The sequence below is a fragment of the Silurus aristotelis genome (genome assembly GCF_946808225.1).
Source record: "Silurus aristotelis genome assembly, chromosome: 16".
Classification (NCBI taxonomy): domain Eukaryota; kingdom Metazoa; phylum Chordata; class Actinopteri; order Siluriformes; family Siluridae; genus Silurus; species Silurus aristotelis.
In genome coordinates this window covers 2,486,477-2,547,340 of record NC_139589.1, presented here as the reverse complement: position 1 = coordinate 2,547,340, position 60,864 = coordinate 2,486,477, and the positions used below count along the sequence as shown (strand labels likewise).

The 60,864-nt window shown below is 38.2% G+C and overlaps 2 protein-coding genes across 2 annotated transcripts; both read right to left on the bottom strand.

The window, feature by feature from the left end:
- Positions 1-218: 218 nt before the first annotated feature.
- Positions 219-12,625, bottom strand: limk1b (LIM domain kinase 1b). The gene is made up of 15 exons (XM_083564487.1): positions 12,157-12,625; positions 8,316-8,454; positions 7,941-8,050; positions 7,644-7,820; positions 7,453-7,558; positions 5,203-5,384; positions 4,903-5,092; positions 4,733-4,819; positions 4,520-4,651; positions 4,361-4,420; positions 3,194-3,259; positions 2,410-2,581; positions 2,249-2,304; positions 981-1,138; positions 219-894 (listed from the first exon to the last, which is right to left on the bottom strand). The coding sequence occupies exons 1-15, from the start codon at positions 12,198-12,200 to the stop codon at positions 711-713; spliced, it is 1,863 nt and encodes a 620-aa protein (XP_083420613.1). The 5' UTR covers positions 12,201-12,625; the 3' UTR covers positions 219-710.
- A 1,520-nt stretch (positions 12,626-14,145) lies between these two features.
- Positions 14,146-43,256, bottom strand: elnb (elastin b). The gene is made up of 57 exons (XM_083564483.1): positions 43,134-43,256; positions 41,043-41,312; positions 40,880-40,918; positions 40,628-40,798; positions 39,724-39,750; positions 39,477-39,551; positions 39,227-39,343; positions 38,946-38,972; positions 38,482-38,868; positions 37,937-37,963; positions 37,057-37,476; positions 36,878-36,964; positions 36,730-36,777; positions 36,600-36,650; positions 36,478-36,519; positions 36,316-36,393; positions 35,856-35,897; positions 35,108-35,444; positions 35,001-35,029; positions 34,637-34,876; positions 34,350-34,379; positions 33,699-34,130; positions 33,488-33,517; positions 32,882-33,253; positions 31,503-31,532; positions 31,073-31,294; positions 30,962-30,991; positions 30,413-30,754; positions 30,301-30,330; positions 29,920-30,201; positions 29,801-29,830; positions 29,429-29,629; positions 28,991-29,107; positions 28,664-28,693; positions 28,357-28,563; positions 28,083-28,115; positions 27,847-27,960; positions 27,644-27,733; positions 27,417-27,452; positions 27,247-27,270; positions 27,100-27,159; positions 26,750-26,833; positions 25,084-25,131; positions 24,512-25,006; positions 24,295-24,402; positions 23,961-24,011; positions 23,789-23,827; positions 23,632-23,670; positions 23,389-23,544; positions 20,780-20,833; positions 20,102-20,212; positions 19,942-20,001; positions 19,780-19,821; positions 18,679-18,753; positions 16,491-16,547; positions 16,174-16,230; positions 14,146-15,333 (listed from the first exon to the last, which is right to left on the bottom strand). The coding sequence occupies exons 1-57, from the start codon at positions 43,207-43,209 to the stop codon at positions 15,284-15,286; spliced, it is 6,858 nt and encodes a 2,285-aa protein (XP_083420609.1). The 5' UTR covers positions 43,210-43,256; the 3' UTR covers positions 14,146-15,283.
- Positions 43,257-60,864: the final 17,608 nt, after the last annotated feature.

The following is a 60,864-nucleotide window of genomic DNA, read 5'->3' as shown; positions in this document are numbered from 1 at the left end:
ATAGTAAACACTCACATGGCAGATGCTTCTTATAATCTAAAGCTATACATGTCCTAAAACAGTAAATAAATTTTTTTTTTTTTTAAATCCCCTTGACTTGACTTGACTTAAATCTCCTCTAAAATATATCCAAGTTTTATTTATACAGTATACAGTATTGTATATATACTGTATACTGATCTATTTTCAGGTATTTAACACAGTAAAGGCATTTGTGCATTTGAAAATAATGTTTATTTCAGGGTTATACAATCTCAGAAAAAAAAATTATTTATCATGGAAGGCTTAATAAAAGTAAAAAAAAAAAAAATCTGTACTTGAAATAAATACACACTGTTTATATAAATAAATAATGTGTAGATATTAGCGGGGGAAAAAAATAAAGTTTGTACTATACAACATTAGCCAGTTTGTACCTGGATTATTGCATTCACATTACAATTCACATTTTTATAAATTAATCAGTAAATAAGCCAAAAATGTGAGAACTTCTGGTAACCTCCAGCATTTGTGTACTTTCTCAGATAGTCTTATAAATGTGTTACTGTGGCTACATGCTCCCTTTTCATTAATCAATTCACCTGCTAGAGTAAAAAAATTGCCATTATAAGGGACCCCCTGATTATCTTGAAATGACTGTAGTCATAACTAAATTGTCCCTTCACAGTTTGTTCTTAGCTCATCCACAGTGAGGAATAATCCCCAGAGCATCACTCCTGGCTCGACACTCGCTTCTCTTTTTGTTCAGACTTGAAACCATTTTCGTGCCCAGGTTTACTGTGTTGTTCCCAAAATGCTTTCTGTTCCTTATCCAGTTCTGAGATGAGAGGAAGTCTGATGTCGAGGTGCATTAGCAAGCTCTTAAGCCATTCTTCTAGTTTTGGGAATGAGGGCCTGTAACAGAAAGTAAAACGTTCAGCTGCATCGTTCTCTTCACATCCGTATCTTGGAGAAGAAGAAAAGAGATTCGAAGCCCTAACCTTTTTCCAGCGTCTAAGTCACAACAAAAAACAGCGAGAGGAAAGAAGGCTGATGGACATTCTGCCGGATAGTAGCGCGTTAGAAATTCCTTGACACCTAGTCCAAATTCCATAGTGCGTGGAAGCTCGTCTGGATCAGCGTACACTCTGCCAATAAGCTGTCCCAAAGAAACAAATATATGTTCACATTGTATGTTTAATAGAAAATGTAGTATCTACAGGGCATCTGGAAAATATTCACAGCACTTCACTTTTCCCACATTTTATGTTTCAGACTTATTCCAGAATAGATTTAATTAAATTAACTTCCTTAAAATTCTACAATGACAACGTGAAGGAAGTTTGTTTGAAATATTTGCCAATGTATAAAAAATATAATAAATATCACATACTTTGTTGAAACTGCTGCTGAAAAACATACCCACAGCATGATGCTGCCACCACTATGCTTCACTGTAGGGATGTATTGGCCAAGGGATGAGCGGTGCCTGGTTTCCTTCAGATGTGGCACTTGACATCCAGGCCAAAGAGTTCAAAATTTGTTTCTCATGGTCCAAGAGTCCCTCAGGTGCCTTTTGGCAAACTCTAGGTGGGCCGATCATGTGCCTTTTACCGTACATGCCTGATTGGTGGATGCTGCAGAGATGGTTGTTCTTCTGGAAGGTTCTCCTCTCTCCACAGAAAAACGCTAGAGCTCTTTCAGAGTGACCATCGCGTTCTTGGTCACCTTCCTGGCTAAAGCCCTTCTCCCCGTTTGCTCAGTTTTCCCGGGCGGCTCGGCTCTAGGAAGAGTCCTGGTGGTTCCAAACTTCTTCCATTTATGGATGACAATCCAATCTTTTATTTTTTTCAGAGGTCTACAGACAATTCCTTGGACTTCATGGCTTGGTTTGTGCTCTGACATGTTAACTGTAGGGCCTCATATAGACAAGTGTGTGTCTTTCCAAAATTATGTCCAATCACCGGAATTTAACACAGGTGGACTCCAAGCACTTTAAAGAAACATCTCAAGGATGATCAGTGGAAACAGGGGGCACCTGAACTCAGTTTTTTGTGTCATGGCAAAGTCTGTGAATATTTATGTGCATGTGATTTTTTTTAGTTTTTAAGATTTCAAACAAACTTCTTTCACTTTGTCATTATGGGGTTTTGTTTGTGGAATTTTGAGAAAAAGAATGAATTTAATCTACTTTGGAATAAAGCTGTAAAGTCAAGCGCTGTGAAAACTTTCCGGATGCACTGTAAATAATATTAAGGTTTTTTTTTACCTCACAGAGAATGATTCCAAACGAGAAGACATCGACACGTTCATCGTAGCTAATACCTTATTGAGAAGAAAAAGAAGAAGAAGAAGAAAAAGAAGAAGAAAAGTTCATGACTATGAAGAACCAATGCTTCTATATCCGTTTGGTTTGTCTCAGTTGCTTACCTCGGATCATCTCGGGTGCCATCCAGTATGGGTTCCCCACCACTGTATATCTTTTTTTCCTGTGTGCCTTACTCTGTTTTGATGCTTGCTCAGGAGAAGAGTTCTTGGTCTGAGAGTTATCCTCCCTCTGGAGTCGAGCCAGCCCGAAGTCTGCCACCACAACAGAATGGTTCTGTAAAACATAAACCAATTGATTTTCTTCGCAATGACACAACGATGGGAATTCTCATGAGTTGCATTTGGAATTTCCAAGACTGGATCCAAATCCATTGCAACCCTGTAAATAAAAAAAAAAACCTTTACTGAAGCTGGAAGAATTTTTGCAATAAATTAATCTACTAATACTCAATGTAATCCAATCTTATAATTGGCTAAATGAAATGTTTTGATTGGTGTAAAACTTGACGCAGTCATAATAAAAATGTTTTTTGTCTGATGCACAGTAACAGGACCATTTCTAGGCATAGGCAAACTAGGCGGTTGCCTAAGGCGCAACCAGCTGGGGGCGCCAGTGAGTTCCCCCTGCCCCACCACTGCCATCGCCCATTTAAATGATGTACCTGTTTTTCTCCTGAAGTTTCATATACATATATTAAATGCTGGAATTCAGGCAATTCTGCAATGATTATTAAATGTGTTGGTGCGGTAAGAAACACCTGCTGATGAGACTAATCAGTGCGCTCGGTTTCAGTCCGGCGACGCCTATAAAGAGGAGAGAGACGCCAACCTCAAAAAGAGAGCCACCAAGCAGAGAAGAAGCATGGTGATTGTTATGCATCCTTACCTGTCTAACAAAGCAGTTGTGTGAGTTCAGATCTCGATGGATCATATTCACGGAATGCAGATAGGCCTAGACGAAGAAAACCAGATGGTATGCACTGATAAATCCATGTCCATACGGTCTTTGTTACTTTGTTATCTCGAGTAACATTGAAGCATTTTAAAATATTTGAGCGTAAAACCTTTGAACGTGGAACGTGTTTGGTGAATTTGGATACTGCTTTCACATTGTGGACATTATGAGAGATGGTATATAAGATGAAACTGACTTATGCTAATTTTGCTATGATGTATGCAGTACCTGTGCATGAATACAGCCAAAATTTAATTCAAAATCCGAAGTCATTTCTGAATAAATTAAATTGTTATGAATTATTATTATGAATGCAATGTTATAAATTGTCTATAAAGGATCTATTTAACAGTCAGATAAATGTTATTTAAAAAAAAACAACATATTATTTATATATATATATATATATATATATATATATATATATATATATATATATATACACACACACACACACACACACACACACACACACACACACACACACACACACACACAATATTGCCAAAAGTATTGGTGGAAGTACATCACATTCCACATTTAGTCCAAATTTGTTCTTATAATTTCCTCCACTCTTCTGGAAAGATGTTCCACTAGATTTTGGAGTGTGCTTATGGATATTTGTGTTTATCAGCCACAAGTGTATTATGAAAGCCAGGTACTGATGTAGGTGAGGAGACCTGGGGTGCAGTCAGCGTTCATATTCATCCCAAAGGTGTTCAGTAGGGATGAGATCAGAGCTCTGTAGCAGCAAGATCTTCCTCTCCAAAGCATGTAAACCAGATCTTCAAGGAGCTCACTTTGTGCACAGGGGCATCGCCATGCTGGAGCAGGTTTTGGGTTTCCAAGTTCAAGTGAATGCAAAATATTTATTACATCACCAGTACAATTGAGTGCCCCCAGTTTTGTAGTAACAATTTAGAAAAGAAGCACATATAGCAGGAAAGGTCAGGTGACCCAATACCTCTGGCATATAGTGTATATCTAAATGAAATTCTATCATTGGCATCTAAATTGGACAGATTTCTTTTTAATAAAGAAATTTCACACATACAGTATCTTTATACATACATTATCCATGTCTGCCACAGTGCTTACCATTCCTGCAGAAATGTCCTTTGCATAGCTTACTCTTAGTTTCCATGGATAATCTTTGTCCTGTTAGATAAAAAAAATACTTTGCTTATCAGCACACTTTTTATTATTGCATTAAAAATACTGATTTAAAAAAATAAATAAATTATGGATTAGAAATACCATTTTCTGTATGGTTTCCCTCAAAGTTCCTCCTTGCACATACTCTGAGATGAAGTTTACTCGCTTGTCTTTGTAAAGAACTCCTATAAACTTCAGGACATTTGGGTGATCCAGACAGCGCATCACTTTCACCTAAAATGGGAAGTAAGACTGAGTTGAAACTCTGAAGAAAGGAGTTATCTGATACGAGAATAAAATACAGTGGTCTCAAACCTCTTTGAGAAATGTCATCTGGGTCTCTTCATCGAAACGTAGAAGTTCCTTCATCACCATGACCTCGCCTGTTTTCTGATGTGTCACCTGATAAACGAAGGTAGAAATTGTGTTTATTGTAACTTTCGGAGGAAGTTTAATGGGATTCAGTGTATCTGCTTCTTTTTTACCTTGATGGCTTGGCCGAAGCTGCCCCTGCCAATCACTTCCCCGTATATGAGGTCTGAAGGACGGAAGATGCGCTCTGTTTTGTCGATCGAATCAACTCGCAAAGATTCAGATCGATTAATGTTTCTCCTGTGAGCGAGCAGAGGCAAATGGCTTTGGGAACATGGGCTTTTCTCAATGCTGCAACTGCGCCTACACAGGAACAAAGTGACCCCAATAATAAAAAACAAAACATTATAGTAGGTGAGTTAGTTCTTATGTAATAAATCATTGTTAGAAATTTTGACTGTATTTAATCTTACATTACGTGTTTGGCACGATGCTGAACGCTGTGGGTAAGAGTTGGGAAGATGTCTAATTTCCCTGGTTGGTCTGCTTCCTCGTCCAACAGACATGATTGATGCTCCGGACTGGAAAGGTCTTCAGGGTTGTGTTCGACGGTGAGTTTTAGGCAGTGCTCAATGTCATTGATCATCAAGTCGATCTGTTAAAGGTTTACATGTGATGTGTTATGTCTAAAAAAAATACTAAACAGGGTGTTACGTAATTGCAGAATTCACGTCTTCTTTACTTCTTTACAGATTTTACGATTTCAGCGATCTTCTAAGATCATTACAGATCACACTCTGTGACATGGATCTAATACGATTGGGTTTAATTATGATGGAAGATCAACATCAGCAAAAAAAGGTTGGGGACCGCTGATTTACAGCACAGTCTTCACATTTCCCAGTGATGTAAGGAAGCTGGGATCAGAGCACAGGGTTGGCCATGATACAGTACACTGAGGGTTAAATGCCTTAAACCCCCAACATCCTGATCAAAGATTAAACTACTAAGCTATCATCTTCCACCACCATTTAGGAGGCACGACCAAAGAAAATGCCACCACTGCTCATCGTTTGTCTGGGATGGACCAAAAAACCTACAATATATACCAGGTACAGCATCAGATTATAATTAAAGTGACATAATGTTTTTAATATTTATAATTATGATCAATGTTGTGAAACATGTAACAAGTTACCTCAATTTCTTGTTTATAGCTGCCATATATTTCTTTTCTCTCACCAACTTGTTTTTTTTTTAACTCTTTCTTCAAATTAATAACACAAAAAAAATGCATACAGCTTTTGTGTGTTATCTTAAAACCTTAAACTGCTGACACTAGAGACTCCTCCCATATATATTAATATTTATATAAAAATAATATTATATAAACATTTCCTTAGACAAAACCTCACCATACATATATATATATATATATATATATATATATATATATATATATATATATATATATATATATATATATATATATATATATACACACATCGTATTTTTCGGACTATAAGCCGCTACTTTTTTCCCACCCTTTGAACCCTGTGGCTTAAACAATGAAGCGGCTAATTTATGGATTTTTTCCTGGGTTTTTCCCGGTTTCACAAACTTCAAGCCAAAAAACTGAGCCCCATAAGATTAGACCAATGAAATTGCTGAACGGGTTCTGGTGAACCAATGAAACTCTTTATATTAAATCAGATGCGCTCCCACTGAATCGGGCCGCACCACATCATAAATATGGATGATGTTCCTCTGACGTTTGACCTGCCGCTCACTCGGACTGTCTACAGGAAATGCGAATCATTTATCACGCTGAAAACAACCGGGCATGAAAGAAACGCACTTCACCTGTGTACTGAGACAGGTGCGGCTTATTTATGTTCAAAATTAAAATCTTTGTAAAATTCAGTGGGTGTGGCTTATATTTGGGTGCGCTTAATAGTCTGGAAATTACGGTATATATATTCGACGTTAGTGGCGGGTTGTTCATGAACGATTCATTCGTTTTGAACGAGTGGTTTCGAAGAGTGATCTGTAGGTTATGTACAGGAACAGAATTCAGTAGTTTATCTCTCGACATTTCACGTCGTTCTTTTTTCAAATGTGACTCCCATAAATGCTATGCAGCACGTTACACAGGAAACAGAACCAAATCGTTCGTCTCATGAGTCGGAGTCGTTCGTCCTTTTATCACGCTGTAGACTCCCATAAACGCTACACGATGCAATAGATCCGGGGGTTTTTTATCCGAATCTTGACATTATTGTTACAATAATTATAGGAGTCATGTGACAAAAGAACGACACAGAACAGAAGATACAGTATGGGAGGTGAAGCTACTCATTCTGTTTATCATAATTTGTCCTTAGCTGCATTGTTAGAATTTCATTCAGTTTGTGTATGTAGATGTTTTGTGGGATCTGCTTACTGAAAATGTAACAAGAAGCGGAATAAAGTAAATGACAAAAAAAACATTTCATTCATTTTGATGAACGAGATTCAAAGAACCGAGTCACTTGTATGATCCGATCTTCCCGTCACTACATTCCGGTGGCGCCATCACAACAAAATGACTAACACATACTTTTTAAAATGTATGTAAAACATAAGAGTTAAGATATTTATTAGGTGACCCAATACTTTTGGAAATATAATGTGTGTATATGTATATGTATATATATTATTATGTATATATTACAGTACTGTACCTCACTGAGTGGAATGTTTTGGACCGAGATTCCATTAATTTCATGAACAGTGTCTCCAACGTGAATCATTTCCTTAATTTCAGGACTGGTCTTGATCTTATCTAACCTGGGGAGGTTAAATAGTGCAAAATGAGCCAAGATGTTGAGAGAAGGTTTACTAAAATCCTGTGCTATAAAACATACAGACTTACTTGGTTACTTTGATAATGGGGCTGTTTCCACTAACAGGGCACTGAGCCACAGAAAACAAAAGACCTCTCTTGCTCTCTGTAGAAGGAGGAAATGACACCAGTGCCACAGTGTGTGGACGCCTGGAAGATCCTGCTCCTGGATGCCTTGCTGATGCTTGCTGATAATAACAGTGGTCACTAAAGACAAGATAAATATAACAGTTTATAAAATTGTTCATTATAAACAGCATTCAGGACACAGTGAATTGCACCAAATTCGTTTCCCGTTAATGTGTCGTAATTCCGAATCCAACTCACCAGTATAATTTGGAATGGTCCACTAGAATATAGGAATCCCCGTCTCCAATAAACATGCTGCAGTGATCACAGATGAAACACTCTGAATGATACTTGCGCTCTCCCGCCACCTACAGAGGAAGGAAGCACAATTTCTTTTCATGAAACACAATGGAAAATAGGATGTCAAGGTCAAGGAAGGGTAGTGGTGACATCAGCGTTTGAAATATGAGCTGGATCTGTACAATGAATGAAAGGAAGCATGAATGGGAAGGAGTAGAAAAGCTTGGTGTGTCATTCGAGATCAGTTAGGTCTTTAGATAAATACTCCTCACAATAACATTAGAGGATCATGAAGAAAGTGTCTATACAGGGATTACGTAATGATGGTTTTACCATAATGACGCCGGTGGTGATGATCTCTGAGCAGCCACAACACTGTTCTCCGAAGCGAACCCAGTAGTCTTTCTTGCAGTAATGCTGTCCATTTTTTTCATAGTACCAGTGAGAGAGTGTAGAGTTACACTCGCAGCACCTTGAAAAGGCAAGAAATCAGTAGCGTGACGTGAAGATTTTGGCATTGTAGGATGGCATTAATGACGACATCGCCTCAAACAAAATAAAATCGAAAGACTATCCCGTTTGACTCATGCATTAGGCACACACATTTATTATTATATATTTTCATGATTTCTCAGGCTTTATTCAAAAATATATTTGAAATGTGATTAAAAGTAGTGTAAAAGGAAAACAATATATTATTCTATATATTCATTCATCCTCATTCATTTATTTTCTCCCGCTTATCCGTAATCCGGGTCGCGGGGGCAGCAGTCTTACCAGGCCCCCGCCTTCGACTGCTGCCCAATCCTCACAGCACCGTCCCTTACGGTCCCTCCTGCAGGTGGTGAGCCCACGGAAAGGCGGCCCCACGTCGTCACGGACCTTGATATTTCCCTCGTAAGGGACCCCCGAAGCATAGAGGGTTAAGGGCCTTGTTTAAGGGCCCAAGAGTGGCAGCTTGGCGATACCGGGGCTTGAACCCCAGACCTTCCGATCGCCAACCCAGCGCCTTAACCGCTGGAGCCACCACTCCATTTATATTATTCTATATAAATGTTTTATAATAAATCATATATTTTGTGTATATTAAAGGACCGCAATAATCTTTTATCACTTTATGGATCCTTCACTTACAAAAAGGTGGAGGAGCTCTGGTCTAGCAGCATGTCTAGAATGGTTTTCGGGACATCTTTCTTCACCTGTATATGGCGTATACCCTGTTACCATTCTATCAATATGTTAAGGAGGTTGCCAGATTTCAGATTTTTCAGCCCAAGCACATAATAAAAAAAACCCCTGAAAGTAGCACACATTCTTCAGAAGTTCACTCCACAATCGTTTCACTTTTACCGTCATTGTAAAATATTGAAAATATACTGTTTACACTTGCACTTTGAATTTGTATTCCTTTTGGTTATTTCTTATAAATCAAGATCAAATTGCCTTAAAAAAACAACCAGTGTGGCAACCCTTGTGATTAACATTCCTCACAATTCATTTTGAGCACCTATAGAGCGATCATGGGGCAGCGTGATTCCTGGCCCAATGGGCCCGTATTAGTGTTATTTACAATTCCCAGGTTGAAAATTAGGTTTTATTATAACTCTAAGGAGATAAATGTGGCAGTGAGCACACAGTAAATAGAAGGGATAGTGAGATTTGCTCATTTTTTGTGATAAAAGGTAACGATGTGATGCATAGATTTAAAAAATTGTGCATCGTATAAAAGTTAGCATTTGTATCGCGATGCATTGTTTTTAACACATTTGCATCAGTAAAAAAAGATTTATTAGTATATAATTATTAGTAGATGGGCTATACCTTACTTATTTAGAAAGCGACCAATAATTTCTAAGCAATATTTCACGTAGATCGATTTCTCCTCGCTAAACTATTTCTCGAGCGCGATCTGTCAGCACTGCCGATGCAAAGCAATTATCACATATAACAACACTACGGAGACCGAGGTGTGTCCTGAGAGTCACATAGAATACAGATTAACATGGCAGAGGTAGAGCTGTAACTGTTTGTGGACAGAACAGGAAAAAAACGTCTGGTTTTATATCTTTTTCTTTTCTTTCTTTTTTTTTTTGCACTACAAATCCTGTTTGTAAAAGAGTCTTGCATTAGCAGTCAGAGGGCACTTAAGTAAATTGATAAATTGCTGTCTGTCTGTACTGAAGAAATGAAAGTGCATAGCATCATATTTTTCCATTGTGTCGTATTCAGTGTTGTGCTCGTTACTAAGAAATAGTAACTAGTTACAGTTACTTGTTACTTCATTCAAAAAGTAACTCAATTACTTTGTTGATTACTTTCACCAAATAGTAATGCGTTACTGTTAAAAGTAACTTTTTATTTACTTTTTTACAGAACGTTCTTTAATGTTCCCATTAATGCCCTTTTATGCGTTATGGTCTATACAAACACAAAACTGACTTAAACACAAAGTAATTTTTAAACACTATTTTATTAAAGTCAGAGCAGCACAAACTGAATATATCACAAGGATTTCTGAAATAATATATTTAGAATCAAAAACTAAAGTGGCTTCTGCAACATAAAAGCTGTTATGTTGAGCTCTTAAGCATGTTGCTTTCACAGCTTAAGTATGAAAACTATCAACAATGTAGAACAGAACAACAGGTTAGCTTCTAGCTTGTAGCTTTGTCGAGGCATGGAGTTTCTGGAGGAGCTTTGACAGATTGGTGTTGCTGTTTATCGCAGTCGATACGACCTTCGAACCAGAAAAACGCAGCTTACATTTGACTAAAAGGTCTTTATGCTCAATTAAGTGAAATAATGAGCATATTTCCACTTTGAGAAACTCATTTTGCTCTCGCTTCGACTCGCCATTACTGCCGCACAGACCTGAATAAACGGAGACACGCCCACAGCACGTCTGCTTCGTGTTTACAGTGGTTCATCCACCAATCCTACAATGCGTCTCTGCTGTAAACAGGTCAGACTGTAGGCTACACTTCAGCCAAAATCAATTCATTGAAAAAGTAACAGACAGCGCACCATACGGTAACGGTAACGGAGTTACTTTATTTAAAAAGTAACGCGTTACAGTATTAGTTACTGTCAAAAGTAACTGTATTATTGTAAAGCGTTATTGCCCAACACTGGTCGCATTGCATCAAATCAGAATGCGTTGAATCGAATGGAAATCGGATCGCGCTACATCGTGATGGAGTGAATCGTATCGCATCACATCGGTAGTCGATTCAAATGTATCTTAATGTAGCGTATCAGTGGTAATGCATCGAGATGTGAATCGCATCGGCCTCAATTATGGAGATGCGCATCCCTAATAAATAGTGAATGAACACTGAGTTTTCACATATTCTTAAATGTATGAATTTATAAACTGTGACATTGTTACTATGCTGCTATTAGTAAAAAAATTGTCAAATAAATAAGCTATATTTTGGATATCGGATGATCACTGATCATGTAATATTGGTGTTAAAACAGGTGCAGAGAGAGAGAGAGAGTACCAGGGAAGGTTTATCAAACTGTATTAATTCCACTGCCCATAGATCTTAATTTTTCTTTAGTTTTTTGGCTTTCTCTCTACCAAACAGAAACTCTCCCAGAGGGTCTTTCGTAAACCCTTTCATGCTTTCATGTGCTTCCTCTAACAGTGAATTGAAAACAGACCTCTGTCTTTCTTCTGGTTGTAATCTTGGGTCAAGTGTCATCTCCTCCCACTTCTACTTCTATCACATATAAACATTCCTCAGAATTTTTCATGGAAAAAAAACAAAATATGGAGGAAACGCCCTTTTGCCTAGCAAACAAAAATAGCCCACCAGCCCGGCATACGATTACAGCTTATCTCACTTCTGAGTCGTGTTTTTGTTTCACAGCAGGCGTTTGTGTTTTTTTTTTCTCTCAGAGATGGAGAGACGAGAGTAAAAGCTGGATCTGATTCATTTGAACGATCTGTTTGTACCGCAGAAACATGTGAAAGAAAAATGTAACGAGTCCTACAGAAGATGTCGAGAACTTTCCGTAAAAAAAGTACAGGATGTCACAAGATGAGTTGAAAGCGTTAACACTTCCTGTTCGGCGTTGTGAATTTAACGGTAAATGAATTCAGAATGAGCCCCATCTCTCATTCGAGTGACTTTAAACAGATTTTTGAGAAGATTTTTAGTCAGCCTACCTTAAGCTTTTTTTCCTAATGTAACGCTCGTCCTGTTGAGACATGTGTTTCAGTAGAATCAACCAGTTGGTGTGCGTTCTCTTTGCGTTTTTCACTCTTCTTCACACCACACTGAAGGGGAAGTGGAGTAAGTTTGAGGAGAGGAAACACCAGCTGTACGGAAATACTCTTTGTAAATGCACTAAACGTCCATCAGAATTCTACGCAGTATCTGTCTCGCTGTTTTTCTTTGCAATGGTGCACATCAGATGTTTGTAATAATGTTGTGTGTATTGCAGGGAGAACTCGCTCGCACTGACCCAGTCGCTGTGTCTGTCCCTAACTTTAGCTGAACCCCCCCTGTGTCAGACCGCTCTGGTCAGCAGTTAAAGAGGAAGATAAAGTTACACTCCCACCTGATAGCTGATCTTACACAGAGCATGCAAAGACCTGCCCATAAATCACCAGACTCCCTTATTTTCCCAGGAAGGGAGGAGCAAATGAACAGGAATTCCACTCCAGCTGGAACATGTTTAATCCCCACCCCCCACCATTACCATAATTAACATGCTAACAATTGTAAATGCAGACACACACACACACACAGATCAGGTATAAAATTATGACATTATTACTTTATGATGATCTCTTCATCATGGTGCCTGTTAGAGGGTGGATTTATTTATTAGGCAGCTTGCGAACATTTTGTCCTCAAAGTTGACGTGTTAGAAGCAGGAAAAATGGGTGAGCGTAAGGATTCCAGTTGGACAAATTGTGACGTCTAGACGACTGGGTAAGAGCATCTCCAAAACTGAAAAGTGCTCCAAGGAAGGAACAGTGGTGAACCGGCGACAGGGTCGTGGGCAGCCGAGGCTCATTGATCCAACAGACGAGCTCCTTTAGCTCAAACTGCTGAAGAAGTATATTTTGTTGATGCTTGGCGGGTCACGTTTTAGCAGCAAAAGGGGGACCAACACAATATTAGGCAGGTGATCATAATGTTATGTCTGATCGGCGTAAACGGTGAAACCTTTAAGTTCAACGTCCGGTGCTTTGCAGATCTCTGACTCAAATTACCTTTTCCATCTTTCATAAGTATTTAATATATTCCACAAATAAATATTTGTCGTGCCTCTGGAGATGGTGATCATGGACCTTTTAATTTAATTTTGTTGCAATTTCTTTTAGTAGGCTCAGGGCCATGCTGAAAAAAAAAGGGTTCATGTCACGCAATCATGTTTATGAACATCTACACTGTTTACAGTGTGAATGTATTTTTGTAAGTGGATTTCTTTTATCTATTTAATCAGACGGATCAATCAAATGTATCTCAGTGTATTTGCAGAGGAACTGAAAGCCCCAGAAAAAATTATGATCAAACTGTGGCTGATGTGTTTAAGTTTGCATCAAATTTGGTGTCTAATCAACACCACCACATTATTTGTTATATGATGCATGAAAAGGTTTTCAAAAGAACATTTCTGAGTCACATTAATACACACTATATGAACATAAGTTTATAAAAGACTGGACACAAGGTTGGTATGTGCTTTTTGAACCTCCCATTCCACATTTAATCCTCGTTTGCTGTTATATTAAACTCCACTCTTCTGGGAAGATGTTCCACTAGATTTAAAAGTGTGCTTAGTAAAGTCAGGTACTGATGGAGGTGAGAAGTTGAGAAAGTCTGGGGTGAAATCAGCATTTACATTCATCCCTAAGATGTTCGCTAGGGTTGAGGTCAGGGCTCTATAGCAGGAGATCTTCCACTCCAACCCATGTAAAGCAGATCTTCATGGAGCTGGCTTTGTGCACAGCGGCATTGTCATGGTGGAACAGGTTTGGGTCTCCTAGGTCAGGTTAAGGGAAAATTTCTTGTTACTGGATCCAAAAGTTTTGGGGAGGAACCACATATGGCTGGGAAAGTCAAATATTTTTGTCTATGTAGTAAAATAATGCAATTTGTTTTGAATCGCATTTAACAAAGTCCAAAGTCACAAAACAGAACGATTGACTATCCTTAATATCCTTTATTTCATTATTCAGTTAAAAAAAAAATGTAAAATGCATCACATGAATAAAAGTTTGATATGATTTTCATGGTTTGTGAAAATCAAAGGGTAAACATTTCAAACCTGTTGGTAATGAATAGGATTCCCATCATCTCAGGTTTTTCTTTTTTTCTTTTTTAAACAAACCAACAAAAAAACAAAAAGCACATACAGTGAAAAATCATACAGTAAGAAAACCGATCTCAGACACAGCGAAGGTTAAATGCATAAGCAACACTAAATGAATCCAGAAGATTCTGGTCTAAAAACTATAGAAACTCCTGAGGTGTGAGCTCATGAACTTCCTCAGTACTTTGATAAAATACTTCCTACAGCAGAAAGTACAATTTGTTCCATGAAATGTTAATGCACAATGCGTGGAGCACATCTGGGTATAAAGAGCATCGTGCTCGAGCATTGAGTAGGTCGGGTTTAAGCTCCTCTTGATAGAAAAGAAAAAAAAAATTAGGCACCATTAAAAAGGCAGAAAAGCATGTGTGTGTGTGTGTGTGTGTGTGTGTGTGTGTGTGTGTGTGTGTGTGTGTGTAATGAGGTGGACTGATCCACTTAGCTTAATGACAACTTGATATTACTATCACTGTTTGTCTATTACAGTACATAGCAGCAACATTTCCCCAGACAGCACACCTAGTTACGGAAGTGAAAGTGAAGGCTGACAGGCTTTAACACACATCAGGTATCCTGGTGAAAATGTACAGTGAGGTTACTGTGAAAATGAAAAGCAGTGACATGACGAACCCTTGAGTGCTGTAATAAAGCCTGTCCATTAGGTATTAACCAGTGTATATGTGTGTGTGTGTGTGTGTGTGTGTGTGTGTGTGTGTGTGTGTGTGTGTGTGTGTGTGTAAATGAAACATGGGGTTTACATTGTGCCACGAGTGCATGTGTAAGTGCACACTGAATCCAAGCTATGTACAAGGTAACGTCTGTCGCGTGGAACGAGGAGGTGCACTTTGAGCGGGTAAACCTTAGGCCTTTTTATTCTCCCAGTAAAAAACAACAAAAGGGAAAAAAAAAGTACATTCGAGATTGTGCAGTAGCACCACTTGTTGAGGTCACTTCGGGTCGCAGGGCTCTCATTTCCTTCTCCTCCCACCGCAGTATTTGCCTGGGCACCCTGCACCTCCTGCAGATACAAACACAGACAAAATCACTTTCTTTAGCTGCTTAACAATTTAGAAATGCACGTTGGGTGATAAATACATCACAGACCATTCAATTCGATGATTCGTTGGGTGGCTGTATTTACATACGGAAATCACTATTCAGGCAATTGTAATGCTTTATTTCCATATTCATTCAGTGAAATAAATTCTGAAAGGGAAAATCCGTCTGGAAGGATTTCGATGCAGTTAGAATTGTCAATGGCTTTGGATATAAGAAGATCGGTAACGCCCTAAAAATGATTTACAGTACAGTGGTCAGGGTCATACAGAGGTTTCCCCCGACGGGGGTTCCACTCGGAAACAGCCCTCGCAAGGGTCCATCACGGTCTGGGGCTGCATGAGTGCTGCTGGTACTGGGGAGCTTAAGTTCATTTGAGGGAAACATGGATTCCAACATGTACTGTAACATTCTGAAGTAGAACATGATGCCCTCCGATCAGAAACTGGGCAGAACGTCAGTTTTCCAACATAATAACGACCCCAAACACACCGCCAAGATGACAACTGCCCTGCTGAGGAAGCTGAAGGTGACTGAGTGGCCAAGTATGTTTTCAGACCTGAACCCTATTGAGCACCTGTGGGGCTGAAGCGGAAGGTGAAAGAACGCCATGTGTCTAACATCCACACTGGCTCCGTGATGTCATTATGGGGGAGTGGAAAAGGATCCCAGCAACAACCTGTGCAGCTCTGGTGAAATCCACACCCAGGAGGATTAAGGCAGTGCTACATAACAAAGGGGTGCACTCACTTTCGTGAGATACCGTATAGTAAATCTGTATATTGTATACTAAATGCCATACCTCTGTATCCTCTGGCACCTAGAGCACTCTGGAGAGCTGCGTATTTGGCTGCTTTATCTGAAATAACAGTAAGAAAACATTCACATTAAAGTCTTTGATTTAATAAAATATGAAGCGAATCCAACACAGCCAGAATGATCCATTCACTGGCACGTTTACATGCGCCTGCTATATGTCTGGACCGAACTGACCGGACAGACAAATTGACTGAACATTGTCAATGAACTATATTTACATATGAGCAGTAACTGTATTTTGAAAATGAACTGCATTATTTATACTGTATGAATGTATCAGGTGACACAGGAATAACCTACATTGTTGAGGTGTAAGTGGTGGACTTCCAGCTCCTCCTGGTCCAGTGCCACCGTAGCCTAGCATACACAAATATTGTATTTATGTCTGCTTGTAATATATAGTTTTTTCTAGTTGTAGTCATTTACATTCAAATAATTTGACAGACACCCCTTATCCAGAGCCAATTACAAATCTGATTTATCCAACTAATTATAATATCAAGATGAAATATCTTGGTCTTAATGCCATCTATAAGCTACTGTGCTCCAAAACCGACATTTATATTTAATACATATAAGCATTAAAAATATACATAATATCTCTTACTACCACCAACACAGATACAATTTTGAAGATATCATTCTGCAGCTTCTCGTCAGATTTTTTGACCAATCAAATGACCTCTAGAATCGAAACTATTCCACCCCCAGCATTATAAAAATCCCCCACAAGGGAATCCAAATCACGAGCACTGCCTCACGTTTTGACTTTGCTGTTTTTTCAATGGAAATTATGCTTACTCATCAAATAAAAAGCACCTCACTGAAACTTTGTCTCTAAGTCACATAAAACCCGATTGATGCATCTTTTCAAATTGCTGCGTTTGCTGTCTGACTTGACTTTTTGGCAACCCAGGCGAGATTCCTGTTGTCGATGTTTGTTGTTTGTGGTATATTTAATTTATGCATATAATCAATTATTAGACAAAATGTAATTCATTATATATTCTAGATGCTTATACCTTCACCAGAGAACAAAATATTTTTTTTAAAAAAAATTGTCAAAACAATGTTGTATTACTGTATATTGATAATGGTTGTCAACTTGCCATCTGCACTTATCATTAAAAACAATACAAATGTTGATTTATGCAAATTGCTTCACCTTGCATACTCAAATGCTGTTTTTTGTTTTGTTGTTTTTTTTCTACAGAAAGAAGCAACCCAGCATAAGTGAATTTGTTCAAGGGGAAATGCGGACCTCAATAAGCAGCTACTATAAACTTCAAAATGTCTAAATTAAAGATAGTTAAACTCACTATGTGGCTTTTGAATTTGAGGGTTTTTATATAGTTATAATAGGCAAAACATCAAATACAACATTAACAAAAATATTCGATTAATCGAAAGAAGAAGAAGAAAAAAATAGTCCGATTAATCGACCATCAAAATTACAAAAAAACTACTTCACAAATAGAATAAATATATAAATAAAAAGCTGAAAATGTCTACTTTTAAATAAACCAATTTACATCGAAAACAAATATTCTCTGATTATATAATCCGTATGAAAGTTAAAAGAGGTTCTCTGGTATCACCTCATTAACCGTCCGTGTGGAAACATAGCGAAGGTTCTGTTTGGTGTCCTGATAATTATCATAATTTAAAACACCATAATTTAAAATATTTACAAAAAATGTTTAGATGTTAAGTTTGGTTTCGATGTATTTGTTAATGCCAGTGTTGATTAGAGTTTTAAAAATTGGAAATTATTCATTTAGTGTACATCTGGAACCGGAAAAAAAGTGTGATTAAGTTGGCGATTAATTGTGAGTTGGCTCATGTAAATCGTGCGATTAATCGCGATTAAATATTTGAATTGATTGACAGCCCTAATATTAATATGATGTGAGGTCCAGTTACCAGTGTGACACTAAAACAGGAAGTAGTAATGGCTACTTTTTAGTTAAGTACATGTCAGAGCCCAAACTTCTTTACTTTAACCTGAGTAAAAAGTGTAGTCAGAACTTCAACTTTGACCAGAGTCTTTTAAAGCATGAGTTTCTGTACTTCTTCTTGAGTGAAGGATGTGTCTGATTTTGGATTAAACTTAAGAAGAATAACAGGTAGGTAAGGGCAGTGTTGTTCTCTGGCGCCCCCTGCCTCCCCAAGCTGGTTGCACCCCAGGCAACTGTTTACTTCACCTATGCCTTGAAACAGTGCGGCAGGGAAACATATTGCACTCAGGAGCTGCCATTTTCTGCCACCTTTCACATACTATACTATACGAGCGCCCACAATGTGCTATTGCCCCTATGCCCCTATTTTTTGACTCCCAGCCAAGACATCATCAGTATTTATATGTTATATGTTATATATCTATATCTCAAAGGTAAGAGAAAACAGTTTGTTTTAAAATGGTGGTAATTGGGTGAGTTTGCGTTTACGTTCTCACAGACGATTTCAAGAAGTGAAACAGTTTCATTACCTGTGAGTGGCTGCTGGAAGCCTCCCACACCTCCACCTCCACCACCACCACCACCATATCCTGGCACTCCACTACCTGCAGAAGTAAGAGGCTCGTTCACTTGTACTTCATTACAATCCCTGTATATTATTTTTATGCATGTACAGTATAATAGAAATGGAATGACTAGAATCTTCTAGCACTGCTCAACTGGTCCCACCGTCTCTAAGAGGTAGGTATACATCAAGACTCTTTTCTATTCTGGCACCGAGGTGGTGGAATGGACCTCCACTAGATGAACACTAACATATTTAAATGTCTTTTTGAAACACTTAAACTAGCTCTCATTTTTCCTGCTTGTTTTATATACAGATGTTCCCCAAGCTATGATGGTTCGACTTACAAATTTTCAATCTTACAATTACAATACGACAAAACTGCTCCATCGTAAGTCGGTAACCTCAACCAAAGTTCACAACCCAGTGAACCAATGTTGATTTATTCCTTGATAGAGACTTCAAAGCACTTTTGTACGTCGCCCTGGATAAGGGTTTCTGCTAAACGCAAACATTCAATTGCTACACAAAGACGTATAGCTATACAGTATGAACCTCAATAAAATGTCTCAGTATGCTGGAGTACGCAAAGGCTCATATAAAATCCCCTTTGCCACCCTAGAAGGCATTAAATCCACCTAAAAAAGGAGATTTGCACATTTACTGACGTTTACTAGCTACGTTATATTGTATATAACTGTTTATTTACTGATGCCTTGTTGTAATAACATCAAATGAATCAATTAGTTTATTAGCTATTTATTATATTCGTAACTAGCTAGCATTACTGAACAGCAAACTTACTCAGATTGAGTGTTTCAAAGCAAAATGCTTCAAATACAAAAAAATCCTTTAAGTAATAAAGACGTTTTCCCTGTAAACATGATGTTCATCCCATTGCTTCAAAAATGTCAATTTTCTATTTCCACTTTTTACACAAAATCCTGGCTGGATACGTATAATTTAACCCGAAAGTTACATCCACTAAAAAATCATTTCTCATTCACGCTTCACAATCATATTCTCACAATAGCTTGGATGAAGATAAATTAAAAGGTTTTCCCACCTGGCTGGTAACCTTGACCTCCAAAGGCGCCTGTGCCGTATCCTACGATAAAGCAGAGAAGAAGCAAATGACATAACTAGAGAAATAAATGAGCGTGATTTTAGGTAAAAAAAAATATATATATATATATTATATTATATTGTAATGAAATTGTTTGGTCACCTGATTTACCAGGCTTCCCAACCGCTGCTCCCAATCCAGCACCACCTGGGTAGATGTTACCTAAGGACAAAAGATTGTGATGGCTCGTTCTTTAAAATGATGGTTTTACTGATTTTAGGTCTATAGCAGTTCTTGAAGCTATATAATATAAAACCCCCACCAGGTCCTCCTCCTATGCCTCCTAGCCCTCCATCTACACCACCGGAACCTCCTCCTAAAGCCCCACCTGTACCAAGTCCTAGGCCTCCTGCTCCACCTAAACTGCCAAATCCTACAAACACAGGAACATGTTACTGAGCATGAAATAATGACTACGATCACTTAGAAGTGACACTTTATAATTATATGTTCAATTTTTTTCTTTTTTTTAGGGCAAAATGTAAAGCACTGACACACAAGTATAAATATTTATAAAAAAAATCAGTAGTCATGTACTTGGATTCATGTTCATCCTGACAACAGACAAAAGAAATGTATTTATTTGAGTATTGAGAATCTGAACAACTGTAAGTGGTTGGTTCATATGCAAAACAAAAATTATATACAAAACGGATCTTTAATGCATAAAAATGTGTCCACAATGTATTTTATAAGCACCGGTTTGTAATGTGTGTTATTTAGATGTGTAATCGTAAGTTTTTGTCCATGTAACATGCATGCAGAAGTGGCACACATCAAACATATAAGGAACACCAAGCTACTTTTAATTTGTGAAGCTCCATTTTAATGCATCCATATAAAAACATATACAGAAAACTGTTTCAGACGAAATATATCATTGACCACAGACAAACTTGAATCACCAGCACAATTGTGTGACTATTCAAACAAGCAGCACCTGATTTCCCAGGTTTCCCAGCTCTTAGTCCTGCACCACCTGGGTAGCCCAAACCTGAAAATAAAAAATAAAACACAAAAAAAATACTCTGTTATGACTAGTTAATTTGCAGGATTAGAATTTGGAAATAAAAGAACTTGTTCAGGATGGTAATTTGTGTTTTTTTTTTTATTATTATTATTTTTTTTTTTATTATTAAAATTAGTTTTTAATGAAAATCCTGGAGAACTCAACTTTGGAACTAGTCATATCCTGGGCCTTGTTGACACATTATAATATACACATACTGACAATTTCATTATTTAATAATTCATGCAATTTTCCAATGCACACGCCGTTTTAGTGGCACATAAAAAGAAAAAAAAATCGAAGATTACGAGAATAAAGTCGTAGCAGCACCGGATGAAGTGCTGGCGTCGGAGACTGCACAGATGATTTCTGTCTGATATCAATGGATACATCTGCATGTTGTTAGAAGGGAATATGCTGTTCGGTGTTACAACAAATGTTACAACAGATTCTGTCACCATCATCTTTCGACCTTAGACGGCGCTATTGCTCAAATGAAGCTGTAAAATTAAGGACCCTCAATTTTGCCCACTGTTGTAAATGTTTGTGTGAGTGCACGTTACCTTGAACAGTCTGGTATCCTGCTGCGGAGAAACAGATGTGCTAAATTGCACTGTACAGAAAAGACTCATTTACATATTTGAGCAATAGTGCCCTCTAAGGTCGCAAAGATGATGGTGACAGAATCTGTCGTAAACACCAAAGCGCCAGTACTTACAGCTATGACTGTATTCTCGTATTGCTACACTATGCGATATTACGCAATCATGTCATCTGCAATACATTACCATATGAAATGTGTCCTTAGTTCCCTAGCACCTTTTTTTGTTATATATATATATATATACACACACACACATATATTAATATATGTATATATGTTATAGGTTATAGTGGGCACAAGCTGGACCAAAGGACATTTTGACATTTTTAAACTGCCCAGATTCCTTAAATGAATTAGTTTAGAGTGTGTTGTGAATAAAAATCCCAGGAGATTCTGACATATTCAGCATCTCTGCCCATAAGTCAGCCTGCCACCAATAACCATATCTCAGTCAAAGTCACTGAAATCACAATTTTCCCTATTCAGATGTTAGATACGCTAGACCTTACGCTAGATGTTAGATGTGCAGATGTGCAGACCTGCAGTAACTACAGGGGAATTAAGTTGATCAGTCACACCATGAAGTTATGGGAAAGAGTAGTGGAAGCCAGGCTGAGAGAAGAGGTGACCATCTGTGAGCAACAGTATGGTTTCATGCCGAGGAAGAGCACCACAGATGCCTTATTTGCTTTGAGGATGTTGATGGAGAAGTATAGAGAAGGACAGAAGGAGCTGCATTGTGTATTTGTGGATTTAGAGAAAGCCTATGACAGGGTGCCGAGAGAGGAGTTGTGGTATTGTATGAGGAAGTCAGGTGTGTCAGAGAAGTATGTGAGGGTGGTGCAGGACATGTATGAGGACAGTGTGACGGCAGTAAAGTGTGCAGTAGGTACGACAGACTGGTTCAGGGTGAAGGTTGGACTGCATCAAGGATCGGCCCTGAGCCCTTTCCTGTTTGCAGTGGTGATGGACAGGTTGACGGACGAGGTCAGACAGGAGTCTCCCTGGACTATGATGTTTGCAGATGATATTGTGATTTGTGGTGAGAGTAGGGAGCAGGTTGAGAAGAGCCTGGAGAGGTGGAGATATGCGCTGGAGAGAAGGGGAATGAAAGTCAGTAGGAGTAAGACAGAGTACATGTGTGTGAATGAGAGGGAGGGCAGTGGAGTGATGCGGTTGCAGGGAGAAGAGGTGGAGAAAGTGGAGGAGTTCAGGTACCTGGGGTCAACATTGCAAAGTAATGGAGAGTGTGTTAGAGAAGTAAAGAAAAGAGTGCAGGCAGGGTGGAGTGGGTGGAGAAGAGTGACAGGAGTGATTTGTGATAGAAGAGTATCTGCAAGAATGAAAGGGAAAGTTTATAGGACTGTGGTGAGACCTGCGATGTTGTATGGATTAGAGACAGTGGCATTGAGTAAAAGACAGGAGGTGGAGCTGGAGGTAGCAGAGCTGAAGATGTTGAGGTTTTCGTTGGGAGTGACGAGGATGGACAAGATTAGAAATGAGTTTATTAGAGGGACAGCACATGTAGGATGTTTTGGTGACAAGGTGAGGGAGGCGAGATTGAGATGGTTTGGACATGTGCAGAGAAGGGACATGAATTATATTGGTAGAAAAATGCTGAAGATGGAGCCACCAGGTAGGAGGAAAAGAGGAAGGCCAAGGAGGAGGTTCATGGATGTGGTGAGGGAAGACATGCAGGTAGTTGGTGTAAAAAAGGCAGATATAGAGGACAGGGTGGTATGGAGACGGATGATCCGCTGTGGCGACCCCTAATGGGAGCAGCCGAAAGAAGAAGAAGATGTTAGATACGCTCATTAACTGATGCTCTTGACTCGTATCTGCATCATTGCCTTGCTGCCACTGCAAGCATGGTAACAGATAGCTAATGAGTGTAGGCACACTATTACATTATATATATATATAATAGAATATTTACCTCCTCCTTGACCACCCAGAACACCTCCAACTGTACCAGGTCCTCCACCAATGCTTCCTTGACCTCCACCAACTCCTCCCAGACCAGTGCCAACACCTCCAGGGACTCCTCCAAGACCTCCTAGGCCACCTACCCCACCAGGTGCTCCCCAGTAGCCTGATGTAAAGAACAGAAAAATTTATTTGAATTGTTGAGTGCTTTATTATTGGTATATACTATAAAGTAAATCTGCTGGTGACATACTTTTGGCTGGCTTTCCCATTCCAGGGCCATATCCAGGACCTGTAAGAAAGACTACTGTCATTAACGAAACAATTCCAATTTATTATCCCAAATCGTAAAACGAATGCAACAATTTCTAAACATTTGTTAGTGAACTGAGGAAATAGAAACAGCAAACCTTTGTTACCCACAGCAGCTCCACTTGGGAACCTTAGACCTGCGAAATAGAAGATTATTTCATTTAATTTTAGATGTCTGGAAGGTTTCTTGTGAGTTGTATTGGAAGTAATTGATGAAGATGTCGGTATTTTTTAAGTAAAAAAAAAACCAAAAACAAATAATGAACACACCATTCACAGGAAGAAGGCTGCTGCTACCTAAACCTCCGACGCCACCATAACCTGGAAAAAGAACCACGCAAAATAAGCAAGACTACAGACTGATAGACTCGGCTTGAGTGTGTCAAAACCCCCACAAAGTTGAATATAATTTGAATACTTAAGTGAGATTACATATGGAAAAACCACAATTTTAATTTCTTCTTACGGATTGCCTGTGATATAGTTTATGAATATAGATGAATGCCAGCATTAATTTGTGTTTTACTATCACTAAACTAATAGTAATATGATCTGTCACATAGATTTCATATTTATTATGTGTATTTTTTAAAGGATTTCTGACCTCCAGTTCCTGTTCCTGTACCTCCTGGCAGAAGACTGCTACTTCCAGGTAAAAAGCCTGCTCCTGTTGTCACTCCAGGCCCTATTGCTCCACCTGTACTAGGGTATCCTAAAGAAGGACCATTTTATGTAGACATGGAAAGCATTGCTTGAAAAGGCATCACTTACATACATCAGTATATACATTTTATTTAAGGAGCTTGGAGAATTATTGATACCTTTGGGGGGTTTAAGTGTTCCTGGTCCACCACCAACTCCACCAGGACCTCCTCCAACTCCACCAGGACCTCCTCCAATTCCACCGGGACCTCCTCCAACTCCACCCGGTCCACCTCCAACTCCACCCGGTCCACCTCCAACTCCACCAGGACCTCGTCCAACTCCACCCAGTCCACCTCCTACTCCACCAGGACCTCCTCCAACTCCACCCGGTCCACCTTCTACTCCACCGGGACCTCCTCCAACTCCACCTGGTCCACCTCCTACTCCACCGGGACCTCCTCCAACTCCACCTGGTCCACTTCCTACTCCACCGGGACCGCCTCCAACTCCACCTGGTCTGACTCCTACTCCACCCGGACCACCTCCGACTCCACCTGGACCTCCACCAACTCCACCTGGTCCCCCTCCAGCTCCACCTGGTCCCCTACCAGTTGCACTAAGCTCTTCACCAGTTCTACCTGGAGTATCTCCACGTCCATGTATGACACCACCTTTAGCAAATACATCATACATATTGTTACAATTCTGGCATTACCAGGACAAGACGTTCACGAGCGGTTGGAAATACCTGGAGGTTTCAGAGGTTTGGCTCCTGGTAGACCATCACCTACTCCACCTGCACAGGATCATATCCAACCATAATTTATGAGATAATTCTAAACCAAATAAAATATATAATAATAATAATATTTTTTATTTTATTTTTTATTTTGTAACAAAATAAAAATGTTTATAGCTGTGTATCTAATGGTGAGTGGAGAGTTCTATAAGCTTCTGTATAATTCATTGATTGTGGTCACATTTCTGGCACTTAATGTTAATAAAGTTGCATTTACATCAAATGTCAACTAACACTATTACTATATTTCACTCCATTTATTAGAAATATTTTTAAAACTAAATTAATACAATCTCCTTTACTTGTTTTTTGTGATTTTTCACCAACATCGATACCGACACCAATACCGATACCATCTTTTCAAACTTTCCTCAAACGTTTGTTTAAACTGATAGTATCCATGATTAGTTTATGAGGAGTTTTATTAATATGATCCTTATTAAGATGAATTAAGTGAAATAAAGTTTTAAAAATTAGATTAAGATTAAAACTCAGATTAACAGCAGATTAAATTATTTAGATTTAGTTTATTTTAGTTTAGTTAATTAAAATTTTAGGTTTACAATTTATTGTGAAGAAATGAAGTCGCTGAAATTAAGTGGTTATTATGTATTTATGTATTTATGCAGTTACAAAAGTTTCGTTATTTCTTTCTTTGGTTTGTCTTTATATTAGCAGTGCATGGCATAATTAGTAGAACCATGCAGCATTACCCCATGAGAATTAGTAAAGGTTTGTTACTCCATTCATTTTCACTTATTACTCATTACTATACCTGCTCCGGTCTCAGCTGTTGGACTTGTGGATTTAACCGATCCAATACCAAAACCAATACCAAGACCTGCTCCAGAGCCACCAATACCAATACCTCTGGCAACATTTACAATAGTGCAGCCACCCAAACCAAGACCAATCCCCAAGCCAAACCCTGATAAAGAGACCAAAATATAATAATTGAGTTAAATATACTTATTCCTGGAGTTTTTGACCGTGATGAGAAAAAGCAGTAAGTACCACCTGATGGCTGTCCTTCTCCAACACCACCTAGGCGTTGATAAAGATGTTTTTTGTTGGTGGTGTTTTTGTTTTTAGAATTTTATCTTATGAAAAAATTACATTTAAATGGAATGTCGAACTGCATGTATTTCATCCACTGCATCTCCAGAGGGAGACACTGGAACATCTGAGGTGTTTTTTTGTTTGTTTGTTTTTAAGACAGAAACTACCTATAAAGAATTACTTTATTTGATTCAATTTAAAGGTTGGTGTCATCAAGCATGACAATATAAATAACTACATTTTTGGATGAAGATCAAAAAGGTATGAATGAGAAATTTCTAATTGATTATTGACTATTAACTATTAAAATCAGCTACTTTAAAAGCATATCTATGACAATAGAGAAATATCTATCTATCTATCTATCTATCTATCTATCTATCTATCTATCTATCTATCTATCTATCTATCTATCTATCTATCTATCTATCTATCTATCAGTATTGCTAAACGTACCTCATGGGTTTGCTGAAGCCATTCTTTTTTTTTTTACTAATATAAAAATACTCAGGAATGAGAACAAAGATTTGTTAAACATCAGCATTTTAAGTAATACCTGGTTTGCCAGCAGCTAGAATGGGTATTCCTGTCCCAGTAACCCCATCAAGCCCATCACCATCAGTAGGACCACCAGTAACTCCTTAAAAAAAAAAATTTAAATAATCAAAATCTACACAACTCCATATAACATTTACACATTTATGGCATTTGGCAGATGCCCTTATCCAGAGTGACTTATCTGATTCATACAATTAAGCAGCTAAGGGCCTTGCTCAGGGGCCCAGGAAGTGGCAGCTTTGTGTGGGTGGGATTCGAACTCATGACTTTGGGATTGAATGTCCAATGCTGCTTTCTAATTAGCTGCTTTCTAACCTTACAATATACATACTAACTTGTAAGATTTACCTTCACTTGGACCACCACTAATGGAAATCCCAGATCCCTCGATTACAGCACCTGTTTCACCTGTGGAAATTAAATTAAGCCGTTTTAATTCAAGGGATTATTGTGTATAAAAAAGGTATTAGAAAAAAATGATAATTAAAAACTTACCCAGCCTTGGAGCCTTAGTAGCATCTGTTGTCAAATGAAAAACAAATGGATTGCGTTCGTAAGATATATGGACTGAAGTCATAATTTACAGTAACTTAACTTTTCCCACACATGAGACTTGTAGCAAAAGCCAGAACTGTATCTTGGATTTCAGCTGGTTTATTACTAACCTGGTCCTTCTGTAGTGTCATTCCCAGTCCTAACATCTGATCCACAAGAACGTAAGGAGTCAGAAAGAAAAGTAAGTATAAAAAATAAGTTTTTGCACATCCATGTTTAATTATATGGCTTTCTGCACTTTCATTTTTATTTACTTATTTAATGAACTGATTTTCTTTCTTGCTTACTTACAAACATTCTTTCGTCCATATTTAGTACATTTAATTAAACATACTACCTTCATTAACTCTCTGATCCGTCGATTCTGTTGGTTTACTGCCTGGAACTCCTGTTTCTCCTACTGCTCTCCCTGTGTCTCCTGGAACTCCTAGGGTCAGATTCAGAACCCATTAGTTGTTGGTTTCCTGCTATATATCAAGTTGTCAGAAGTTCTTTATTTATTTTCTAATAATGTTACAATGGTTGATGGTTGATCAACACCTGCACCGGTTGCAGTTCCAGCCCCTGTTCCTGCGCTTGTGATTCCGGTTCCAACAACTCCTGGAACGGACCCTGCGCCACCCAACACAGTCCCAGTTCCAGTAGCAGGTTGACCTTATAAAGGAGTGATTTAAGTATGAATTCTATATTTGATTACTCTTTCCACCTCTGCTTATCTTCACCCCAATAAATCATTTCATTTCATTTCAAAATAATATGTATGTTTAATTGCTTACCATATTTAGCAGCTTTCAAACTTGGTCCATATCCTATGAAGTAGCAAAAAAAAAGTTTAGTAGTAAATATTTGGAGTTACGGTGAAGTTAAGGAGATACATCTAAACCAATTGAACTGTTCTGAAAAAAACCCAATATATATATATATATATATATATATATATATATATATATATATATATATATATATATATATATATATATATATATATATATATATATATAATAGAAAAGCTAATAAAATGAGAACAATATAAAACAAATTATACTTTACCCTCACTACCTGGACCATAGCCCCTAGGCACACCCCCAGGTCCATAACCTCCAGCTGGTACACCTCCAGGTACAACTCCACCTCCTGGAAGCACTCCAGCACCAAGGCTACCAGCTGGTACTCCTGGCCCTAATCCACCACCAAATACTCCTCCTAATCCTCCAGGCAATCCGACTCCAGTAGTACCACCTGCTCCACTTGGCAATCCTTGTGAGCCGGCAAAAAATCAAATGTCAATGACATTTGGAGCAGGAGGATTCAGTTAGAGGAATATAATCAGGTTTACAGGTAATTTAATGTGCCTTACCATATTTCTGAGCTTTAGCTCCAAAATACCCTGATAAAATATGCAAAAATTTTGTTTATATGTTATTAACATTAACAAAATAAACGTTGAACATTTGACACACTTCATTTGACGTTTGAGTAAATTTTTACATATGAAATAAGTACATATGAAATCATTTTAAATTTTTACTTAACTTGATTTTCTTTTATAGAAATCAGCCCTTTATTGTTCTATTCATGCATTAAAAATATGATCTAATATTTTGTGCATATACAGAAATATATTATTACAGTTGTTACAATAAATGTCCAGTATACTGAAATAATTCAGAATAGTCTTTTTTACCTCCAGGTCCAAAACCAGGAACACTTCCAGGCCCAAAGCCACCACCTGCCACACTTCCAGGTCCAAGACTAGCACCAGGTACTCCTCCAGGTCCAAGGCCACCACCTGGCACACCACCTGGACCACCATAAAAAAAAAATAATAATAATCACCTATGCTAAAAGAAATGTCTTACCATAGTTACGAGCTTTTGCTTCAGATCCGTATCCTGTGGAATTTTTGAACCAAATAAAATTAAGATTTTATGTGCCTCTCATAATCTAGATTCTTTAAATAGTTAGTCCTCATCTCCATTTACTGCATCAGCTACAACCTACTGACTCTTTGTTATTAAATTTAAAAGTGCGAGTAAGTAAGTATGGAAATAATACTTGAAATAATAAAAAATTGTACAATTTAAAAAAATAACAGTTAATAAATTATGACATTAATTAATACCCCCAAGTCCAGGAGCAGGTCCAAGTCCTCCACCAGGCAGGCCACCAACACCTCTACCTGGTACACCACCAATTCCCCCAAGTCCACTGCCAGCTACACCACCAGTCCCAAGTCCCCCAGGTAATCCCCCTGGTAGTCCCCCTGGTAGTCCCCAGGGCAATCCTCCAGCACCTAAAGTCCCACCAGGACCTCCAAGATGAGCTACAGGACAGAATAATAGTAGAAACAATACATTCAATTTCTATTGGAGAACAATGTGAAGATTCTGGTCATTTAAGTAAAATTTACTGCTATGTTACATTGGTTAAATAAGCATCGTGCATTTTTTCTAAATATGCACAGATTCATCTGCATAAATATTATAACTCTTACCATATTTTCTTGCTTTGGCTCCTGCATATCCTGAAATATATAATGTACATGTCTCATCAAAACAAAAACAAAAGTAACCTATTTTAGTTTGTAGAATGCAATAACATTTAACAAGCTACCTCCCACACCAGCTCCAAGACCAGAGCCTGGAAGTCCACCAGCTCCAAGACCAGAGCCTGGAAGTCCACCAGCTCCAAGACCAGAGCCTGGAAGTCCACCAGCTCCAAGCCCAGAGCCTGGAAGTCCACCTGCTCCAAGACCAGAGCCAGGGAGCATGCCAGTTCCAAGTCCAAAGCTTGGAAGTCCACCAGCTCCAAGTCCAGAGCCAGGAAGTCCACCAGTTCCCAGTCCTCCTGGTAATCCTCCAGCACCTAAAGCCCCACCAGGACCTCCAAGTTGAGCTTCAGAACAAAATAATAGTAGTAAAACAAATAAAAATTAACAGTAGAAATGTCAAGTGAAATTACAGGCTAAAAAAAGTAATTAATTTTAACTTTTACCATATTTTCTTGCTTTGGCTCCCGCATATCCTGAAATTTATAAAACATGTCTCACTTAATCATAAAATTAACCCATTTAAGTTTATATAATGCAAAACATTTAAAAAGTTACCTCCTGGACCAACTCCAAAACTAGAAGCGGGAAGACCACCAGCTCCAAGACCAGAGCCGGGAAGTCCACCAGCTCCAAGACGAGAGCCAGGAAGTCCACCAGCTCCAGGTGCAGAGCCGGGAAGTCCACCAGCTCCAAGACCAGAGCCAGGAAGTCCACCAGCTCCAAGACCAGAGCCGGAAAGTCCACCAGCTCCAAGACCAGAGCCTGGAAGTCCACCAGTTCCAAGACCAGAGCCTGGAAGTCCACCAGTTCCAAGTCTAGAGCCAGGAAGAACACCAGTTCCAAGTCCTCCTGGTAATCCTCCAGCACCTAAAGCCCCACCAGGACCTCCAAGCTGAGCTACAAAACAAAATAATAGTAGTAATTGTAATAGAAATTAATAGTAGAAATTTTCATTAGACAACCTTGTAAAGTTTCTTGTTCAAGTAAAATCAAATTTAAAAAAATGATAAGTATCATTATAGTTAAATAATTATTGTGCTTTAATTCTATCAATAATAAGCATACAAGGATTCATCTGCATTATTAATATACTGTAACTCTTACAATATTTTCTTGCTTTGGCTCCTGCATATCCTGAAATTGATAAAACATTCCTTACTATTCAGAAAAGTAACCCATTTAAGTTTATATCATGCAAAATATTTAACAAGTTACCTCCTGGACCAACACCAAAAGTAGAAGTGGGAAGTCCTCCAGCTCCAAGACCAGAGCCCAGAAGTCCACCAGCTCCAAGACCAGAGCCTGGAAGTCCACCAGCTCCAAGACCAGAGCCCGGAAGTCCACCAGCTCCAATACCAGAGCCCGGAAGTCCACCAGTTCCAAGTCCTCCTGGCAATCCTCCAGCACCTAAAGTTCCACCAGGTCCTCCAAGCTGAGCTACAAAAGAAAATGATTAAAAAAAGCAATGCATGAAACTTATAATTGACAACGTTGTAAAGTTATTTGTGCTCATGTAAAATTGAGGCCATAAATAAAAATAATAATAAATATTGATTAATTAGGCATTCACAGACTTTTAGATATTGTTTTTAATCAATTAAGAATATTAATGTATTTACACTCATTATTAATGTAATTTTTTTACCATATTTCCTTGCTTTGGCTCCGGCATATCCTGAAATATGTAGCAGAAAACGTCAATAAAACTTTTTTATCAGGCATAACATTAGGAGCACCAGCCAAATATTGTGTTGGTCCCTCTTTTGCTGTTAAAACAGTCCTGACCCAATAAGCATTAACAGCATTAACTTCTCCAGCAATTTACAGTAGATCATCTGTTGGATCGGAACAGCCCGCAAGAGCTGCAGTTTTGGAGATGCTCTGACCCAGTCGTCTCGACATCACAATTTGGCCCCGTAAAATAGTTGAAATCTGAATTCCCTCAGGAACATATTAAGTGGCGGACCGCAAACTTTTTAGTCTCCACCTCGCATTTTTTTATTTTTATTATTAAACTTGAAAACATACAGGACAATGCCAGGGGTCTAAAAAAGAAACTAGAGTTAGCGCAGTGTCACTGTGGCTACTCAGTCCATACTGAAAATAAGATTTGTTATTTGTATCTACCTCTTCTGGTTAGCCGCTAACGATATTGATATGGATTGTTTAGCGTTTTATGTTGAGCTTTGAGATATTTTCTTATAAGGAGAAAATCCTGACAATTCCGCATATTAAGGGAGTCAATAAATGAAGGATAGAAAGAATAAAGACATTTGTTAAAGTATGCTGAAATAAGTAGAACAATGAAGTAGATCATATCTTTAGAAAATTAAATATTAAATGTAAAACATATACACACACACACACACACACACACACACACACACACACACACAGATAAACACACTTACATACACATGTTTACCCAAATGGGGTCGAACAAATGTCTTATTCATTTGTCCAATTATTTAATCTTATTTAATCAATTTAATTTGTGCCATTTTAATTGATTACTCTTTTTGGTCAGTATTATAAAAAATGTATTGCATTAGTTTTATTAATTCTATTTTATTTTTATAAAATATTATATAATATTTTATAATATTTTATAATATTTTTATAAAATATTATAAAATATAATTTTATATATTATTTAACCAAGCCGACATATTATTAAAATCGTTTTAAAAATGTAAACTTTTTAAATGTTGACATACATTTTAAAAACTGCCTAAATTAAAGACAACAATTTTATGTTTTGCATTTTTTTTCCCCTTAACCGTACTGAAATTGTTCCGGACCTTAACTTAAAAACTGAAGTACGTACCAAACTGTGAATTTTGTGTACCGTTACACCACTTACATATATATGGGTGTTTTATATATATATATATATATATATATATATATATATATATATATATATATATATATATATATATATATATATATATATATATAAATAAATAAAATTATAAAATGCAACCAAGTTCACATATTCATTTATTTCATTTTTAATGTTACCTCCAGGACCAATTCCAACACCAGAGCCAGGAAGTCCACCAGTTCCAATTCCAGAGCCAGGAAGTCCACCAGTTCCAAGTCCAGAGCCTGGAAGTCCACCAGCTCCAAGTCCAGAGCCTGGAAGTCCACCAGCTCCAAGTCCAGAGCCTGGAAGTCCACCAGTTCCAAGTGCAGAGCCAGGAAGTCCACCAGCTCCAAGACCAGAGCCTGGAAGTCCACCAGTTCCAAGTCCAGAGCCAGGAAGTCCACCAGCTCCAAGACCAGAGCCAGGGAGCAAACCTGTTCCAAATCCAGAGCCAGGAAGTCCACCAGCTCCAAGTCCACCTGGCAATCCTCCAGCACCTAAAGCCCCACCAGGACCTCCAAGCTGAGCTACAAAACAAAAGAATAGAAAAGCAATGCATGAAACTTATTTTGGACAACATTGTACAGTTATTTGTGATCATGTAAAATTAAGGGCTAAAAAAAAATTTATAATAAATATTGAGTAAATGGACATTAAGCTTTAAGTGATATGAACATTTCACAGATTTTTTAATTTTGGCTTTTATTGCTTAATAATATTCATGTATTTACACACGTTAATAATGTAAATTTTCTTTTTACCATATTTCCTCGCTTTGGCTCCAGCATATCCTGAAATATGTAGAAGAAAACATGTCATTACAAATTATTTAGTTTAGGTTTTGTGTGCATATATATATATATATATATATATATATATATATATATATATATATATATATATATATATATATATATATATATATACACACACAACTAAGCAAAAAAGGTAACATTGAATTTTTCATGTTACCTCCAGGACCAATTCCAACACCAGAGCCTGGAAGTCCACCAGCTCCAACACCAGAGCCAGGAAGTCCACTAGTTCCAAATCCAGAGCCTGGAAGTACACCAGTTCCAAGTCCAGAGCCTGGAAGAACACCAGTTCCAAATCCAGAGCCAGGAAGTCCACCAGTTCCAAGTCCAGAGCCAGGAAGTCCACCAGTTCCAAGTCCAGAGCCTGGAAGAACACCAGTTCCAAGTCCAGAGCCAGGAAGTCCACCAGTTCCAAGTCCAGAGCCAGGAAGTCCACCAGTTCCAAATCCAGAGCCAGGAAGTCCACCAGTTCCAAGTCCAGAGCCAGGAAGTCCACCAGTTCCAAGTCCAGAGCCTGGAAGAACACCAGTTCCAAGTCCACCTGGCAATCCACCAGCACCTAAAGCCCCACCAGGACCTCCAAGCTGAGCTACAGAACAAAATGATAGAAAACCAATGCATGAAACTCAAATGGACAATGTTGTTTTTTGTGCCTATGCAAAATTAAGGGCTAAAATAAAAATTAGAATAAATATTGGTTAATTAAGCATTATGCTTTAAGTGGTATGAACATTTCACAGACTTTTGAATATTGTCTTGTACTGCTTAAGAATTTTTATTTATTCACATGGTATTAATATAATTTTACCATATTTCCGTGCTTTGGCTCCAGCATATCCTAAAATGTGTAAAAGAAAACATCTCCTTACTCAGAAATCAAAATAGCCTCCTTTAGTGTATATATATATATATATATATATATATATATATATATATATATATATATATATTTATAATAAATATTTATAAATATATATTTATAATAAATATATATATAATAAATATATTTATAATAAATATATTTATATATATATATATATATATATATTTATATATATATATAAAACAAAGTTCACATTTCATTCAGCATTTTACCTCCTGGACCAACTCCAACACCAGAGCCAGGAAGTCCACCAGCTCCAAGGCCAGACCCAGGAAGTCTACCAGCTCCAAGGCCAGACCCAGGAAGTCCACCAGCTCCAAGGCCAGACCCAGGAAGTCCACCAGTTCCAAGGCTAGACCCAGGAAGTCCACCAGCTCCAAGGCCAGACCCGGGAAGTGCACCAGCACCAAGCCCACCAGTTCCAAGTCCTGGAAGTCCACCCAAACCATTGCCTCAGGTCATTGCAAAAAATACCATATTAGAAGTTGACAACCGCATATGTCACTTTGTCTTTGGACTTTTTTAGTTCTTTTAGGGTTTGGACTATCTTGGAATATTAGTCACTATATTACTTACCATACTTTCGTGCTTTGGCTGCTGCTCCTGGTGAGGTTGAAAACAAGGGATATTAAGTGTCAATGTCTGAGATCATGAAATGCCAAACCACTAGTACTACGAGCTTACCTGGATAGGTTCCACTGGGATACAAGCCTCCAGGTCCACCAAAACCAGGAACTCCACCACCAGGTACACCACCTACTCCAGGCACAGCTCCAGGTACGGCTCCTGTACCAGGAACAACACCAGGAACACCACCTACTCCAGGCACAGCTCCAGGTACGCCTCCTGTACCAGGAACAGCACCAGGTACACCACCTACTCCTGGCACAGCTCCAGGAACAGCACCAGGTACACCACCTGCTCCTGGCACAGCTCCAGGAACACCACCAGGTACACCACCTACTCCTGGCACAGCTCCAGGTACACCCCCTACTCCAGTTCCTAAACCAAGTCCAGCTGCTGTTAGAGATAGTAATATTAATATGAATATTATGATACATATTTATTGTAATTAAGTTAATGCACTATAGGCATGTGAATACCTAACCATCACAGCCAAATCCCCAAACTACACCTTGGAAAGCACACAATTGTCTAGAAAGTCTTTAAATGCTGTAGCGTTAGAGATCTACTGGAACTATAACTATGCAATTCGTGTTATTGCCTAAAAACAGAGCCTTCTTGAGACCTTCCTTGTGGCTAAGTAGGCAAATCCTTACTGCCACATTCCAAAAAAGCGGAGGCTGGTAGAGTGTTAAATCGGGGACGAAGACCATACGCTTATGGTTGTGCAATGGAAGATAAGAGTGTGATGGTCAAGTGTCCACAAACCTTTTCTCTTCAGCTTTCATCGTGAAGATCTTAACTTACCATACTTAGCAGCTTTAGCCTGAGACTTAGCTGAACCAGGTCCTGAAGGAATACAGAAAAAAACAGACATTAGGTATAAAATAAAATCAAAACACCAAACATGTGGTGTATGTTTAGTTGTGGTGTAAATTATTCAATTAGGAGACAGTCTGTTATGGGTGTAAATAAAGTATTCAAAGCTAATGAAGTTCCAATGCAGTTTTCCTGGCACAGATCCCAGATCCACAATGAACCTGACCCGCATAACCCACTTACTGAAGATAAATTATAAATGATTTTTCTTTAATTGGAGTCAGAATGCAATTAAAAATGCTGAGTTAGCATAAAAACATTCAATTTTTTAACGTGTACCGTTGGGCACAAAATTGAACGGTGGTAAATTTAAGTTATTTTGCTTCATTTAATAAAAAACAGTTGATATCTAAAAAAGATTTGCTGCTTTTCCTAAGCACAATAATACCCCCAAGTTTTGGTGAAATCAGAGGGTATCCACGGAACACTCCTGGTAACTGCTGTCCAGCAAAGCTCCCACGACCACCTATTGAAAAACATTGTTGAAGTCATGTTGAAGTCATGTTAAGGTCTCTTGTTTATATGGTTATATGTGTGTTGTTCTTCTCACCATTGGTCCCAACTCCATCTTGTCCACCTTGACCCAGCTGAGCTACAAATTAAAAGGAGAAAATAAAAGTTACATAGAAAAACTAATGATTTGTCCTATTATTTAAACAGTTCAAAGCGCACCAGCCTGAGATCCTGTCGCGACACCAGGCAAAACGCCCTGGCCACCGAAACCTGCATAAAGAAAGTTGGTCATTAGAAAAATTCTGATGTAAATAAGAAAACATTTTCTAGATGTTTCAGTGGTATTTACCTTGTCCAGGAACAATCCCACCCTGGTACAACCCTGGAACACTAACACCTTATTTAAGAAAAATATTTTAAAAGATTTTTAGTAAAAATGTTCTTGCATTTGCAAATTCTTATATGATTCCAAAGAAAAAGTGGGTGAAACACATTACCTGGTACTGGTGCTTTCCCTGTCTTGCCAACTTTGTGTCCAGGGCCGGTGCCAGTGCCTGGCAATCCAGTTTGTGGCAATATAGGTGCTTAAGAAAAATAACAAATAGGCAGTCAAAACACATGTATCAATGTTCAAATAACAGCTATTACAAGATCCATAATTCTTTTGGGAAAACACCTCCACCTGGGCCAAATCCAGCTCCACCAGGACCAACTCCAGCTCCACCAGGGCCAATGCCAGCTCCACCAGGTCCAACTCCAACTCCACCAGGGCCAATGCCAGCTCCACTAGGTCCAACTCCAACTCCACCAGGACCAATGCCAGCTCCACCAGGGCCAAATCCAGCTCCACCAGGACCAACTCCAGCTCCACCAGGGCCAATGCCAGCTCCACCAGGGCCGATTCCAGTTCTACCAGGACCAACTCCACCAGGACCAAATCCAGCTCCACCAGGTCCAAATCCAGTTCCACCAGGACCAACTCCACCAGGACCAAATCCAGCTCCACCAGGTCCAAATCCAGCTCCACCAGGGCCAAATCCAGTTCCAAAAGGGCCAAAACCTGTACCACCAGGACCAAATCCAGCTCCGCCAAGACCTAGTCCACCTGGACATGTTGTGGATTTCATGAACAGCATAAGTGAAATGTTCCCTGCTGTAGCTATATAAAATATATTTACTGCAACATGCTTTAAAACTTTTATATGAATAACATCCTAAACAGTTCACTAGGTTTCTGCTCATATATACCATATAATTCATAGAAAGACTATAATATAGATAAGTAATCATACCTGGAGGTTCGGGTTCTATATAAAAACACAATGCATTTGCACTTGGTTATGTAGCTACCAAAACCTGAGAAGGGCCACATTTTCAAGGTCAAGGTCAGTGGTAGATCCGATACAATAATAGTGATACATGGTTTTGTACACTGTCAGTAATATATATATATATATATATATATATATATATATATATATATATATATATATATATATATATATATATATATATATATATATAAATTAGATTATACTTCAATACTATAGTCTTACCCGTTTTCCTGGGTTTTCCACCAGCTCCTAAAGAAAAGTAGAAAATATTGATTTATTAAACAACTAAAATTTCATTTACAAATGTAGCTTGAAGTATGGCATTTCCAGTGATTTATACATGGTTATAAACACAAGATGTTTGTAGCTCACAACATAAAGCAGCATAAAGAGTGGTGATTAGCCTGGAACTGTATTAGAGGGACTGAACAATGTTACTCCAAATGATATTCCTTCAAGTTGGTGTAAGATGATGATAGTGGTGGTGAGAGCTAGTATGTAGGTGCAAAATTTCCCATATGTGTTTAGTTGGGGTAAAATCTAGGGAATGTGAAATATATACGATTCCCATGGATGGAGCCATTGTTATCTTGGAAAACACCATTCACATCAGGATTACTCAAATGTTTAATAATATGATAACCTTCCCATAATGTGAACTTACTGCTTAATAGAAAAGAGTCTCAAAACATACCAAAAAAACACCTGTTTTTCATGAATTTGTCAGCTGTTTGTATGTATAAAATAGGCAAATTAAGGTTCCTTACCTACTCCTACTCCACCAGGACCATAACCCAAGCCAACTCCTCCTGGTCCTATTCCTCCTGGAACAAATCCTCCTGGACCTACTCCTCCTGGAACAAATCCTCCGGGACCAACTCCTCCTGGTCCTACTCCTGGAAAAATTCCACCTGGACCAACCCCTCCTGGTCTGACACCTGTTCCGACCTCTCCAGTACCAACTCTTCCTGGACCTAATCCTCCTGGAAAAATTCCTCCTGGAACGACTCCTCCTGGTCCTACTCCTGGAAAAATTCCACCTGGACCAACTTCTCCTGGTCGGCTGCCTGTTCCAAATCCTCCTGGAACAATTCCTCCAGGACCAACTCCTCCTTGTCCAACACCCTGTCCGGTGCCAAGACCACCTAAACCTCCTATAAAAGGAAATTGGAAAAGGTGCATTAAAACTAGAAAGTTGAAGAGAAATCCCAATATTACATCAAACACTGACCTAGTTTTGGAGGTTTTCCTCTGATGCCTACAAAAAGAAAGGAAAATGATTTTTAGCTAGGTTACTGGAAACATGTTTTTGCTTGTATATATGAATATATAACAACTGTAAAATCTAAGGTAAATACACTCAAAATATTATTTAAATCTTTTTAAAGATTAAATATTAACAACAACTCAACTAAAATCAATAAGTTGTTTTTCTTTACTTTTACAGAATTCTATTAACTGTTCATGTAGTACACACTAGTTAACAGATAAGTTTTAGCCTTTGTGTCTAACCTTGTCCATCAGGGCCAACACCCGTGATTCCAAATCCACCAGGGGCAATACCACCCGGTCCAAGGCCACCTGGACCAACCCCTCCAGGTCCAGTGCCTGCTCCAAGAGTACCAGCACCTAATCCAGAACCCAACACCCCTCAATGCATGTAGAAAGTGCCAAATATCTATTTAAGTTTACTATGGAAAAATAATGGCATGCAATTCAAGAATTTTCAATAAGTAAGCATCAACATCACCAGGCCCAGTACCTCCAGGCACAAGTCTGCCTAGTCCACCAGCTCCAAGAGCACCAGTTCCAAGTCCCTGAGCACCAAATCCTGCACCTAGGAAAGTATAAATGTCAGTTGTTATTATAAATCAATTAATATTGTTATTATAACCGTATAACAACTGTTGCAAAATATTTGAACATCATACATATAATAAGAAGAAAATAGGCTGAAATGGAATATTTACTTATCTATATAATAGCAGTAAATCGGATTCAATTTGTACCTGTTTTTGGAGGTTTTCCAGCAGCTCCTGTTTAAAAAAACATTTTTATTGAGCAACTGTAGCAAAAAGATATAGTGTGCAAAAATAAGAATCATTGGCTTTGTCTGTAAATTGTTTAATGAAATATATCCAGATATCAACATGTGGGAAACACGAAGTACAACAAATACTGTAGTTTGTAGAAAGCAAACATGTTTATTGGCTTTGAATTCATCTGATTTTCGTTTAGAAATAAATTGAAAAAAAATATCATAAACATATTCCTCATAATCATTTATGGTTGACTCGAATTATGTACAATTGAAGATAAGAGCCTTTGTCTTTTGTAACATACTCAAATTGCATTGCATTATAGCCGAAATACAAATTCCAACAAATGTACAAATAACAATGCAACAACTGAACATAAATAAAACAATGTTGCTTATAGGGTACATGTCATTTAATTAAATTATAACCATTTAGCTACTATTTGAGATTTTCTTAACATTGCCTTTGATTAAAAAAACATTAAAATATATTATACCGCTATTATGTTAATGTTTATGTGATTTGCATAATGTTAAAACTTTGGTACCACTAACTTAAAGCACCCCTGTTTATGTTATAATGTACAAAACCTACAATAAAATTGGTGCTTCTATTTTTCATGCGATCTGACTCAATCTGATCTGCCTTGATCTGATCAGAGCCCCTCGGTATAGGCCACTAGCAATGTCAGGTCTATGGTTAGTGTTAGGTAGCTGCTGCTCCAATGCCCCCTAGACCAAAGTCAGATCCAGAGACAGCACCTGTACTAATAGCTGTACAATATAATGTCATTTAGTATATTAGTATACTTTTAAGAGTCACTCAAAAAGTTACAGTGAAATTTCAGATCATTTTATATAAGTTGTTTACAAACCTGCACCTAGTCCTCCAGTTCCCAAGCCACCAATACCTATTCCACCAGTTCCAAGACCTCCACTGACTGGTCCACCTGTTCCAAGACCTGTGCCATAACCACCTGGACCTACTCCTCCTGTACCAGTGCCAGGAACAAACACTCCAGTTCCAAGTCCTGCTCCACCAGGACCTATATCATAATTAATAAAATACATTTTAAGTAATGAATGGCCATGATCGTGGAGTACAAACAAGGTAGGGTGTCACTCACCAGTCTTCCCTGGCTTGTAACCAAAAAACCTTCCTGGGACTATATAAAAAAAAAAAAAAAAAAAACGTATCAGGGTCAAAATCGTATGTGCTCAACATATCCTTTAACTTAATTGTGCTAGACAATTAGTATTTTATTGTGTTTGTTAAAAGGAAATATCTACCTCCTCCAGTTCCAGGACCGGTGCCAGTTCCTGGTCCAGTTCCCAAAGGACCTCCAAGACCAGTACCAAGACCACTTCCCGGAAGAACTCCGGTTCCTACACCTCCAGGACCGAGTCCTGTGCCTACGCCAACCCCTGGACCAATTCCAGTACCAAGTCCACCTCCAATACCCCCTGCTGGACCAGCTGCAACACCTTGTCCAAAACCAGGACCAATTCCAGCCCCTACTGCTGGCCCTCCTCCTCCTCCTGCTGTTGGAATGTAGACTCCTGAAACAGAAAACAACCCACTTGTAAAATAGTTTCACTTGATGAATAAAATGCATTGCAAATGCAAGGAATATTTGCACTAAACACAACATAGGAAACACCATTCCACCAGTTACCTCCTGAACCACCACCATTCCACTAATTACCTTCTGACCCACCACCATTCCACCAATTACCTTCTGACCCACCACCATTCTTCCACTTATCTGCGCACCGCTTTATTAGTCTATTAACAAGACTAGTTCTTAGAACTCTCCCCTACTGTAAGAGTTCATTACTCTGCCAAGTTCATGAAATTATAAACCCTTAATGTTACATGTATTCATTTAACTTTTAATAATTAATCTTGCACTTTCAAATGATGAAAATCACAGCTTGCCATCTACTAGTAGAACTGAACATCTATGGGGACATCTCATCTACTTTACAGTTGCAGAAAAAAATCATCTCTTTCCAGAGTTCCATCATGATTCCTTTGATAATTGAGGTTCAATAGCATGCGGATCAAGTTGTATTTAGCAGTGGTGGATGAGGACCACAAACCATGTAGTTGAGTTAAAGTAGAGATTCACTCGGTAAAATGTGACTCCAGGAAAAGTAAAAGTGCCCATTTAAACTTTCACTTGATGTAAAGTACAAATGTTTTTGCCTTCAAATGTACTTAAGTATCAAAGTACTATGATTTATTATAACTATAATGTTCCTATTATCATTTTTATCACAAGACTCTTCACTTAATCAACTCAGTTGATGTGAAAAGATTAGAATGTGACTCTCAGCACACTGATCTATTAGTAGAGTGATATTAATAAATCAAACACATTGATTTCTATTAAACGTAACATAAGTCCAAAACCTTCTTTTCAACTACTTCAAATAAATGGTGTAAATGAGGTCACATGTGTTGTAGTGAGTTTCTTTATCATTTATTCCTTTTGAAATGTTCTGCTTGATGGTGAACTGATGCTGAACTGTATGTTGGTGATCAGTAGATACACCAAGTGCGCTCGATCCTGATTGGTGACTTGCTGCGTGTTTTACCAGTTAGGTTTTTATCCTCGTAAATAAAAAAGAAACGGCTGATTTTGCAAAATGTATTTGAGTTAAAAGTAACATATTTGACTTGTAGTGAAATGTGGTGAAGTTACAGTAAAAGTCTCCTGAAATGGAAAAAATTGAGTAAAGTACAAATATGAGAAAAAGCTACTTAAGTACAGCAACAAATTACATTTAGTTTGTTACCGTCCACTATTGGTGTTTAGTAACTTTCTGAGTGAGAAACATTGAGTGAGAAACATTCAAGTTTAAGAAGGAACCTGAACTGAAGATCAAAGAAGTGTATTAAAAACCGTTATTTTCTTGTCCACACAGAATCATCCATACCTGCAGTTTATCACTAGAAAACAATTTCATATTTGATTATTCATGAAGTGGAATAACCAGGAAACAGAAATGAAAAATGTAATTGAATGAACTGAAATGAACAGATTACACACTCTGTATTGGTAGCAAAGTACACCAATGTCACCCAGTTTACATTTTTAGATGCAGCCATTTTGGCAATGTTACTTGAATTACCTGAACGAAAAAAAACAGGTGGTGCGTTCATAATTTAGACCATAATTAGAATAGATTATTTTTGTATGCATGTCCTTCAACCCCCTGTTCTGCTTTACAATGTAAAGTCTGTAATAAAGTTAGATTACATGAGTTTGTGCCTACAATCTATAAACACTGGATCACTGTCTCTAATAATGATTGGAGGAAGTTGTATCAAGAGGAGCATCAGGAAGTTTTCATAGAAAGCTGGAGATAGCTTACCTCCTTGAAGTGAGGGTCTACACAGAGCCAGCAGGACAAATCCATGGAAGAGCAGTAGAGCTTTGCCCCTCGCCATCCTGCTCTGTAATACCCCTTTCCTTTAGCAACCCAGGGGTTTTATCCCCCCTCAAGTGCTTATAGCTGTACACCCATGTCTTGAAAAAAGGAGAGAAATTGAAGTGGGATGTCCGTGTGTGTGTGTGTGTGTGTGTGTGTGTGTGTGTGTGTGTGTGTGTGTGTGTGTGTGTGTGTGTGTGTGTGTGTGTGTGTGTGTGTGTGGATGTAGTAAGGGTATGATTCACTAAGTTATTAAAACACCCAAGACTGTGTCACTTCTTTTACTTTTACTCCACATCTGAGGCGTACAAAATGACTTGTGTTTGGGAAACACTTTGCAGAACAGAGATAAAAGATATCGAGAACATATAAAGAAGACAGATAAAGAAGAGAAAGATCTCAGTTCACCAAAAACGAAATATCCTGTTTAAAATTTCCATTATTATTCATAAAGCGAGGCATAGCTATTTACAGGTGTTGGAATAAAGGTGCTGTCATTGTCAAATGCGCCAATTTTGTGAAATGTAAATTTTCTAAACGTATTCTGCAGTAACTGTAAGGGGTCTCGTAAAATGTTATTTTTAGTTTTTCTTTCTTTTTTTGTGTGGGTTTTTTTTGTGATCAAGCTCTCCTTGTTTGGGCTGAGATCCTTCTGCCAGAACACAAGCTGTGTTTTTAGGATTTTGGCAAGAATAAAGATTAGGTCATTCCTGCACTGATAGACGTTTTGAAATCTAACGTAAAACCGCATATATACATAGAGAGAAATAGGGAATGAAAGAGAGCGGGAGAAAGAGAGAGAGAGAGAGAGAGAGAGAGAGAGAGAGAGAGAGAGAGAGAGAGAGAGAGAGAGAGAGAGAGAGAGAGATGTTCCCACAAGGATTGAAATATATGACAGGTTTTGAGTTTGTGGCTACATTTGGCATTGAAATACAAATGGCTTTTTAGGTACTAATGGTTACATTAGATTGTAGGCATACTATTAATTAGCTTTATTTAAAATTAAGTCTACATGAAAAGTCATCTTTGAGTAACAGCTTGCTTTGCAAATGATTTGATGTTCTACACTTCAGAGCCTAATATACAATATAAATAAACAGCTGTAATTTTCTTCTTCTTTTGGATGCTCCCATTAGGGGGCGCCACAGCGGATCATCCGTCTCCAAATTACTCTGTCCTCTACATCTGCCTCTTTCAACCCAACTACCTGCATGTCCTTCCTCACCACATCCATAAACCTCCTCCTTAGTCTTCCTATTTTCAATCTTCCTGTAATGATGTAACTAATTACAAATCATAATATGCTTTTGTTACCCTTTGGTCTAAAGCAAGCCTTTTTTAAACTCTCCTTCCTTCCAAAAACTAAAAAATCAGCATGGCATTTAAGCGCAACAGAGTGTAAAAAGAGACGCGCAAATATCCGTACGTTCACAAAGATGACTTTTTAGTCGACCAGTTGCGTTGCTAACACGGGTCGCAACAAACAGAATACACAACTGTACATGACAATTCTTATCTTTGCATACAGACTTTACAAAACACATTGACATCCGGATCCAGACACTTTTCACCCGAGACGTCTGGCTCATGTGAGAACCGATAAGGTAAGTCAGTTAGTTACTGGCCATTGCGTGACGTGACTCCGCCAATGTCTAACGTGCTTTTAATAAAGCGCAGGATTTGCCACAGAGGAGCGGCTGAGGCTCGCACAATGCTGTAATTCCTTAACGCAAAACAGCGTCATACCTTAATTGGACACAAAAGCTGCTTTTATTGCTTTGCGTGAAACATGATTGAAACCATTTTTGCGTACAGTTTGATGGAGCAGCATAGTTATGCGATGAAATAATTGTAGAATTTAAAAACCACAAGGGGGAAAGGGGTCTACGGAAAAGATATACATTTCTCTCCCAGGCTGATAAGCTGCAGCGTAGCGAAGAAGGAAAAAAAACTAAAAAAGGAAGGTGTTTTATGAGGCCAAAGCCCTGGATGCAGCATGATAGCATTATTATTATTATTTCAACTTTGGTTTCTCTCTGTCGAGTGCTGAAAGAAATTAAAACACAATAGAATATATTGTAATTATCACACCACGATATCTGGCGTACAGTTTAATTATAATAATTGTACATACTGGCAAATCACCACATAGCATGGATAAATCTGAGGTCTTTCTTATGGGGACCTGTCAAATGTCCCCACAAGGTCAAACCTTATATTCTATATGAAGATTTTTAGTCCCTATAAAGATAGCTAACACACTCTCTCACACACACACACACACACACACACACACACACACTCCTGTGTTGTGTGCCCAGTGCCCTACTCTTCTTGCCAGCTCAGAGAGGCATATCACAGTTATGAATAAAACCGTTGATTGAAATGTGACTATTTTCAGTTTACCTAATGTCTACCTTACGTTTACCTAATGTCTGCTGTCTATATAAGGACCTGCAAGCTGCCTGCTTACACTCCCACAGACTACTCTCAGCAGCATTTAACAAGGCTAGGGGGAATGTGGATTGTTTTTCAACAGGATATCAGAATTTTGTCTCTGGGCCCCCTTTAGATAAGTTGGCATGAATTTTACTTTTCTCAGGTCATGTCTAGTGCAACTTACAGAGGCAAATCAATAACATACATTTACATCTATGGAACCTGACAGGCAGATTTTTTCTGAGCAACTTACAATTATTGTATTATATGCAACTAAGCAGTTGAGGGGTTAAGGGCCTTGTTGTAGGGCCCAACAGTGGCAGTGCTGGGGTTTAAATTCACAAACGTCTAATCACTAATCTTGATCATTGAATGCCCACATATGAATAAGCGATATTACTCATAAAGACCGGGTGGTCTGCGAAAACCATCCCACGAATGCTGCAGAAAGTGACAATTGTTTGGACAAAAGCAGTTTGAAATACATTACATTACCAAAAGTTTGCGGACACCTGGCCATTAGTATAATATGCGCTTTTTGAGCATCGCATTCCACATTTAGTCCCAATTTTCTCTTATAATTCCTTTTACTCTTCTGGGAAGATGTTCTACTAGATTTTTGAAATGTGCTTGTGAACATTTGTGTTTATCAGCCACAAGCGTGTTACCTATGTAGGTGAGTAGGTGAGGAGACCTGAGGTGCAGTGAGCGTTCACGATCATCCCAAAGGTGTTCAGTAGGGTTGAGATCAGAGCTCTGTAGCAGGCCAATCAAGATCTTCCTCTTCAAAGCATGTAAAGCATATCTACACGGAGCTCGGTTTTTGCACAGTGGCATTGCTGTCCATGCTGGAACGTGTTTGGTTTTTCAAGTTCAAGTGAACGCAAAATTGTTTTATACCGTGTCCAAAGACGTCCTGTTGTTGTCTAGCTGGTCGATTATAACACCATGTTAAAATCTCCATTTTGAGCCACATTGTAATTTGACTCTAATCTAGCTGAGTGAACCCTCATGAAGGTGGTAGCTCAGTGATTAAGATGTTGAATTTTTTATCAGAAGATTGCAAGTTGAAATCCCACCACTGCTAAGCTGCCATTGCTGAGCCCTTGAGCAAGAACCTTAACCATCAACTGCTCATTTTTATGCTAGTTCTGGATAAGGGGATCTGCCAAATGTTACTAATCTACACTTTACCCAGTGTAGTGTTGACTGTAAAATTTCCTTCATCCAGTCTGAATATTATTTTTAGAATAACAATTAAATCGAATCACCTTGTTCATTCAGGTGAGCAGGTCAAATGGGTTGGTGGTGGGATTCGAACTCACAACCTACAGATACCCACCCCTACAACACAGAAGTCAATTGTTTTATAAAAGTATATCATTATATCACCCAACCCTATTGCAAAAACTAAAGCATGACCTCCAGGATCCAGGAAACCTGTCGATTAATCATCTGTATATATATATATATATATATATATATATATATATATATATATATATATATATATATATATATATATATATATATATATATATATATCTTTTCAAAACCACAGTGAAAGCAGAATGGAGAGGATTTTAAGTTCAAAACTAAAATATACAGCCAAATTTATTTTTATTCTCTTCCTGAAGAGAAACATGTTGCACAAAGTGGCAGGTTAAAAGAGTGTTGTTTGGCAAAATGAACCGCAGGACGCAGGTGAGACCAGACATTATCCGATTCATTTGGTCTGCACAAACATATTTTGTGAGTTTTATGATGTAAGAGTGGTAATGCTCAAAGTGAAAAACAAATGTAACCAAGAACATTACAGAATACGGAGCACCTCCTGTAGTTCCACATGTCGTGTGGATGATGTGTGAATGTATTAATATATTAAATATATGCTAAGAATCTAAATGCTGGTGTCGAGTGCTTCTTTACGTTCAGTTGCGAATAAAGCGGCTTAGGATTTAATGAGATTTATGAAATAAACATAGGACTAAATCTAAGAAAGCTCTTATTAAATGAAACTGAATAAGTGTAAAAATATATTTTAATTAAAAAAAACAAAAAACAGATTTCATTCTTAGCTATGAAGTCTATCTAGCTGGCTTTGTGTCAGGAACATACACGTTTTACATTATGAACACACTGATGGGACTGTGACACAACTCTAAAAACAGCATTAAGCAGTCTAACGTCACGTGAGTTATGCCGTGTGATGTCATCTGCTAAGAGCCCCCTTCCCATGACTCATTAGCTTCGACTAGCTGGTAGGGGGTTGAAGTGTTCCTACAATAACAATGCTCTAAGCATGGCGGAGACTAGCAGAGCTAATCAAAATATCATGTAAAACAGACATGACAGGGGGCATGAGGCGCAGCCGTTATTAGCTTTACATCATTGAATTCGGAGTTACAAAAATATATTTGTATTTCTGCTCGATTTTTGCTTGATGGGTGCATTTTTCCACCTCGGTCCAAGATCACAAATGATGATGTGTGTTTTGTCTCCCAGTCTCGTAGTGTTCGAGTGATAAAATTCGATCTTTTAAATAGATCGTAGACTGTGGTGAGGCATAACAATATAAAATAAAGAGAGCATAAAAAACTTCTATGGCTCTGACATCCTTGACTTATTCTACAGGATATTGTATAGTAATATATTGTATGCTATATAGTACTACATATAATATATAGGGTTCTTTTTCACAGCTTTTGTGTAGGAAACAAGGTCACAGTAGTGCACACGCATTTCTGGAATAAACCTGGGGGTACAAATGGTATATATATATATATATATATATATATATATATATATATATATATATATATATATATATATATATATATATATATATGAGAAAATGACTGTTATAAAAAATTATATTGCTATTGCACAGTTTTTATTTCACTTTTTTTTTTTATTATTGTTCCTCCCTTAAATGTGGGCAGCATGATATCTGTATTTAACAAAAGATCAGCGAAGATCAGAGGCTGGTCCATGCCAGCTTGCTGTTATAATTTAATACTTCATTGAATCGCAATCCTTTTTGCATTCCGTCTTCCTGAAGACGACTGTTGTAAAAGGGTGATGTCAGGTCTGTCTCAGCCGAGACTTCATGGGGAGGAACGAGGGCAGGGTGAGAATGGAAAAGGGAATTTGGGGAACACAGCGAGATAACCCTCTGCCAGGAGTTGTCTCTGCCAGCAAAAACATGAACGTGAAGCTCTGTAAAAAAAGAAAAAAATGGTGCATACTAAGGATTTGAGACTCTCACATGTAGTGCTGTTAGAATACACCAGATTTGACACTGGATTTTATATGCATGGTGCACAGTGCCTCAGCAGATATCAGGGTATGTGCATGTTTTTCCCTGATTCCTGACAGGGTTCCTCCATGTTGTCTGGTTTCCTCCAACTTTCCCAAAAATAGCAGCAGGACTGGACATGTTACATAAATCTCTGAAATTCTGAATGAGCTGAAAATCCTCATACATTTACTCATAATGGGTAAATTATTTTCAGTGTAATTTTAACTTAAGGTATGTTTCTATCCCCAGCATCTCTCTCAATCTCAAACCAAAAAAAAGTTGGGTTAGATATCGTTTCTCCACCACATACATTATATAGACAAAAATTGTTGGACGTCTGCCCACAAGATTGGTATGTGCTTGTTTTTGAGTATCCCATTACACATTTAGTCTCCATTTGCTGTTATAATAACCTTCACTCTTCAGGAGAGATGTTCCACTAGATTTCTTTGGAGATTGGTGTTAATTCAGCCACAAGCCTGTCAAAGTCAGGTACTGATGTAGGTTGAGGTGTGGAGGCCTCGGGTTCCAATGCAATGAATTGTATGGTGGACCACATCCAAAGACGTCCTATACAATAGTATGCCTCCAAATTTGTGTTAGGAATTTTTGAGCGAAGCACATATGGCTGGAAAAGTCAGGTGTCCCAATACTTTTTCTATATATAGTGTAAAATGGGTCCAATCCGGGTCCAAACTGGGTCCAAACTGGATGCACAAAAAGTGGCGTTGCTCTATATGTAGAGAAATTCTTTGGTTGGCACAAAGTGGTTTACATCAATAACTGCCCAACTTTAAATTGATTTATCAGAGCCAACATGGCACATGTAAGACAGCTGACCCTGCATTTTGAATCTTATTAATTATTACTAAATGACCTTGAATATGTTCTAACAGACTTTCAACTGACTTCAACTTCATTTGACTACATCAGTACCAAACGACGCATTATGATTACAAAGTCTTGATCCTGACATCGATTATCGAAGCACGTATATATATATCACAATCGTAACGAGTGTGTGTGGCAAATATATCTCATGCCATTGTCATGACAACAGCGTTAGCCATGTCTACAGCGTTCGAGCTTGCAGAATCATTGAGTAAACATTGGAAATTTAATCAGGAGGGGGAAAAAGTCATTCAAGTCTTCAGGCAATGAACGTGCTCTCTGAGGTTTTACCATACATAGAATGAGCTTTTATCAGAGATGGCAGGAGATATAAATAGTGAAATTAGAGTGTCTCGTTTACTGAGAACCAATAGCTCAATGGTGCAACTTTGGCAGAACATTATGTTAGGTATCGTTGCTCGTTTTTGCTTTGGTTACACTCTGATACTGTGGCGTTGGTGAGGAAAGAAACTTGAACAGGAAGCTATAATGCAGCTGGTGAACAGACGTATAGAACTCAACAGACAGGCAATATTCCAGTCGTTACACTTTATAAATTACTAGTATTTTGTTTATAGAACTAATATTTTGGAAGATTTGTGTTAAAATAAAAATTTGTTTATTACCTTTTCATTCTGACCTAAAAAAGTATTTGTTATACATCTCAAATGACATATTTTGCCCCCATTGTTATGCCAACAAGCTAATTAGTGTTTGTTCCATTTTAATGGATTTGTCAAAAAAAAAAAAAAAAAACATGGTGGAGGTGGAGTATAAGGTCCTGCTGTTCGTGTTCAAGGCCATCAATGGTCTGGCCCCGGCCTACCTCGCTGAACTTGTAACGGTCTACCAACCAGCCAGAACTCTCCGCTCTTCTGAACATACCTCTCTGGTCACTCCCAAGTTCAAATACAAAAAGTTTGGAGGCCAGTCATTTGCCATCCAGGTACCAAAGCTGTGGAACGCACTTCCAGCACACCTACGAAGCATCACTGTGCTGAGTGTTTTTAAATCGCAGTTAAAAAACACACATTTATTTATACAAGCTTTTGACACGTAGCCTCTGATTCGACTGCTATTTTATTGTGTTGTTATATTTTGTTGTCTTTTGTTATTTTTATTGGAAAGCGCCTTGTGTTTCTTTTAGCTGTTGTAAGGCACTCTATAAATAAAACTTGATTGATTGATTGATCGTTATTTTTTTTATGTAAAAACTCATTTAAAATTCTTCAGCAAATCTAACCAAGCGTGTTGAGGGTAAGTAACTTTTAAGTGGCTAGCTAGATTTGTTGTAGTTGTAGTTGCTACCTCGTTAATGCCAACGAGCTTTTTAGCTAAACAAGCCAAATTCTAGCTTTATCCATGTTAGCAGAAAAGGTTCATTAATATCTAATAAGCTATTGTACATTCAAATTAATATCGAATGAAACTTTCCGCTAACTGAAAAGATGTTTGCATGAAAGGACTGCACTTGTGGCTGTGCTTTTAAAATATATAAAACAATATTTTATTAATAAAAAAAATGAAATAGAATAAATCAAATGAATACAATGCACTTTTTATTATATTGTTTATGAGTGTCAATTAAATTGGCACGAATTAAATCGATCAAATAAAATTTAATAAAAGGAAAGATTTCAGCATTCTTTAACAAATGTCTCATTTTCTTCCATTCTTTATTTCCTGAAGTTCTTGAGTTTCCTAAATTCTTGAAGCTGGACATAAAATGCTAAGGAATCCATAGCGCTAGCATTAGCAGTGGGGTGGTGTGGTGTGGTTTAAATGAATTCAGACCTGTCAGGAGCGAATTGCAGTAGTCTGATCATGAGATGATAATGGACTGAAAAAGTGGCCTGCATTGACAAAAACGGATGAATATACAGTATATGGCGTGTACACAATGCATAGCTACCATATATTCGCTTAATTAAATGCATTATTAAAATCAGAGATCAATCCAAAACAGTGCTAGAAGGAACAGAGGCTTTGAGAAAGCAGGGAATAGCAAATAGGATGTTAAACAGACCTCCTGTAACAAGGTCTATATTTTTTTTTTACCTAAACAAACAAGACTGGTGTCCTCGTTTACGAAATGTCCAAAAAAAAGCAACACAATAACCTTCAAAGATTTTTTGTAGCTTCAGTGCAGACATTCCAGATTTCAGCCGTATGTTGTAGACTCTAATAATCGAAGCATTCGGTGCCAGAAAACAAAACGATTCCCCCACTGCACAAACGCATAATTCATTCCTCGAATGATCTCACTCTGTTTCCTCACTGAGCCCATAGTGACCCTCATCTATAACAAAGACCGTCATCCATAACATCTAGAACCGCTTCAATGACATCCAGAAACAGATATGAAATGGGACACTAGAGAGGAAAAGGAGTTCTCTCCATTGCATTTTAGAGGGAAACATGTTGACAGAAAAGATGTTGTAAAGACAGACTAATGATAAAATGAACCAAGGATTTACATTCTTTTGTTTTTATAGCCAGACCTCTGCAAGAGAGCACTAATTGTGAGAGTTTTTGCTCATCGTGGCTTGAAGCAGAGTCTAGATGGTGTACTGGGGGAACAAAAACAAATCTGTTATCATGGATATCAACTTTAACGGAACTTAATTTCTTATTAATCTTTTCTATACAACAGTTTTATTTCAACTACAGCATAGTGTACTTTTACATTTGACTGAAATATATATGCCGTTCACAGATTATAGCTTTTTACATCAGGGTTCGTTTGAAAGAAACATAGATTCAAGTGATTGGTGATGTCATTGGTGGGTAAACGGTGTCCCTGTCAGCAGCCGTGACAAATGAAACAACAGTCCAATTCATAGAATTCATTTGTATCCCAGAAAAATGTGGGAAGGTAAATTATTTATACAGCAAATTTAAAGTTTTATTGTCAGTATAGTGTTTAAATTGTGTATGTTGGTGGTATCAAAAAGCTTCGAAACTAAGCTGTGCTAACTGGTGCTATTCTGATTTCATCACGGACAGCAAGTTAGAACAAAGAGCAAACATGAAATTCTGTGTGAACCTGCGCAAATCTGCCACAGGAACGTTTGACATAACATACGGGTCGTTCGAGGTGTTTTGTTTGCTTCAAAAGCGCAAGAACATTGCTGGAAGAATAAAAGAGACCAGTAAGACCTTCAATGAGCTCAACTCAAAATGCCGAAACCGTTCAGCAACTCGTGCATGATGATCGTCGGAGAACAATCCACACAATCTCACTTCCGCACCCACCCTGCTCGCCAGATCTGGCTACTGCGGACTTCACCTGTTCCCGAAGATGAAGATCGGCTCAAAGCTCGCCATTTTGACACCGTTGCAGAGATCCAGAGTGAATCGCAGAAGGTGCTTGACACACTTTGATAAGAAGACTTCCAGGACACATTCCAGAAGTGGCAGGAACTCTGGGGGTGCTGTATTGCTGTGCAATAGGACGATTTTGAAGGCGATAGTGTGCAAACGTAGATAAATAAAGTCAGGTGTGGCCCCAGGTGTGGCCCTTGCTTGGTTGGAATGAAAACCTGCACCCACACCGGCCCTTTGTGGAAAAGATTAGACAGCCCTGTCTTCGAGTATGTGATTTGAATAGAACTCGAGTATTTGACTCGTATTGAACAGAGGCTCAAAGATGCACTCGTCCTCAACACCAAGACACACGTTAGTGAAAAAACAAAAAAAGTTGATTTGTGAGGTTTTATTCTCTAAAATACAAATCATAGTTTACCTCAACACTGCATTACCCATCAACACACCCACGTCTTCAACACGCCAGAATGAAACAAATATCAAACAAAGTCTGTAGTAGTGAAGCGATTTTTCAAAAAGGGATCTTCAATTAACAAATAAAATAAAAGTCTGATGTTACAAAGTAGAAGAACTATTAATATTCAATGAAGAAATATAATGAAAGTAAATATTTGTAGATAAAGTAAAACCAAATATTCAAAACTGACTGGGATTTTGATTCAGCTTGCAGTCTCAGAGAGGGAAAATATATAAACTTCAAATTAAAACGTTTAAAAGACGCTCAGTAATGAAGTGCATTTACTCAAATACTTTTTTCGATTCTATAAACCAGCGGCCCCCAAACCTTTTTCGCGCCACGGACCAGTTTAATGTCAGACAATATTTTCACGGACCGGCCTTTAAGGTGTGGCGGATAAATACAACAAAAGTAAATGATATGACCATAATAACTGGTATTTTCTAAATATAATAATAAACATGAATCCACTGTGTTGTTTCTTGTTCATTCTGTTTGCTTGGGGGTTTGAATTTAGCGCTAATGTATTATGTGTTAGCGGCCGGAGCCCCTTTAAGAAGGTAGTGGATGGAGGTAAGTCATGTGACCGAGACGTCATGACATGCATCAAGAGTGAGTCATAGACAGATGTGGCGGAGAATATCCGGGAATTTTCCAAAATAAAACATTGTTTATAATCAGATAATAAATAAAACGGAAATAATGTAAGTTATGTATTCTTTCTGTGCGGCCGGTACCATTTGACCCGGGGGTTGGGGACCACTGCTATAAAACGATTTCTATTGAACTATTTAACTTAAAGGCACACAGGTAAATGGAAGGCCTGAGGGTCTTGACCTGAAATGTATCAGGGTAATGGAAATGTTTTACAGAGATTTAGGGAAGAGCGAGTGTTCTTGAAGGTTGGGCTTTCAGACAGCGGTCTAAAAGGTGGAATGGAAACGCCCTGCTCCTGTTAAGGTCACGTGGATGACATCAATACCATTAAAATAACAGTGTTTCTTTGTACTTTACTGACCACAATATACATCCCCGATTTTAATGTTAGGTATGGTGTTTTTCAGCAAACAAATTATTTTCTCAAATGATGTAATTGAGTGTAAGAACGAAAACAGAACCTTTTAGACAAAATACACACACTACTACAGTCACAGGCATCCTCTGTTCAGTTTGAGGAGCGTCATTGCTCAGGATCGGGGACGTGCTGAAAACAGGCCCCGATCCTGAGGCTGTAGTAGGCCGACCTACTCCCCTTGTAACGTATGGTTAGTGTGTGTCAGTGTGTACCTTTCTGTGCGCTCGTCTCCATACGTCGTTTCGAATGCCTTCCAAGATAGCAAAACTGTGAGATCTTTCATTCTTGCCAGAATGTGTAAACGTGCAGGCTGATTTCTCACGTTTGACACATCGCACACAGTGTAGCCTTGTTCTAGTCACGTAATCCTGCTGAGGCCAGATGTAGCATGCATACTTAAACACGATGGAATATGTATGTCTGTTTGTGTCACCTCGCTGAAATTCAGTGTAGGTGTTGTTGTTGTTGTTGTTGTTGTTGTTGTCATTGTAAAGTGTTACATAGGAGGAAACCTTTACAAACTTGTGCCGAATCATTCCGCCCAATGATGTTTTGGTGAGAAAAATATTATTCAAGTAATTAAGAAGTCATTTGTCCTCTTCTGTTTCTTGTTTCCCATCTGACCTCATGTTGTTCTGGGCCGGCTTTTGACACCAGAGTGTAAAAGACACCTGGTGGGACCGACATACAGTAAACACGGCTCCTATTATTTCTTGAATGCAATGTTAGACGCCAAGCCATCTCATCTTAATAGAATCTTCGCAACAAATCCCTCCTGTGCGTGAAAAACCAAGCATTCCATCATAAACCCTTAAGCCATCTATCCTTTCTATACTTCCTTTGCTATTTGTTTAAACCAAACGGGTTTAAGTACAAGGAAATGATCTAGTTCTGCACTAATCATCGGCATGGCTGTTTGTTTTCACAACGTAGATGAATACATTTATTACAAAATGTCTGGTAAAGGAAGAAATGGTGGGAGGATGGAACATCGTGCCCAGTCATGTCACCTAATTCAACAGGCTTTTCAGTTTGTATATTTATATACATATATATATATGCAGGAAAACAGGAAATTTTGGAACTAGGAGTTGGCGACTCTGGGATGTCCGCAATTGTTTGTAACTAGTAAAAGCTCATTTAGGACCCCGTGTTCTGAGAAACGGGTTCAGTTATAAACGGGCCAACGGGTTGACGGGCCGTGAGGAGTCTTCGCTGCGCCGTTTTACAACACGTTTCATCGCAAATTCCCTTTGCGCAGCAATCACACTATTATTTCCAGCGAACGCACGTTGGTCACCACTTCACTGCTCCATTATAACTAATGGCAAGGAATTTAAAACGAGCTCACGCTGGTTCTGATTCTTTCTTTAGTTTTTCTTTCTTTCTTCTTATTATTATATAATTATTTTTTATTATTATCGTTTAAAAAATTAAACCCCAGTGGCATTTTATACCCAGGCCTTCAGTGGTGTCCTACCTGAATAAATCCACCTCTTAATACCATCATTATGACTACAGCTATAGAAACCATTGATGTGATACAGAAACGCAGTAAGACAGAGCACTGCATCACAGACAGGTATTTTATGCGGTGTGAATGAATGGTATTACTGAAGCAAAAAAAACAATGAACACAGTTCAACAAGTCTCCTGTCACTGAAGTCACACCCGCATCGCCTGCATACATCATCTCTAGCAGAAGAATTCATATTTACCTCAAAAAATGAGTTTTTTTGTGCAATACATTTTTTCTAGGGGTTTCTAGGCAAATTTGCAAAAGTATAAACGGTTCATGAAAAAGCATAACAACTGTTTTGGCTGATTTTTCCTTTCAATGTCCAACATTTCTTAAAAGAAATCTGTCTTGTAAATGTCCTTGTAAGTATCTGTGACCAAATCAATTTCTTCTCTTCTGTCAGTCATTGTGGAATATAAAGAATATATATTTATGCTTGTGCAGTTTGCTACAGATGCGGTTTGTGAGCTGTGACTAGTGCTCTCTCATCATCCAATCAAAAGACGTGAAAATGCCGGCTAGGGTATGAAGCTAGCTAAGCAAGCTATGAAATAAAGAGTATTGACTATTAGGAAGAATTTAATAAATATTCATGGACACAAATATATTAAAACATATGTCAGTGATTCTGATCAGTTTGAGGCTAGCGTATATACAGTAATCATCGGGTTGGAATCTCGTGCCCCCCGGTTCATCGCGGAATTGCTTTTGCCACATAGCTAATTAGTTGGGCTAATCCCGGTCTTTCACATGGATAACACGATAGACCAAAAAACTTATAGGGAATTGTTTTTATGGCGTTTTATGTTGAAATAATGAAATGTATTCATAAAAATATAATTATTCATTATAAAATATATTTTTCAGTACAGTACTGGATACATAAAATAACATTTTTAGGGTGGCGTCTGTTTATCGCGGGCGGTGTTGGAACGTAACCATCGCGATAAACCAGGGATTACTGTATATTTATTAATTTTTTGTGGCAAAATGTTACATGTAGGCTTGTAAAACCATTAAGTAAATAACTGTCCATGTGTACTATCATTTTGAAATTAATTAATTGTTCTGTGTGACACGATACATCAGTGTCCTCATGCATTTCCTTTTTCTCTTTGGTTCAAAGTATCCAATTCAGTGCATCAGTATGGAAAAAATAACTGATTTACATTGAAAAGTTATTCACCTGATATTTAATCCCTGGTATTGTCAAGCTGGCACTCCTGGGGCCCCTGAGTGGGGCCCTTAACCCTTTGTTCTCCAGGGGCACTGTATTTTCATTTGTATTATTTGTATTATAATTTTTTATTCATTATTTAATTTTTTTCATTGTGCGGTAAAGTACGTGTGACAAGCATAAAGCAACTTTCCTTTCTTTCTTTTTCTTTCTACATATATAACAAAACTACCTCTGTGATTTTTAAGCCATTTTTAGGGATGAGCTCATGTTGACATATATCATGAAGGGGAATCTGGTTTGGAGCAGTCTGTAATTTCTTACAGCAGCAATTCGCATTCCAGCTAATGGTAAATATTGGCTATTTACAGGAAGCTGTATATTAACTACACATCATTAGACAGATACAGAGAGACTGGATTATGTTTTCAAGCAAAGTTTAAAATGAAAACCATTATCCAAGAATTTTAATTGAATAATGAAAGATTAAAGAATTTTAATATATTTGTAATCTTAAAATCCGATGAATAAAATCATTAAGAGTTTCTGTTTTATAATACCTGAACATATTTAGGTTTCAACTTTCCATATGGGAGCGTTAAAAGCTCTCTAAAGGCGTCAGCTAAAGAGAATCAACACGCAACACAAACACAAATCAAATCTTTTATGGCCAGAACCGTCTTATCCAAAAAAATGGGTCCCAGTTGGGCATCGTGTTTACTCAACTAAATCTGTCCAATAGAATAAGAGAACTTGTGTGGATATTAGGGTGATTCCTTATCGACTGTGAGAAATAAAGTGCATAACGTGCATAAGACATGAAGGTAGTTTATTTGAAAGAGGCAGATGTAGAGGACAGAGTAGTATGGAGACAGATGATCCGCTGTGGTGACCCTTAACAGGAGCAGCCGGAAGAAGAAGACAAAGGTTTTGGAGCTCTATAGCAGGAGATCTTCCACTTTAGATCTTCTTAACCATATCTTCATGGAGCTGGCTTTGTGCACTGTCATGCTGTAACAGGTTTGGGTCTCCTAAGTAAAATTTACCCCCCAACTTTGTGGAAAAGTCAGGTGTCCCAATACATTTCCAAAATGTTCAAAAGATGCCAGGCAAGAATGAGAGCTTGCCTTTGTGTAGTTTAATAGAAATATGAGACAAATCTAACGGTTTATTTATGCAAAGTTACTAACACACAGGCCCGAAACTTGGTGACTGTTAACCAATACACAAATGCAATTAAATAAAAAAGAAACGTGTGTTATTATATCCTGTAAAAGCGTCTTAACGTCTAAAACTCCCTTATCCAATTACTGCAAGCTCGGGTAAATAATTAAGAACAACCAGGTTTGTAGTAAATTTGCCAAGTGTGTTTTGCCTCCCTGCATTTTTCCCGTTGCCGGTTGCAAACTATCAAGAGTATCAGGTTCACTAACAGCCTTAAACAAACGTCGTTAAACTTTTAAAGACGGAACGACACGAGCAATTTTCCCATCTCGTGATATCTATCTTCAATCAACAACAACCAAGCAGCATTGTTAGCGTGTAGCCAGAAAAGTGTACAATAAATACCAGAGGTTGCAAGGAGCTCCACGGCCTTCAACTACCAACAGACACAAATGTCCAAATTCGCCTGTATTTGGTGTTTTGACAGTTTAATCCAAAAGTTTGAGACGTAAGTTCCATAGAAATTCATAGTTATAACAGAAATGCCAGTGCTAGGTGTACTCTCCATTAGCATGCTAGGCTGCAAAAATTTAATGTTACAGTCATTTCAGTATATTATTAGCATTCATTCTCATTCTTTATCAGTATTAGGAATCCTGACTTTTCCAGACATATGTTGTTCTTCTACAAACATTTAGCATAAAACTAAAGGCACACAATTGTATAAGATGTTTTTAGACATGCTAGCATACAATATTCTCTTCACTTGAACTAGGAGACCCAAACCTGCTTCAGCATGATGATGTCTCTGTTCACAAAGCCAGTTCCATGAAGATCTGCTTTACATGGGTTGGAGTGGAAGATCTCCCGCTATAGAGCTCTGATCACAACCCTAGTGAACATCTTAGGGATGAATGTGAATGCTGATTTCACCCCAGGCCTCCTCACCTTCTTATTTCCATTAGTACCTGACTTTATTAACACCCTTGTGTAGGAATGAATCTTTACAAATCTTTACAAAATCTAGTGGAACACAAGAGTGGATGTTTTTATAACAGCAAGTAAGCACTCAATGTGGAATAGGACGTTCAAAAATGACATGCTAATCTTATGTTCAGGTGTTTACAAACTTTTGGTCATGCAGTGTACTTGTGTAATTGATTCTACTAAATTATTATTTTGGTAAAGTATATTTATGCTTTACTTAAGGAACTTTAAATATACAGTGAGGAAAATAAGTATTTGAACACCCTGCTATTTTGCAAGTTCTCCCACTTAGAAATCATGGAGAGGTCTGAAATTGTCATCATAGGTGCATGTCCACTGTGAGAGACATAATCTAAAAAAAAAAATCCAGAAATCACAATGTATGATTTTTTAACTATTTATTTGTATGATACAGCTGCAAATAAGTATTTGAACACCTGAGAAAGTCAATGTTAATATTTGGTACAGTAGCCTTTGTTTGCAATTACAGAGGTCAAACGTTTCCTGTAGTTTTTCACCAGGTTTGCACACACTGCAGGAGGGATTTTGGCCCACTCCTCCACACAGATCTTCTCTAGATCAGTCAGGTTTCTGGCCTGTCTCTGAGAAACATGGAGTTTGAGCTCCCTTCAAAGATTCTCTATTGTGTTTAGGTCTGGAGACTGGCTAGGCCACGCCAGAACCTTGATATGCTTCTTACAGAGCCACTCCTTGGTTATCCTGGCTGTGTGCTTCGGGTCATTGTCATGTTGGAAGACCCAGCCTCGACCCATCTTCAATGCTCTAACTGAGGGAAGGAGGTTGTTCCCCAAAATCTTGCAATACGTGGCCCCAGTCATCCTCTCCTTAATACAGTGCAGTCGCCCTGTCCCATGTGCAGAAAAACACCCACAAAGCATGATGCTACCACCCCCATGCTTTACAGTAGGGATGGTGTTCTTGGGATGGTACTCATCATTCTTCTTCCTCCAAACACGTTTAGTGGAATTATGATCTAAAAGTTCTGTTTTGGTCTCATCTGACCACATGACTTTCTCCCATGACTCCTCTGGATCATCCAAATGGTCATTGGCAAACTTAAGACATGCCTGGACATGTGTTGGTTTAAGCAGGGGAACCTTCCGTGCCATGCATGATTTCAAACCATGACGTCTTAGTGTATTACCAACAGTAACCTGGGAAACGGTGGTCCCATCTCCTTTCAGGTCATTGACCAGCTCCTTCCGTGTAGTTCTGGGCTGATTTCTCACCTTCCTTAGGATCATTGAGACCCCACGAGGTGAGATCTTGCATGGAGCCCCGGCCGAGGGAGATTGACAGTCATGTTTAGCTTCTTC

What these genes read in the sequence shown, in the direction of transcription:
- limk1b (XM_083564487.1), bottom strand. Translation starts at nt 12,200, where the DNA reads ATGTCTCAACAGGACGAGCGTTACATTAGGAAAAAAAGCTTAAG. An exon ending in ATTAGGAAAAAAAGCTTAAG is followed by an intron (nt 8,455 to 12,156) that starts GTAGGCTGACTA and finishes TGCCTTTTCAAG; the next exon opens with GTGCTGCGAGTGTAACTCTA. An exon ending in AGGACATTTCTGCAGGAATG is followed by an intron (nt 3,260 to 4,360) that starts GTAAGCACTGTG and finishes TTCTTCGTCTAG; the next exon opens with GCCTATCTGCATTCCGTGAA.
- elnb (XM_083564483.1), bottom strand. Translation starts at nt 43,209, where the DNA reads ATGGCGAGGGGCAAAGCTCTACTGCTCTTCCATGGATTTGTCCTGCTG. An exon ending in TGGAAAACCTCCAAAAACAG is followed by an intron (nt 39,552 to 39,723) that starts GTACAAATTGAA and finishes ATACTTTCCTAG; the next exon opens with GTGCAGGATTTGGTGCTCAG. An exon ending in CTATGGTCCAGGTAGTGAGG is followed by an intron (nt 28,116 to 28,356) that starts GTAAAGTATAAT and finishes GCTACTTCATAG; the next exon opens with GATATGGACCAAGTTTGAAA.